A 72,089-nucleotide genomic window follows, 5' to 3' on the forward strand; every position below is an offset into this window, starting at 1 on the left:
TTTGCCGAACTTTGGCAGTCTAATCAGCTAGCTCTCTAGATCCTCTCTGCAGAGAGACAAGAACTTCCAGATTTCATCCCACACAAAAATAGGTGTCTCAACTGCGTTAGAACAGTCTCTCTCATCCCACTGAGTGAAGAAAGTAAGAGAAGATTATTTTGCAAAATCCCCACTTTTGTTCCTACAATCAAGACAAAACCATGGTATCGTGTTGTAGTGTACTTGGGAGATTATGGGAGGGCTGCGCTTGTTGAAATACCTTTTCTGCTAGACAGTGGTCTTTTGTTGATAATGACTCTGGCCTACTTGTCTTGCTTATCAACCAAAATATTTACTGCTGTGCCTAATATCAATGAGTACCTCTAGTTGAAGGAAAATGCAAGTTCAAGCAAATCCAAATTATATATTCTTTCTGGGTTGGATTCATAAAATTGTTTCAGACCTAAACCAATCACATTTTTCTAAGCTAGCATGTGCTCCTGTTAAATCTTTTGAAAACTGGTTTTTTTTTTAATTATTATGTCACAATGACATATCATATCAAACATCATTTATTTTTAGGTAATTGAAGTATGAATGTTTCACAGAGATCTGTAGCCCAGTTATAGACTACTTTTTGGAACTACTTAGAGTAGCTTTGCAGGGATGTAACTATTTTTTCTGCATTTATGGTAGTCTCACTAACCTGAATGAATTCCATTAAATGTATTTCAATACAAGCAAAATGTTCTCTTTCTACACGGATACTGGTAAATAGCATGGGAAATCATTTGGCCCATATTTTTGACCGATGCTGAGCAATGTTTTCCCAAACTGCTCCTGGGGACAATCTGGGAGTTTACGAAGGGCAGTGTTGATTCCCAGTGGGATAAGGCCATCCTGTTGCAGAAAGCAGCAGGGTTTGCATTTAATTGCTGTCATCTGGGTGGTGCAATGCAAGCTGATCACAGTGCAAGGGAGTGCACTAGGGAATGTTTGATATACATACAGAGCTGTGGCTTTGGAGCAGTAAGTAGTTAACCCAAGACATGTTAATAGCTAACACAAGGAAGAAAACAGAAGGAATGCCTCCCTAAACCTGTGTTCAGCCCTGTAAGAACGTAGAAGACTTTGATAACAAGGTTAGATATATAACTCGGCCACAGTGATGATAACAAGACTTCCAACTTGTTCTGCGGTAATAAGTGGATTTTATTTGTTCATTTTGACTGCAGTGTCCTATTACAAATGATGAAATGCAGAGACAGTTTAGAGACCTATATCTAAAGCTGCACAACATGAAAAATTTTCTGAAGGTTTAGTACCCTGGACTCTGAAAGCCCCTTCTTTCTGCAGAGTTGTGTTCTTTAGTTCCAGTAGTTTTGTGAGGGGACATTGCTCAAGTCTCTATAAACGAGCCTTGGCCATGGTTCCTTCTTTCTTTTATATCCTTGTGGAATATTCTCTACAATGATTAATCTTGGCCCAGAAGTTTTGATATATATTTTATTTTGTTTTCATTTTCTCCTCATTTTAAATTCTCCAGCGTCTTCAATTAAGTTCCACTTGGCTGGCGGACTTAAAGAATGATTTCATTCATGTGCCAGACAGACAAGGTCTCTCTCAAATCCACTCAGTGTAAGTAATGACTTCCACTTTCAGACAACAAATCAAACTCTTTAACTTGCTAGTGTACATATCCTTCAACAGCAATTATTGAGCTAAACAAGTTCTTGTTCCTTCTAGGTGGCTTGAAGAAAAGAGGCCGAAGAGATGAAAACAGTTTTTTTGAGAACTGGGCACTGGAACAGGCTGCCCAGGGAGGTGGTTGAGTCACCTTCCCTGGAGGTGTTTAAGGCACGGGTGGACGAGGTGCTAAGGGGCATGGTTTAGTGTTTGATAGGAACGGTTGGACTCGATGATCCGGTGGGTCTCTTCCAACCTGGTTATTCTATGATTCTATGATTTTATGATAAAAAACAGTATACATACTTTTATACACACACATAGGTAGGTGCAAAGTGCTTTTAAATTAATAGGCTTGTTTTTATTACTCACATAAAGAAAAACTCTGTGTAGGTTAGTGGAGAGTAGGAAAGGAGGAGGAAGATGGTGCCTGCATTGAAAATTCCAGTGCTGGGAACAGCCCCCGTCTCTGTCTCTTTTACTCACCTGTGTCGTCTGAGCCTGAAGCCACTCTCTTCTGATCTGTTAGCTCTGCAGAGCCATTTTTACTCTGCTTGAATACTGGTTTATGGTTCCACAAATCTGCTTTATCCAAAATGCTTTACATTAAGAAATGTATGACTCTCTCCAATGGATCCTATATTCTGAACTCATTCAGACAAGAAGATTGAAGTTTTCAGTTTAGATACTGGTTTAGTCCCAGAGCTCTACCACCCTGAGTATACCTGTAAAATCCATGAGGGTATTGTGGGTTGAAATATCATGCACTTGAGTGGGAATATGTCTTCTAGTAGCAAAGGAGACTAAAAGGAAATCTTGTTTTAGTGTTGATTAGGGTTAATATGGTAAATAGCCCTTTGTCCTACTTTGACAACACTATTTTAAAAATACCTCCAACCCATGGCTGGTACATGCACATTTTGTCTTTCTATACAAAGGATCACTTTTATTGTTTACAAATCTATAACAATGTGAGACTTTATTTTGAGCCGTGTGATGCTGGTGCTCCTTTTACTTACCTCTCTTTGAATGAAATTAGGAGGAAGACCTTGGGTTCTTAGGTTAAAATTGAGTTTGATACTGAAGGTCAAAAGTGTGTATTTGGTCTTGTACATGTGTCTTCCAGCCACCTTTTCCATTTACTGCATTATTTGATTCAAAGTTATGCTTTCTTTTCTTGGAAAGTTCACTGAGCCAATTGCATGGCTTTCACAGTGATGGGCATTTACTTCCCAATTAGTCCCACTGAACCAGCAAGACTATTTGCCTGAGAGCCCTCATCTCAGTGATAAAAACCCCAGCCACCCAACAGAAAACAATGGGGATCACAATCTGGCCCTTTGCAATTAGCACAACACTGTCAGGGTTTCACTTTCCTGCTTAAATCCTGTAATGAGCAGCCATCGGAAGAGGAGGTAAATAAAGCTGTCATGCATATTGACAGTAATACAATATCACTGCTCATTTTTCCCCGAAAGTTGGAATTGCAGTATTAGTGTGGCACATGATGTTCTCCCCTCTCCAGCAAAACATATACCAGCTGCAGTCTTTTAAAGTCTCCTATCATTTTGTTAGCACAATGACTGCCTACGTGAGCAAAAAAACATGGAAACTGCATCCTACCACAGTTGACAAGATTTTTTATTTTCATGATTACTTCTCTGCCTTTTTTTATTTTGCCTGCAGGCAAAGGTTGGCATACATGTCAAGAGAACATTCTCCAGCTGGGGCCTGCAGTATAGAGAATAGTATACTCCAGAGGGCTCATGGGACCTTAGGCAGATTATTATGGTAATATTGGAGACTGCTGTCCTTTCCCTCCCACAGCTGGGCCGCCTCTCTCATTGTAAGTATTGAAGCAATATGTTTTGCAAATTATACATTGGGAACAACAGGGACCTGGGAAAGTGAGGGAGAAAGAGAAACATGGCAAAATGTTGCCTTTAATATGATATTTTTCTTGTTCATCAAGCAAAAATAAATTAAAGCTTTAATTTTTTTTAATTAAATGAGGATCATATATTGGGAAAAAACAGCTATAATAGTAAAAAACTTAATATTGATTTTATTGAGTGAGAGTTTTAAGAAAATATGGTTTATTATAGGGAAATTTCACACAGTAACCTGATGCAAGAAAACCGGAGTAAGATTACATAATAGCTTTTATTACAGATTTCAAAAATCCTTTTGAGTCCAATGAAACTGGATTAACAAAAACTGCACAAAAAAATATCATTTTAATTAGTGCTAATGTGATCTCGTCATGGTCCAGCTGTTTCACATAGGATGAAAATCTGTGTTGCTTTATTAGCAATTCACCCTCCAAAATGATGTCACTTCTGATTTTTAAGATTTCTTATTGATGTATATTTTAATAAAATAGCCAAATGATTTGGTGAGTAGTGTCAGAAGGAAACTGAGGGTTTTTTACTTGCTTGTTTTTAGACAAAGAGAGAGCAAGTATGGCTTAAAAGCATTACTTGTGGATAAAGAAATATTTCATTTTTTTGACCTTTTTCAGAAACATTAGCATAAAAGTCAGGTTAAGATTAAATGGTGGTGTTTTAAAGGTAATTTTGTATTTATAAAATTAAGGAAGAGTAAATATTACTAAATTAGTAACAATTTGAAATGGTGACTTACATGGGCCAGATACTTCTCCTTAAAGACATGTTTTTATCTGCTTTTTAGTAAGCACTGGCTTCAAATCACAGTCTTTAACTGATATTCCGCTATTCTGTTAGCCAACAGTCATTTTAAATTCAGATCTGCATTCATTTTTCACAGAACTATTTCACAACTCAATCCCATTTGGAGGTAAACTTGAATTTTAATCTAAATTAATTTCAAGTAACTGAAACTTACCGGTTCATTTGTACATGAAACAGTAGTATATTGCCTTAGACACCTGCCTGAATTCTGTATTAAAAATAAGCAAATGTAGAAAATCTTAGTGCTCACAACTCAATTTTCTTCTCCATTTTTTTAATATGCTTTAATACAGTGGAGACCCCTTGCGTGTACCACTGTAGAAAAAGACATTTATTTTCAGTAACTTTATTCCTTTTCCCTATGTTACTTAGAAGATTTCATTATGCACAATTGGTGCTGTGCTAATATATTTATCAGCCCTCTAATTTAGTTCAGACTTCGCTAATATATTCTGGGATTATGACCAGTACTTGTGTTTTTTTAAAACATTGTATGATTTCTTTTCCAGTTCTTAGATACTAATTTTATAATAAATGCTTAGTACAGAGAAACAATTTGCCATTCGGTGACAACTGTCTTAAATTAAAGTGGGGTTAATCCATGCTATATGGTCAATTTTAACTATCATTTGCAATTTTAATTATAGAAGAGATTATTAAAAAAACCAACACGAAACTATATTTATTTCACTGTATTGTTTGATTGCCTTGTAGAGTCTTAAAAAGTCCCTAATGATACCATAATGGTATTTCTTGCCATCTCTCCTCTGTGGTCAAAAACATTAGAAAAGCCACCCTTTGCAAAAAGGAAAGATCCTCCAAATGAGAACGAGTTTATTCTATGTGTCTCCATGAAACCATGTCTCTTCCATCCTGAGATGATGTGAAGATTTTTATTTCACAACATTTGATGCAAGGTTGCACACAGCAGGCTGAGGTGAAAAGGAAATGGTAAGGGTGAAACGTCTGGTTTTCCAAGATACAGAAGCCCGTGCAGGGATACATTTTCTCTTTGGTTCTGAGAGTCAGAGGACTCCCAAGGGTGAGCTATCTTATTCCTTTCCTTCCTCTTCCTACCCTGAATTCCTCCTTCCAGGCACCAAATATTTGTTCTCATCTTTCCGAAATACAATAACTCAACATTTGAAGTAGATTGCCCCTTCAAGTTGCAGTATTCTCTACTTTCATCACTATTCTGGCGCCAGGTATTTTTGCCCCACATTCTTGAGAATCCTCAGCTGCTTTCAACAGGTGTTCTTGCTTTCAACGTGGCTAATGACAGACTGAATTTTGCAACCCAGCATGCAAAGATTACCTAGTACTTACCTTCCTAAGATAGAATTTTTCTGCCTTTGTCATGTGTGGGTAACCTGTGACATATAGAAAGACAATCCAATCTATCTGGCTTTTTCCTATCTTTTCTGCAATGAAAAATCCCACCAGAATGAAGAACAGTTGAATAAATTCTGCATTTCTCCCTTGGGTCTGGTGTCTAGGGCTAAATCTACAGTGCCTGATGAATCTGCCTTAGGGAATGATCCTTAGCCCATGGGAAAAGTGAAGCCTGCAGAGCTACCTAGCTCACCCTATCCTACATTTAGTCAGCTAATGGCTCTCTAGGTTCCACAGGGATGGATTTGTGTGGACTATGATGATGGCTTAGGCACCTAGAGTGAGGTACAGTGGCCATCTGAGATATCCTAGAGTATTCCACCTGGCCTAAATAAAGGAACTGACATCTCAGAAGACTGGTTCCATGTTTGGTCAATCCTATGCTAGTGTCTCAAACAGCCCTACGTACTAATTCTGGAGCAATTAAAGATACCCTTAACAGATAGCTTTATTTCGTCTGGAGCTGATACCAACCCTCTTGACTTTACCTCTGCTCGTTTTTTTTGGTGTTCTTCCTGGTATCTGGAGCTTTTGCACTTGCGGCTTTTACGTCGTGCTAGCTACAGTCTTTCATGCATCTTCTTTTACAGCTTCAGCAGACCCAGTGCTGTTTTTTTTCATACTCCTCTTACAAATTTATGGTCACAGACTGTTTAGCTCTTATCAACTGAAAACAAGGTATCCATCTCACCAACAGTAGCCACCCATAGCTTGTAGTGTTTCTGTTAATTCGGAGGGCTGTTTTGAAGGGGCCTTCGTTTGGAAGGGGCCTTAAAGATCATCTAATTCCAATCCCTCTGCCATGGACAGGCAAACACCTTCCACTAGATCTGGCTGCTCAAGGCCCCATCCAGCCTGGCCTTGAACACTTCCAGAGATGGAGCATCCACAACTTCCCTGGGCAACCCGTTCCAGTGTTTCACCACCCTCATCATGAAGAACTTCTTCCTAATGTCTAGTCTACATCTTCCCCCTTCCAGTTTATACCCATTTACCCTCATTGTATTACTACATGCCCTTGTAAAAGTCCCTCCTTAGCTTTCCTGTAGCCCCCCTTCAAGTACCAAAAGGCCACTATGAGGTCTTCCTGGAGTCTTCTCTTCTCCAGGCTGAACAACCCCAACTCTCTCAGCCTGTCCCCATATGGGAAGTGCTCCAGCCCTCTGATCATCTTTATAGCCCTCCTCTGGACCTGTTCTAACAGTTCCACATTCTTCTTATGCTGCAGATTTCAGACGTGGACACAATACTCCAGGTGGGGTCTCACAAGAGCAGAGAAGAGGGGCAGAATCACCTCCCTTGACCTACTGGCCACGCTTCTTTTGATGCAGCCCAGGAAATGGTTGGCCTGCTGGGTTGTGAGCACGCATTGCTGGCTCATGTTGAGCTTCTCATCAACCAGCACCCCCAAGTCCTTCTCCGCAGGGCAGCTCTCAATCACATCATTCCCCATCCTGTATTGAGACCATGGATTACCCCCACCCAGGTGTAGGATCTTGCACCTTGCCTTCTTGAAGCTTGTGAAATTCACACAGGCCCACTTCTCCAGCTTGTCCAGGTCCCTCTGGATGACATCCTGTCCTTCTTATGTGACAACTGCACCACTCAGGTTGGTGTCATCTGCAAACTTGCTGAGGGTGCACTCAATCTCACTGTCTATATCATTGATAAGATATTAAACAACACTGGTCCCAGAATGGATCTCTGAGGGACACCACTTGTCATGGATCTCCATCTGGACATCAAGCCATTGACAACTACTCTCTGAGTGTGACCATCCAACCAGTATCTTACCCACTGTACTGCCACCCATCAAATCCATCTCTTTCCAGTTTCAAGAGAAGGATGTTGAGGGGGTCCATGTCGAAGGCTTTACAGAAGTCTAGCTAGATCACATCCATTGATTTTCCTGTGTCCACTGCTGCAGTTACCCCATCATAGGAAGCCACTAAGTTGATCAGGCAGGATTTGCCCTTGATGAAGCCATGCTGGCTGCCTCTAATCACCTCCCTGTCTTCCAAGTGCTTTAGCACAGCTTCTAGGAGGATCTGTTCCATGGTCTTCCCAGGCACAGAGGTGAGGCTGACAAGTCAGTTGTTCCCAGGGTCACCTTTTCTAGCCTTTTAAAAATGGGCTCAATGTTGCCCTTCTTCCAGTCACCAGGGACTTCTCCTGACTACTGTGACTTTTCAAATTTCATAGAGAGTGGCTTGGCTTGGAAGAGAATTGTTCTGTGATGTTGTTTTTCCTCACTTTTGTGATGACTGTTTCTCGTCTTTCCTAGTGAAAGAGAGAAAGCCGGCATTTTGTGAATCCATCCTTTCAAAAATACACCCTTAACCACACTTAAAATGGATTTTTTCCCCTTCATGGTACGGGTGATTGATAGATAACAATTGTACATAGGCAATGAATGCATGGTCTGTAAGAGGCAAGTGGTTTTGAGTAAATTACCAAATGATTATTAAGGACACTTGATGGGTATAATTCAAGGGACTTTGATGTCATCAAGGGTTATACTAAAAAGGCAAAATGGAAATACTTAGTTTAATGGTGATATTAAACTATGTTGTGGAGAGAAGGAAATTCTGCAGATTTCAGCAGATTCCATTATTTAAACATACTGGGAAATTACTTGGTATGTAACTCTTCCCTTTGTCAAAGTGCCATGACTTAACCAATATAAAATGAGAAATCCCTCTGCATGGTGCCAAAGTCATGATTTGTATTTCCATCCAGGAATTAAGTGGTGAAGACATGACTGTCTTCAGGCGAACAGAACCTTTCTTTCTTGTATTTGGAGTGGAGACAAAGCTTGGTGAATCCTCTGGAGAAGTTCACTAGGCAGTAAAGGGTATGCATCCCTTTCTTCTAGTGGTATCCAATTCATGTTCAGTATTTGTTGCAACCATCTTCTCCCCTGAGTCCGTTTGTCTTTAGAGGCAAGTAGGCAACACAGATAAGTCTTCCTTTCAATAGCCTGGGAAGGATGGTTTAGCCTCCATTTCTCTCTTTGAGTCTATGAATTTAAATAGCAACCTTGTGTTTGTTTTGTATTGTACCTTGTATTTTCCTCACATTCTCCAGGTTTTGGTGAGAAATACATACATTTATTTTATTTTACTGTGATATTTTTATTCTACAGCTGAAATACCATGGAACAAGTCTGTCCTTCTAACCTTTTAATCTCTCATGAAATTAGAGGTATCTAATTTATTAGGATGTGAGATGCTGGAGGTACACAAAAGCTCTGACAGCAGATGCAGAGATGTCATCATCTTCAAAATCTGAAGGGACTTGTAATAGTAACTTCTGTGAGCCATTAAGTATCACATTCATCGGTTTGTTAAAAAGGCACAGGAGCCAACATATACAATGGACAGTTATAGTTATGGTAGAACCATATGTTCTGGAACAGGGTTATCTTTGCTATCCACATTAGCTTTGTGTTGAATTTATTTTTATTTCCATTTCCAAATTCTCTTCCAATCAAACAAAGGTAATGGAGAATTTAAAAGCTGCTCACCCATAGATAGTTATCATTAAGAGGTTAGTAAGCACTTCCAGTGAAGAACTTATTCCATTGTCAGGTGGATTCTTCCTCTGAAATCTGCTGCTTTAGTTGCCCAGTTTTGTGAAAGTCTCTGTAAAAAAAAGCTATGGTCACTTTCTTCTGATATGATTCTCAGTGTTACTCATTTAGAATAATCTCATTAAATTAAAGAGGCTCTTTCTTGTATTTGAAGATAAGTTATTGGGATAATCAAAGGTGTGTGATGCAGTTTAATTTATTAGCAATATTTCTTATATATTTCTGGATATTTTGATGAGTTTTCCAGTTATTTTTACATGCATCTTAGTTCAGGGCAAAAGGGTGGGTAAGATTCATCTCATCTGACTCTAAGGAAATAATATTAAAATCTAAACCTTAATGTAGAAAAAGCCAAACAAACAGCAACTTGAACTTGTTTAATGGGTGTTGCCTTCAGATAGGTTGTGGCTTCACACTTTTTGCCTTCCAGTTCCCATTGAAAGGTTTGGTCAATTTTCTGTTTGTTTATGCTGTTTTGTTTGATTAATTATATTTGAAATGTAGATCTGGAAGCTGTTGTTACCCTTCTGCATTTTGAAAATGGTTACTGGTAGCCTGTCTTCTTCAACCAATAGTCTACATAAGGATTTCATCAACAAATCTGAAGATATACTAATTTAAATAAGAAAATGCTGCTGTTGGTAATTTGCTTAATTTTTTTTTTTTTTGTATACAGATTGGAGCCTCCAGTGGAATACATATGAGGGATTTTCAGTATGGTAAAAAGTCTGGAAACTGCTGCTTTAGAAAACCACATTCTCTAGAAATTAATCTTTAAATTAAAGACAGGCCCATCTGTGTGCACCACTAAATTGGAATTGGGAGATGTAACTCAAGGGTAGGTCTCATGATACTCCTTCTCCAAACTGTAAATTTCACTTGTTTCCACATTGTGAAAACAATATTTTGAACATAAAAATTTGAAAAAAAGTGCTTTGTTCCATTGAAAGTCAAAAACTTTACAAGGTACTAAATAAAATAGCAGTCAAAATACTGTGTTTGGAGACATTATTAAATTTAACATTTCAGCTGCTTTATATTTTATCCTAAATATTATTTAAAATATGCTAAATTTACCCATAGGAAAATACTTAAAATTGCATTAGTAGATAATGGGTGAATAGTCACTTACTATAAATCTTGTATTCCTGGACAAATTAAATGTGAATTTCCAAAGACTCCTCAGTCACCTTGGACATCTATGTTAATACAGAATGAATATCCTTCAAAGGTGCCTGCGTTTCTCCTCTGATACCTACTAGAGCTTGGGAAAGGAATTTAGACTAATGCTTGCTTCAGGATAATTTAATTCTAGTCTTTTGCTAAAGGCCCAAGTTGGTCATCCATAGGTATGTGCCTCACACCATCTTAAATGCTCTTAACTATCTCAAACGTGTATACAGTGCTGGCAGAGATGACACAACTGTTATGGGAGACCAGTGACCTTTTGTAGTAGTAGCAGAAGCACAGGTAGCAAATCTCGAAAGGCTCTAGGTGCCTATGGAAGATAACTGGATCAAACAAAAGGAATAATTTCTGTTTTAATAATATAAATCATGCCTGTGTTCATTCTTACGGACAATGTTCTGAACTGCCAATATGCAACCTAACAACACAGCACTATGGTATAACAACACTACAAGTCCTCTGTAAGGCTGTGGAGAATATCTGAGTAAACACTTATTTAGAAAACAAAATCCATCAGAAAACAGATCTTGCTAAAGATTCTGACGTGGTCTCTAACATGATTTTACTGATGCCAGATCTGAGCTAATGATGCTTTATAAGCAGTGCCCATTGTTAATCTCTTTCTTCTGGGAATAATCTGAAATTGCTTTATATCCACCTACCTTGTAATTGCAGAAGAAAGTGAATTCTTGTGTCTCCTGCTTCTGAGGCTTCGAGGTCTTGGAGGCAAGCTGGGAATCAACTTTCATAGTGCAACTTCCAGCAATACTGCAGAAATTACAGAGATATATGTTCTTTATCATGGATAATGAGGGGATCTTCATGCTACATAGTGTCAAGTTCCTTGTCCTGCTAAGTAGCAGCTTTTTTTCAAAATCTTATTCTTGCTGAATGTCAGAAATAGTGGCCGTATTCAGCTCTGCTTATCTAGAATTGTTGTGAGAGTGTGTTTAAACACCCATGTGTTTAAATTTGCAGCTTTAGCGTTACATTCATGTTGCACTTCATTATGGATGCAGCAATGACTGAGGGAACAGAAAAGAAACTGTGAAGAGGACACACTTCTTGGTAGCAGCCTAGGAATTAAGATGACAGCATTAATTATTTATGCTGTTGAATGTCTTCATTGGCAGGTGGTGGTGTGAGGAAAGGGGGGAGGTCAAAAATCCACATCTACTTGTATTTTTATGGTGAAACAGCAGAAGAAATAAGAAGCAAGCAGCTGACATATTCAAAGATCAATGAATGGAGCTGCAAACTGGTTACTGCAAAGTTTACTTGCCAGGCATCAGAAAGTACTGTGATCCTAAATTTAAAATTGTTGTGTTCAAGGACAACATTTAAGACAGCAAAAAACCCAGGCCTAATAAGGACCTCCAGGGAATAGCTTAGTATTTAATAGATAGAAAAGGCAAGACATCACTAGAGATGGCTGGAGTTCCACAGATAATCCTGGCATTGCTTTTGTCCTCTGAATACAGACTGCCATAATCCTTCAGGCATGATGGAACAATGCCATGAAGATGGATGCTTCAAAATATCCTGTGAAATAATGGTGAAAATACATATAGATAAGTCACTCCATCTGTTAATACAGTTTCTGTTTCTTTGTTAGGAGGGGAGATTTTGCCAAGGAAAATAGAACTGGAAATGTGGCAATTACAGGTGTGACTTAAAAATTTGTAAGATATTCAAATACATCCTAGATAGATAGATAGATAGATAGATAGATAGATAGATAGATAGATAGATATGTACATACATACATAGATAAAGAAAGAAATTGGTGTATTAGATGGATAGAGACAATAATAATGTAGCTGCAAATACTGATGGAAAAAAATACATTTTAGGGAAAGTATTATAAGATGCTTGAGAATAATATCTAGTTTAACGAATAACCAGGTAGAGTTATACTACTTTAGAATACTATTCTTTGCTCTTTGTGTCACTAGAACATCTAGTAGTCCTAACTGGGACAAACTGTATTGTACCAGATGTTAAGTAATACAGACAAAAGAGACTATCTTCCCAGAGAAGTTAGTTTTCATACAGACTAGTGTTCAAGTATTTCTTCAGGAAGGAAATAGGTGGGAGGTGCAGCTTGTCTGGGGCCACACAGCAGCAATTCCTTAATACTGTGCTCCAGCTTCCCATTCATAAAATTACATTGCCAGCAAGTTGTGCGTATCTGATCTGTCCCAGTTTCAGTGTTGTTGTGCAATAGCCTGTAAATGTTTTTTGTGCTGAAAAAGTGTTATTCTTTTCCTTAGTGACAGAGAAGTTGACTGCTGAATTTTTTAGTACTTATTTTCACAGAATCATAGAATGGGTTGGATTGGAAGGGACCTTAAAGATCAACTACTCCAACCCCCCTGCTGTGGGCAGGAACAATTTTCACTAGACTGGGTTGCTCAAAGCCCCATCCAGCTTGCCTTGAACATTTCCAGTGATGGGGCATCTGCAGCTTCTCTGGGAAACCCATTCTGCTGTCTCACCACCCTCATTGTGAACAATTTCTTCCTCAGGTCCAATATACATCTTCCCTCTTTCAGTTTAGAACTGTTGCTCCTTGTCCTGTCATTACACGGCTGAACTGCGTCAGCCCCTCTAAGCATTGAACGGCCACAATAAGCTCTCCTCTGAGCCTTCTCTTCTGCAGGCTTAGCAACCCCGACTTTCTCAGCCTTTCCTCATAGGATAGGTTTTGCTGCCCTCTGATCATTTTTGTGGCCCTCTTCTGGACTTGCTCCAACAGATCTGTGTCTAGTGCTGACAACCTCAGAGCTGAATCCAGTATTCCTGGTGGGGTCTCATGAGAGCAAAGTAGAGGGGCAGAATCACCTCCCCCAATCGGCTGGTCACACTTCTTTTGATGTAGCCCAGGATACAACTGATTTTTGGGATGCAAGCACACATTGTTGGCTCATATCCAATTCTTCATCTGCCAGTATTCCCAAGTCCTTCTGCACAGGGCTGCTCTCCCAGTCTGCATGGATATTACGAATTGCCATGATCCAGATGCAGGACCTTGCACCTGACCTTGCTGAACTTCATGAGGTTCATATGGGCTTACTTCTTGAGCCTATCAAGGTCCCTCTGGGTGGCATCCCTTCCCTCTAACAAATCAGCTGCATCACTCAGCTTAGTATCCTTGAGGGAACTTTTTCTAGGCTTTGAGTTTTCTGAGCTTTAGCTCCTATACTTGTAAGAAATAGTTGGGAAAGTCCGTTGCTGGTTGCAAAAATGTTTGAGCCGTGCTACTTTGTGAGATTCTACTAATTCGGATGTTTTTGAACAAAACACAATTTTTCAAGCAATTGAGATTTCATAACGGCACTTCCTCTGTGTGGTAACAACATCCATGGGACAGCCCTGTGCCAGTCCTGTGCCAGCTTGCTGCATTGATTTCTTTTGTCAAGCCTCTAGGTACCTCACATGAACTACTACTGGAAATTCTCTCAGATTAGACTTTTAAAAATATTTTATATTTTTTAATTGAAGGCATAATTTTTGCCTTCTCAAGAAGCAGTTCTGCTATATTTTAAATAATTTCTCATGGTGGAGGTTTATAACTCCTAATTATGATAATGTCAGCATAATTACTTCTTATGAAAGGCTATAGTGTGTGTATGTATGTATAAATATATGCATATACATCTATAAAGAGGCAGACTAATAAACACTAAGCTTGCACATGATAATTAAGAAATAAGCAGCTATACATTGTATCTAAGAAAAATAATTAAAAATGAGAGAAAATAGACATAGCTGGCTGCCTAGTAAATAATGATGTCCTGAACCCCATATTGGGATGCTGAGAATTTCTTTCTGCTGATTCTGTCAGGTCTCAGGTACACTTGGATTTTAGTTTTCTGTATGCGCTACTGTGGGGCTCCTCTGAACTTACCATGGCTAGTTATCTAGTCTGCCAAGAGAGAGAAAAGAGCCTCTTCAGAGAGTGTTCCATAGATATCTAAGCCAAGTCTTTACACTGGGTGTCCATAGCAAGGTGCCGGCAGCAAGGAGGCTGCATGGGTGGATTTTGTGAGAAGACACTAGAAGCTGCCCCATGTCGGACAGAGCCAGTCTCTTCCTGAAGGACTGGACCCCATGGGAAAGGCTTATGCTGGAACAGTTCCTGAAGGACTGTAGCCTGAAGGAAGGACCCGTGCTGGAGTAGGGGAGAACCATGAGGAAGGAGTATCAGAGAGAAGCTGTTATGGGCTGACCACAACCCCTGTTCCTCATCCCCCTGTGCTACTTGGAGGCAGTGGTGGCAGACAAGTTGGGAATGAAGAATTGAAGTCGAGACTGGGAAGAAAAGGGAAGGAACAAGGAAAGAGTGTTCTCATTTCTGTTCTTGTTTGTCAGAATCTTAGTCTATTTTTATTTACTTTTTCTAGATGAGTCTGTTTTGCACATGATGGTAATTGGTAAGTGTTTTTTTCTCAACCTATGTCCAGTTGTGGAGGGGGAGTGAGAGAGCAGCTGAGTGGATGTTTTGCAGGTAACTAAGGCCAGTGTCAAAGACACAGCTGCAGTTGGAATATGAAACTGAATCCTCTTTTGAAGATGTTCATCTCTCCATCCACTATATTAACAAGGCATTTGGGGGTGTGTGTAAAATCCAGCTTTATAAGGTGGTTCTAATTTACTAATGAACTCACCTGCCACATGAAAAATACTTATTTCTTCTCAAAAAAATCTTCAAAAACTCTTCCCCTTTGTGCACAATTGGAAATACATGGGTTTATGCATGTATATGTATGTGGGAATTTCATCTGTGTCCTTATTAATACATCCACTGTGTATGTGCATACTCATCTGGACACACCTACAAAGAGATCTTTCCAGTTCACATAGAAGCTAAAAGTCACGCAGAGCTAACCAGAAGCAGTAATGTGTTATTCTTGTTTAAAGAAAAGCTCACCCCATAAGGATTCTGGACATAATTTACTCAGTTTTGAGTTATATTGGCCTTTTCTCCATTTGAATGCATTTCCATTCCATAAAAACTAGTATGTCAAACTGTACAGTTTACAGATCTTGTAGCAACCTTTAAATGCCTTATTTTCTAAGAAATAAGCATACTGAATTTCTGTTTTGTCCAGATATACTATTTGTGCACAGTTTCCCGTATAGAGAACATTTAAAAATCATTTGTCCATAACATAAGTTGCTTCATAAATGGCAAAGTAATAATTAATTTTCGATTTTATCATCACTGTAAAAAATGATATAATATTGCCTCATTTTGCAAATGAGAATTTTTAGCCCATTACTCACAGTCATTCTAATACTCTCACACTGCCTATCTTTAGAAAGGAATGAGTTCTAAGAAGAAAAGTTTAACCTCTTATTCAGTCCTCTGGGAGCTGGAAAGCCATTCTTTCCCTTTCTTTGACAGGGGATCCTCCAGTCGTCCAGCGTTCTCCTCTTCTATGCTGGCAATATTGTGCAGAGTAAGGTGCTTTCTCTCTTGATTTTAGTCAGCTCAAGTACATCTTCACCAGTAAGCTGAACAGGACCAGATCACAGACTCCAACAACAGCATACACTGAGCCCTGCAGTTAATCATTGATGTAACACATGTGATTTTGGAGCTGTGCAAACTAGCCCACTACCGGATAACGTCTGAGTGTTGCTCAGGAGATAGACTGGCCTAGGAATGGTTCTTAGTAGGTGCTTTGAAGAGGGAGTAGAAAGATGAATTTCAATATACAGGTACCCACTGTTCTCTGCCATTTTAGTCATTGCCAGAAAACAGGTGCAGGCCTACTTAATATTCTAGTGTAGATATAACCCTAACTAATCCTTCTATACAGTGCTAAATTTTGGTTAGTAGTGAATATCTCAACCCTTCTGTGCCTCAAAGGAAAAGACAGACAAGAAGACAGTTGTCTTCTTGGAAATAATGCAAGCTAAAAATATCGAGAGATTGTCCATTCAAACAATTTTTTATTTAAGAAGAGTACTATGAAAGAGAAGCCTTGACAAAGAGAAGTGGTGAAGAAAACGGAAAAGATTGTTACCCTCATAGCAGTCAGTGGGTTCAATCAGGTTGCAAACCTGAGTTGCTCTGCCATTCAAGTCAGGGTGCAAAGCAAATGTATCATTCAAGAGACTTTTGAGGTGCTTGCTACTATGTATAGAAAGGCTTCAGCCAGCTAGCCTAGGGGATTTTCGCAGCAATCTGGAAGATGCCTATCTGCGTTCTGTCTGGTTCACATGCTAGAAATTAATTCAAGTCTTATGAAGATGTTAAGTTAGATTTAAAGGGCACAATGAGATCATCAAATGCAGGTACAACTCTTCTGCCTTCTGTGTACAGTCTGAATGTTTTAGAGTCTTCCATTAGAAAGTAATTTTTTTTCTTCCTGAAGGAGGTGATTATAGCAGGTGGGATTTTTATTTTTTCCTATTCCTAATGAAACATATGTCATAGAATGCTAACAGGCTCATATTACAATATTTTGTAGACCTGCTGTTCAGATTACCCAAAGGGCAAGTTGTAATCTAGAATAAGGAAGTCATGCCTGCAAAAATATATATGTTTAGTTCAATAAACTATGGAAAATTATTTAAAAACAATCCTTTAACTTTCTACTGTTTCCAGTAGAAATGTGTGGAAGAGCTGCTGAACAATTTTGTATTTTGTGTGTCAAATGCTTGTCTAAATAAAAAATGAGAATTAGGTAGAATAGCAGTATTTTAGAAACCATGAAGCTAAATAAAAAGAAATGAGTGTATGACAGAGGCTGAAAAGGTAATAGAGGAGGAGAAATGAAATAAGGTAAAGCTTGTTGCACAAATAGATTGATGAATTGAGAAGGAAGAAGTTAGAAAAATGTTCAAAAGATTTATAGGGTAAGTAGAATAGAAGAAAGAAAACAGACAATAACAATTTACTTAATGAGAAAAAAAACTGAATGAGTAAATAATTATGCCAATTTATTTGGCAGATGACTAATATGGACAGAATGGTTTTGGATTGGAAAGCAGAAATAAAAAAAGGACCAAAATGACAGTATATACCACAAGGCAACATAATTTAGAGGGAAAGACCTAAAAAAAAAAAAAGAAGAGGTACATTGAAAATAAGTGACATTGACCTGCTGAACCTGTGAGAGAGTCAAGATACTTATGTGAGGAGTTATTCTGGAAAGTGTAATGCTCTATGCATTGTAACTGCAATTGATATATGAAGCATGAAGCTTGATAAGAAATATAAACCAAGGGTATTTTCTCAGTCATTATGGATGATGTAGCTACTGCACCACTGGTACAGTACCAGTTTCTATTCCGCACTGCACTGCTAAATCACTCAGTGCTCAGTTGGCAGACTGAACAAACCAGCTGCCAAAGAGACATCTTTTCATTCCCTGTGCTTCCTGAGCAACAGTAGGGAGGAGAGTTTCTCCAGTGCTGGAGCTATTTAACCCAAGCACCTTCAGTTCTGGTAAGCTTTGGATAAAACAAATTGAGAGCTAGGAATTAGAAGCTGAGATTGCTATATATGCTGAAAGTTTTGTTAACAGCCATTTCCTTAACCAGATTTTAAACAGTTTTAAAGGAAAGCATAAAAAAAGAGTTTATTTTTACTGCCATCAGGTGTGCAAGAATACAAATAAAGTCTATTCTCAACTGCAGCCTTGTGAAGTCAATGACAAGATTCCCTTTGCTCCCAGGGCAGCTTGGCCAAGGCTTGTTGGCTGTTGTTTAGCGTGCTTGGTCCACATATTGTGCAGCCAGCCTTCTTCTCAGTGAAAACTACAGAAATACATGGACAAAGCAGAGTAATCCCATTAAATACCTATACCCCAAATGCTACATATAACTGACATATTTCAGTTTTCACTCCCATGCTGTAGTAGCATATTGGTGAATTATTTTAATGGTAAAAATTATAATAGGAGGAATGGTGACCACACATTTGTGAAATTCATGTGTTCCAATGGCACTGAACTTCGCTGGGTGACACTGACATAGCAATACCTTAGAAAGAAAATGGTAACCTTGTAGCTTCAGGAAGGAGTGTGAAACGTCAAACTGATATCAGGACTGGTAACTATGCTTCTTGCAGTGCAAGATAGTGAAGCTTGAAGAGTGACTTTTTTCCTAAAGCTTCTAACGGCCCTGGACAGTGGCATCCCTTAAAAATGATGCTATGTTTGTACCTATTTCAGTATGCTGGCTATGTCAGTAATACTAAGATTGTTGACTCTTCCCTAACTACCATAAGAAGACAGCAGCAGTACTAATGTAGGTGAGGCCTCTCTCTTGCATTTTCTTCTGGTGATGCACAGTGAAATGGCTTGATAAATTAGAAGCTTCGTGAACAAGCCATAAACATTTCTGAAGCCTATACATTTATTAGAAGATCTGAATATACTTCAACAGATTACTTTTCTCAGAATAACATTTGACAAAGCACACCTGCTAAACAATTCCATTCTGTGTAGCTGAAAATAATTGTTTCTATAAACTAAATAAATCCGTTCTTGTGCCAAAGCTCTAGAAGACAAATCTTTATTCAAATACGTAGTGAAGTAATAAACCTGTTTAAGAGACAAATTTAATGTTTGTTGTGACTATATATTTGCAATAATTGTTTATATTTTTATTTTAGTTGTGGTTTTACTAGAAAGGAGTTTGTTCCTTAAAAAAAAAAAATCTTGTTAATTCCAGCAATGGAGTAAAGAATTACAATAACATTCCTTGTGGAACTATTCTTCATATATTTTTTTTGTTTCAGACTTGAGAACAAAACAGCAGGAAATTATGCAGCAATGACTATAAGCAGCAAAAGAAAGGGAATAACTACTTAATTTGATCCAGGCACATATTTCTCGAAATAATGGTAAAAGTCATACCATTTGCTGGCTTTTGTAAAAAGAGAATCAAAGCTATCCTGTTATATTATCTTTGTACTGCATCAAATATAATAACAGCTTGATCCATAGGTGGCTGCTATAGGCACAATCACAAAACATTTTAGCATGAAACATATTCTTATCAGCTTTCAAAAGTACTTAGCCATCTTAGTCCCAGTTTGAAAAAATTATTTGGGTGGTTGAACTGTCAAACGTTCATTCTGTAATTTGTGTTCTCTGAACTACCACACCAAGTGCCTACAAATCTGTGTTGTCTGAAAAAATGAACGCAGGCTGTTAATTCTAAGTGTTCAGAATCCTATGTGGTTAGATGCTTTGTGCTGCTTAAAGTTGATTATGCTGGACTGACAACTGCATTCCTTCAGGAGCCTTGCTGAGGACTTAGTTTAGAAACATCAGTATCTTTTGCTCCCTCTGCAGATAGTAGGAAAGGTAGGAAACAACAGGAGCTAGGCTTTTTGGTAACAAAGGGCATACATGATTTTTTGAAGGTAAATATGAACTCTTTCTTCCTGTACTCCATGCCAAACTGTAATCTGCTAATCAAAAGCATCTGTTAGTTCAGGGCTTCTCTTCTTCTAGAGCAAGCTCAAATCAAGCCATGTTATAAAACACTGAGCTTCTGGCTTTTTATGTCATCATCAAATACGGCACTGTATTTCATATGTGTTGGTATATTTGAATAGTGATAGTATTCAAGTTTTGTAGTTTGAGTTATGGTGAAGTAGCAAAATGATGACAAACCCCTTCAAGCAGCTATAGTTAAATAGCAATTTTTATGGCAGCATAGCTTATGCTATATTCAGAAAAAAAAACCCCAAACCCATTAGTATAAAAGGTCTCCTGACAGGTATAACTCAGCTACACTTCTGTTTCACCAGCTTAGCTAAAAAGAAAATAAACCAACCTTTTTTTTTTTTAATGTTGTTTCACACCTAAACAACATCTGATCAAATATAAACTTATGTTTTACATCTCTGTATCTGAGCAATTGCTGTGACAAAAAAATAAAAGTGCTTCTATGAAGCAGTTTAGTTAGCCAAATGGGTTTGTCTGCTTCAGGATAAAATGAACACAGTATAACAATGCCTATTTCTCTCTATTGACTATACAAGCAACTTCGGCAACTGCTTCTGCTCTAAAAGTTGTCTGCTTTGTAAGTAATTGAGGAATATCCTGCTAGTTATGTAAAAATGGCACAAACCATCATCTAGGCTCTTCATAATCAATGAGAAAAACCAATCACCTCCAAATGTAGTGCTTATCTTTCTCATCTCAAAGAAAAAAAGAAAGAAAAGGAAAAAGGGGGGAAAAATAGAAAAAAAGGGGAAAGGAAGGGAGGAAGGGAGGAAGGGAAGGGGGGAGAAAGAGAGAAAGAAGGAGAGGAAGGAAGGAAGGAAGGAAGGAAGGAAGGAAGGAAGGAAGGAAGGAAGGAAGGAAGGAAGGAAGGAAGGAAGGAAGGAAGGAAGGAAGGAAGGAAGGAAGGAAGGAAGGAAGGAAGGAAGGAAGGAAGGAAGAAAAAAATATGTTGCTCAGGGCTGTATCCAGTTGTGTTTGGAATACAACCACCCCCTCAGCTTTTGTATCATCTGCAAACAGGCTCAAGGTGCTCTCTGTGCCACTAACCAGGTCATTAATGAGTATGTTGAACAGTACTGACTCCACTACAGACCCTGATATACACCACTAGTGACTGGCCTCCAGCTGGTCTTTGTGTCACTGATCATGATCCTTTGAATCCAGTGATTCAGCTGGTTTTGGTCCATCTCAGGGTGTTATGAAAGATATTGTCAACTGCTCTGCATTGTCCATAGAGACAGTCATTTCATTGAATAATGCTATGAGTTTGGTCAAGCATGATTTCCTCTGCATGTGTCCATGCTGTCGACTCCCAAACACCTTCCTGTCTTTCATGTGTAGTTTCCAGGTACATCTGTTCCATCATCTTCAAAAGGAATGAGTTGAGTCTGATCAGTCTGTTGTTCCCCAGATCCTCTTTCTTGAGGTTAGGAGAAACATCTTCTTTCTCCTAGCTGTCAGGATCCTCGCATGATTGCCATGATCTTTCAAAGAGGTTGGTCAGCTATCTCTGGACTTGTGTACATTCAGTTTGTTTAAGTGCTTCATAACCTGATCCTCTTCCAGAAAGAGTAAGTCTTCCTTGCTCCAGACTTTTCCACTGGCCTCATGGACCTGGAAATGATAAAGACAACAAATGATTGAGGAAAAGAAGGTATTTAACACCTCGCCGTTTTCCACCTCCTTTGCCATCAGTTCTGTTGCCCCATTCAGGAGTGGGCCCACATTTGTCCTAGACTTTCTTTTGCAACTAATATACCTGAAGAATCTCTTCCTGCTGACTTTCATATCACTTGCCGCATTCAATTCCAGGTGGGCCTTGACTCCCTTATTTCTACTCCTCCTTGCCATCCTGGCCTGTCATTCCTAAAGAGTATTTGTACATCTATTGCAGCACTCCAGCTGCAACTATCCCACCATATCTGTATTTCAGTAAGATTGTCACCCTGCAACTGCACACATGCATCTTGTTCCTCTTGTTTGCTCCCCATGCTGTGTACACTAGCGTGCACATATTTCAGAAACGTATTGTTGTACTGATTTCCCAGAAAAGGCATGAGAGATTCCCCCATGATACTGTCCTGTAGTCGCTTCCTTATCTACGTGCATATACTTCAGGTGGTCACCCTTCAGTACTGTTTTGATTATTGTGAGGTCTCTTCTGCCCACATTACCCCACACCCGTTGATTGCTGTCCCAGTTTACCACTTCTACATTTGATTGTTGTCGTCTCCCATTTGCATTATTCCTAACTGAAAGATCTCACAAGCCTGGCCAGCATATTGGTGAAGGTGCTTTTGCACTACTTGTTCAGGTGGATTCGCTCCCTTGCTAGAGATCCTCAGATTGGATTTCTTGGTCCTCAGCGATGGTGCCAAGATCATCAAAGCAGAATCTCCTATTGTCAATAGCAGTTGTGCAATAAGTTGTTCAATCAAAAAATCCATCCACTCCTGCTCCAGCATTTCACCCTCACTGTCAGGAAAGAGGAGAAAAACTGTCTAGGATCATATGCTCTTGTACCATAATAGCCCAAGGGTCAAACGAACGTTGGTGGTTTCTGCACAGTGCTAAAGATCTAGAACTTCCTGGTTGGCACAGCCCCCTCGTGGGGTAGAAACAACATCCTGACATTCCTTGAAAGGTTCTCAGGAATCCCTCAATGGTCTCAGACAAGTTCCCAGAAGATCTCGAAGGTTTGAAGACAGAGCCCAGAAGCTGCTGCCTCTCTTGGTGGCCTTCCAGCTTCTGAGTTTCAGGCCAGCTCCTCCATTTTGAGAATAAATCAAAACTCCTTGTCAGATTAACTTTTAAATCTGTTTGCTTTTACTAAAGAAGTTCACACAAAAAGACTAATCTTTTGTTTAATTTATCAATTTTCCAAATAATTTCTATCTTTTTTCCTGATTTGATAATAAATCAAGAAGTTCTTCACTCCAGCAACATCAGAAGAAAAAAACAACCATGAACCCCACCATTGCCCATGTGGCATCATCTGGAAATGATGGTTTGGTGACTCTCTTTCCTTCCTTTCATCCCTGGTGCCCTCCTTCCCTCCCATTTCCCACTATTTGCCACCTTCCCACCTTCATATTTTCCTCTTCCTTTATTATATCTGAACTTTACCTGTAAGTACTTGAACTCGTTCATAGCTGAGAAATATGCAGTTTGAATTCTTACCTGACATTTATTTTTTTTTCTTTCTGTCCTGGAGGGCAAATTATCAAAACAATGCTTCTGTGGATAGCATGGGAAAAGACTTGAGACAATTGTGCTAATATACATGAGGATAACAGCATTGCTGTCAGCATTAGGAACTGAAATGTGTTGGGATTCAACAGACTCCCAGTTCTCCAAATATTTAGTGGAGGGAGCTCCCCCAGAGTCCGTTGGTATTGCATAGGCAGGAAGGCAGAAGGCTGTTCCTTGAAATATAAAATGCAGTTGACTAATGGCATTGATTTTTATTTAAACTGATTCAGTAACTTGTGAGAAAAATGAATTGGTTCTTTCATGATACTTTCATGCATAAAGCTGCAGATAGCACGATATCTTAGTAATAAGCAACAGAAACAGATATCACTGATGGTGTAATTATGCATTTACTGTAGTTTCAGATTTATCAGCACATAAAGTACATGGATTACTGCATGTTCCACAGTGTTAACACAGATAGTGCAATTTGATTTCATCTAAATATATTAAAATCGATGCTCAGTGTTTGGTTTAATTTCAAGCATAAATAGTACAAAAGATTTCAAGGTGTGGAAAGGAGTTTCTTAGTGAAATGCATGTTACATGGCATGTGTTATTTGTCCATTATTTTGCTGCAGAGTGATATATCAATTGAGAAAACTAGTAATGAACCACAAGTCACTCAAAGAAGCATCAAATATCAGTAAATGCGATTTTTTGCTGTCAATTCAAATTCAACCAAAAGCAGCTCACTTTATCATTTCGCAAAAAGTTATGAAACTGCACTTGGAATTTATTCTCTTTCCTATGACCTTTGTGGTTTTTTGTTTTGCTTTGTTTTTTTTTTCTTTTAAAGTGTAAATTACTGTAAATGCAGGAGTATTTAACTGAAGACTGCTATTCTAGCTATATCAGAAGAGTTTTTTTAATGCAAATTCTTGGTATTTTCTGTGAATATGGCATTTAAATCAAGCTCTACTTACTGCAAGTCTTTTCTGTTCTGGTTTCTGCTATTTCCTCAACAACTACATTTCTCTCTTTCTAATGTTTCTAATTAAGTTTCTGGTAACCTCCATACCTTTCTTCTATTTTCATCCTCTTCAGTCCTTATGTCCTTTTTCTCACTGTTGACCCATCTTACCTTCTGTCTTTTTTGTCACTGTCAATACACATGCTTATCCATCTGCTCCTTTAAACAATTGCAATAACATACATTCTTGCCTACTTGTACATTGACTGTACATAAAAAGTATTATTTTACAAGTTATTAATCTGGCTCATATATATGTGACTTATATGCATCCTTTTGTGTATTGTTTCACATGAAGATCTACATATGATGACTATGACTGGACTTCCACTGTATGTAATGTGAAAAAGTAGAGTAAGTACAAGATGTTCCTACTATTACTAGAATCAGAGGGAGCACTGATACCTAAAATGAGTTGGGATGGTAAAGAGTAGAATGTAGATGTCTGGGATTAAGTCACATATTTATCATATTTAACCCTTTATATAATAAAGGGTTAATAAAAGGGTATATAATAATAATTATTATGTAATGAGGTTCTTCAAAACATTTTCACTTCTAGAAGCCTTTGATGTCTATGGCTGCTGTGACTTGGATATTAAAAATGCTTCAATCAAATGTCACTTCCGTAGGTCAGAGCAAATAGAACAAAACTACTGTATATATCAGTTTAATATCTTATGTTGTAATGATTGCTTTACCATCCATTAAGATAGTCAAATGAAGCAGAGAGGAAGTTTAACAGTTGTGTTGAAGCTCTGATATAATTCACATTTGTTCTCTAAATGAAGTTTAAAGTAATTAGTGACAAAACGTCAGTGGTAGGAGTTACATGGGCAGAAGTATTATAAAAAAACTGATGGCAGCAGTTCACCATGGGACTCTACAGGTCATGATTTGAGCTCTTTCTGAATGTACTGTGGTCTTAGGTATGGAATATGTAATTATATTCTTTGACGCCTTTCTGCTCATGGAACAGCAGTGTAATACAAGTTGGAGAGGATACTCTAAGTCCCCACTCAAAGCACTTCAGCTAGAGCAGGGTACGTGGAGCTGTGTCCACTCATCCTGAACAAATTGTCTCAGCTTCCTCTTTGTATTGTGAACTCCAAGGCCTCAACTATCTTGCTGGCCCCTCCGTGGACTCAGCGCAATATGACAGTATCTTTCTCTTACTGGAGAGTCCAAAACTGAACATTACTCCAGAGTAATTCAGTCAGAGAGGTGTCTTATAGTGCTGAGTAATTATGTACTTTGACTTGCTGGTTACAGTTTTACCAACAAAGCTCACTATGCAGTTGGTCTTCATCTTTGTAAGAGCCTGGTGCTGACAAATGCTCCACTTACTTTCCACCAGCAACACTAGGTTACTATTTCCAAAGCTGCTTTCTGGTCTGTCAGCCCTCTATACAGACCCATGGAGCTATTCTGTCACAGGTATGGGACTTTGCAGTTTTCTTGACTGACTTTGAGAGATTTCTTTCAGCCCCTTTCTCCATCCTGTTGAGATCCTTCTGAATGTCTGCCCTCCACCATATCGACTCTGCCTCCCATTTTGGGGTCATTCATGAACTTGCTGGGGATGTCTTCCACCTGACTGTGATGCTAATCAAGATGTTATTGGGCCTAGCATGAGGACTTAAGGAATGCTACTTGCAACTGGATACCTTTCACTGGTCACTTCTCTGAGTCTGGCCACACTTTAATATCCCATCATATTTTCATGACCTAGGTGAGTAACCTGTCCAGTGTATTTAACACTTCAGATTGAAAATCTCTGCATTTACTATTAAGAATGTGTGGACTTTAGGCTAGGATTCTCCAAAGCTCTCACAAAACTAAAAAAAAAAATGTATATCAGAATAGCAGCCTCAAATCAGAATAAAGCTAATTCACTGTATGGCACTGGAGATGTGGTATAATTCCAATGAATGACCGTGCTGTAGGAGAATTAAAGAGGAAAAAGTGTTTTGTTTGCATTTTTGCCATAACATGCTATGCCATAGATCTGTAATTTTCTTTGCTTTGGCAATGATAAAGTTGTCACTGCTTTTATTACACTGAAAATTAGTGTCTGATTCTTCTTTATTTGTGTAAATATGTTCTGAAAATGGTGTTAATGTTAGCAGGAACACTTCCTATAACGTTATAAAGAGAGCCGTTTTCTGCACAGCAACTGTTTACAGCATGTGAGCTTTCTCAATTATTTTTGATGTAGTAAATAGCAATATTTATAGTGTTTGTGTCAATGATGGATTTTCTTTTATTTTGCAGTTTGAATTTTTTGTTTTTTTAGTTTTTCAGTCTGCACAGTTTTAACTACAGATTTGTTAAAATCAGGCAAGAGAAAAATAATAAAAATTACCTTAGGACCAGGAAATAAGAGACTTACTCAGCAGTGTCAAGCTGAGCACTAGGACAGCCCTTTGAGCTCCCTCTCAAACCAGGCTTGCAGCCAGTTCAGGTGGTGAATCTGGGAGCACGGTGCTGAAGCAGGTGCAGAACACAGGTGATTCTGTTGCCTATGCAAGTGCAGCAGCTTGAGAAGGGGTAAGGCACAGGTGGCTGTTTTTAGTGCTGCTCTGCCTGCTGAAGGGTTGTGGAGAACTTGCTGTTCATTGCTGTGCTTGAGAGTCCCTGTGGTTGGCCCTATAGCAAACGTCAGCAGCAGAAGCTTGAAATTGCAGTGGCCTAACAATAGTTCCTTGCAGATTGTGGAGATTGTCTTCTACCCTTGATATGCAGTGTATAGAAAATAAAAGTGGTATAATGTCTTTTCAGTTACAAAGGTTCATACTCAGTTTTTTTTTAATTTTATTTTTCGGTGGGCAACTGTTCACACCCTGCCAGGGATGTATTTGCTAAATGCTTTATTTTAAATAAAACCATTTTATGGAGACTTTTCCTTTCAAGTTAATGAGGAAAACAACAGGAAGATCCAGATTCCACCAGTTTAAAAACACTATTACTTAGAAGAGGAAGTACATCTATCTGCGACATGTTATTTATTAAGTTATATTTTATAATTCTTAGGTGCAAACAAATCAAAATTGACTGTTTTGCCAATATTAATTCCCCACTGGTGCATCTCACAGTGTAGTCTCTTCCAGGGACAGGCACAGTTCCTTGGGGAAGTAAATAACTCAATGATTCACTGATAAAGCCACCCAGTATATATATCACCCATGTCTCATACATCAGTGTCAAAGGCAACAGCTTGCCTTACTAAATGATTCTGTGCAGCTCTTTTTTGACTTCTTTCTCATGTAACCTGTTAATCCTACAAAACTAACATAATTTTGCCCAAGCTTATATGAATGGATTCAGTTTTAAAATGTAACACTATGAACTTGAATATAATGGTTGTCTTCATGAATTTATAGATGGCTTTTCAGTGAAAAAGATGTTGATACCTGTCAGTATCTGTGCTGTGGATTCTCCTCCTGTGTTTTAGGATGGTTCTCCAAATCCTTTAGAATCTTTTAAGGTTTCTGCTCTGATAAGACATTTCCAAATCAAGGAGTACTAATTACATTTTAAAGATTAGTAATAAAGCAAGGATAATTGAAGGCTGTATCTAAACTGCTAAATAAAAAAGGGTTGAAGTTGTCAAACACGTTAAGTTCCTCCAGCTTTGAGACTACCTTTTTGAAAAACTCCATATGCTAGCCAGAGATGCTTGCCATGTTGTTAATAGCAGTTGCATCAAAAGTTATGATCAAGTTCAGAGAGATTTCCAGATTATTTATAGTTCAGGATTTCTTCAAAGAAATGTTGCCCTAAATTTAAGAGGGATTACAATTGCTGATCTCAGCAATATGGCTTGGATTCATGATACCTGAAGGCACTATGTGGACCCACAGCAGGAGCAACCTAATCAAAATCCAGGATCTGAGCCTACTTTTCTTGAATTCTGCCCTTAGACAACAGCAAGGTTGAAGGGAGAGTGTTTTCTTCCTAATTCAATTCATTCAATGTTCTTAATTTCATTGCATTTGGGAATGGTAGTGTGGCTGTATCCTACCTAACTCCAAATACTCCCTTAAAATAGCTGAACTGAGAGTGTAATCAGAGGCTTCTTATGCTCTGAGACAAGAGATGAGCACGTCCAGGAATGCAATTCACATCATCTGAGTACAGGATCAGTCCTGGTTTGTGGCTCCAGCCTTCTGAGGCTGTGGGATGAATGCCTCTCCAAGACTAACACATTCTCACTTCCTCTGGGAATAGAAATATCTGGATTGGCTAAGTCAATTTTGATTTGTTTTTACAGCTCCAAGGGACAGTGCTGGTAATCTAGGAGGGATGGTGCAAAGGGCGGTTCAGTCCCTGAGTCTTTTCAATTAAACACATCAAGCATACTAAAGAATCCTTGCTGTGTTTACCTCAATTACTTGGGTTTTATCCTCATACAACATTGCTTACAACTTGAAGAGGAAAAGATTTACTTTTATGTTATAGTGGCTCCCTTTTACTGCTTTCCCCACCCCTTGAGGTATCCCCCTTACAAAACAAAATTGCTTGACAGTTCTCAGCTGTCTAAATCCGCAGGATACCAGGAGGCTAGGAGACCAAGCTGAGTGCAGGACCCCATATGTCCACCCCACTGAAGTGCTAGTATGTTCCACAGATGTATTTTCCCAGACATGTCTGTCTGTAGATGCTATTGGTGCTGTTTCACCTTTGATTAGGGATTGCTTCTTGGCCTCTTTTTTTTTTTTTTTTAGCAGTATAAATAACATATGCTTTGTTACTTATGACCACAAAACATTACACTTACATAATTCAGGCTTTTTTGTCCCCCCTAGACCTGATAAGTAAGTTCAGAATGGAAACCTTTTATCCATACTTAAATTAATGGTCTGTCTTTACTGGGGGACATACAGCATGTAACTGACCCTATATGTGCTGAGCTGGCTAACAGCCACCTCTGAGGCTTGTTGAACCACGTAGACCTTCAGCAGAGCAGCATCCCTGTGAAGCTGGTGTCATCAGAAAGGGAAAAAGGAATATTTGTTGGAGAATATATTTGTCCTTAAGTTGGCATTTAACCTACTCATGAGAAGGAAATGTTTGGTTTTATTACTTTTAAACAATAATTAGTTAAAAACCAGTGATTGTTACAGTGTGGTAGATATTTTCTGAACGTAGCTTGTGTTCAGAAGGTTTTTACTTAACTATTTGGGACCTATTTATGGTGATCTCTCTTGCACAAGGTCACTTTTTCCACAGATGGTTTCATTACGTCAGAATGAAATAATATGCAAGTGAGAGCAAACAACACAGCAATATTTAGCCCTGGTCAGAAACTTTTTCTTCTACAGACTTTGCTGTGTAAAACCAATGATACCTCTAAATCAACAACAACAACAAAAAAGGGAGCAAAACAGATTTGTTGCTTTGTGGAAGATTACATAGAGCAAGTAGTAAACCCTGAAGGAATGCTTCCCCTTTGACTGACTGATAGTTAAAGAGAGAGAGCTTTCAGTCTTCATTAAAAAAAAAAAAAGGAAAATGTAAAAAGCCCCAGACAATTTCAACTAAGTGGGTGAGTACAGCTTGGTGTTAGATGTAAGCTGATACTGGAAATGTGTTTGGGAGGACAAACAGAAGGGCACATCTCTTCAGATAAAAAAAAAGGATCTAAAGTTGGTGGGTTTTAAAATTATATTTTTAAATATAGAGATGCTTAAAAATGTATTTTTAGTTTGAGTTTGTGTAAATTCCATTCTTAAATATCTCTGAAAATATATTTTATTCTAGGTATGTATCAGTCAGACAAAAATTCTGTTTGCGGCATTTTTTTCTTTAAGGGGTTTTGCATTTCTGCATAAAAAGCTTATTAATTATTTGTAACTGCTTGTCATCATATTCTGATAATAGAGGCCTGGTTAAGGATAATAACTACCACATCCCTATTTTGGGTTATATAGATAATATATATGTATATATACATATATACATACACGATTCCTGGTGCAATATTACCCAAAGCATCTCCTTTCTCCCTGTACACAGGACCAAAAGTGCAGGCACATCATTTATTGATAAGACAAAAAGAATGTAATGAAATTATCAATGTTCTTGAATTAATTATGAACATGATTAAGAAAGCTAAAATCTCAGGAGCCAGGATCTCATTACCCATTCAGTCTTAGGGATTGCTTTCATTCAGCAAGGCAAAAAGGCTTTGAGCAGTCCCACAATTGCCTTAGTCTCATTTATTTGTGGTAGTATTAAGGTTTATTTGTTTTCTGGTTTCCACTTCTTCTGAAATTATTTCTCTTAGTTTATTCATTTAACAAAATGTTCCTTCCTGTGCACAGAAGAATGTGCCTATAAGGCCTACATAGGTTCTTCCGTCTGCAAACCTCCCTTTGAGAACATTTCAACTCACATTGCTGGAGCTCCTAAATATCTTTCAAGGTAAGTCTGAGAATGTAGCCAAAAAAGTTCTTTCAGATTTATGTCTGCAGCTGTACTACAGTACTGTCTGATTCCCATTCAGCTCGGAGCCTTAATGACATCATTATTACGCTGTCTGAACCAGATTTAACTTGGAGCCTGCACTATATTGTTGCTTATCTTCCTGTGTGGGAGATTCAGTATTACTTTGTTTAAAAAATAGTAAGGACCAGGTGATGGTGTCCCAGTGTTTCAGATTCTAAACTTTCAAAAACTGGGGAGGCTGAATCAGTGTTGGATACATGCAAGCATGTCTATTTTCAACTCCTTTCTGAGTCTAAGAAATTACAGTCGGGCGATGCTTTTCTTGCACTATTGTCTGAATGAGGAGTGTGGGGTACAGCTGCCTTATTTACAGTCATGATGCACTGTATTACTTAACAATTTGAGTTTTCCTCTTTATGAGGCCTTTCTGAATTTCTTCTTATTGCAGGGTTCGCCCCGAAATGAATGCCTGAGTGGTGGGGTATAATGATTAAATTCTGGCAATAGCTCCGCAGAAATAAGGCACTTAAATCTTTTCAAAAACAGAAATAAAATCTTGTTAGCTTGAGAAGCAGGGATCTAACAGACTGCAGATTTTTTTTTTTGAGGTGATTTTTTTTGTTGTTGTTGTTCTTCTATTAATAGAAGTTTGATATGTCTTTTTTTGATTGTTTCTGGGTTTTATGTTCAAAAAGAAGAGAGGAATCTGTAGCCCTATATTTGGTGCAAGCTATTATCTACCAGAATAGACCAAGGACAGCAAAGAACATATTTTAGATCTAAATAAGTGCTGTCTGTGACAAACGAGAAAGATTGATTCCAGTTGTTTTCTCCATAATGCTTTGATATAGTATTTTACTGCCTTCCCTAATCTCAGTTAATAAATATGAACAAAATGCAAAGCAATTAATTTACTCAGAGTATCTACATCACCTAAATGGAACAATCAGACCGAAAAAACAATGACAATGCCTTTCCTCTCGGTAACCTTGAAATGTAGGATTACATTTACAGCCTCAAACAAAAAACATGTACAAGTATTACTGTTCATCTGTTCCTGTAAGTCTGCAGATCTACCAAATGACAATGTGTTTAAGAAATATATTTAGAAGAACTTTTGTTAAAACTGACATGTGAAAGTTATTCATACTACTAGCATGTACATTCCATGGCAATTAGAAAGCAATACTCCTAGGGTATTTTTTTTTTTTTAAGGTTCAGGGATATGGGTTCTTTACATTTATGTCTAAACGAAAGATTTTACACTCAGTGCAATTCTTTGCTGTCTGCTTTAAGATTTCATATTTTATTTAAAAAATGGCTATTGAAGATAATTCGACATACTCTTAAAACCTATACTTTCTCACTTTGGGCCTCGTTCTAACTTTCATTTTGATGGCAACTTTGCAGGTATTAAAGCCATATATGAATCAAGGGCATAAATTCTATTCCTATGTCAGACAGAAGCAAAAAAGATTTTTTCTTTTTTAGATTATTTTGAAATAGCATTGAAGATACAGCTTTTAATTTTATCTCTTTCAGCAGAACAGAAAGTATCTCTGCTTCTTTTGATATTTCTCTCCCACCCCAGCCTTAAAAAGCAATATTCTGTAGATGCAAGGAATTGATCAAGTTACAAAGCTGTTTCTAGTTTTATCAAGAGAGAGAAGCTCACCAGCCTATCTCTATCTCTCCCTTTAGTACTTGGATATATTCTGGTGCTCAAGCAAAATAGTTTGGAGGATCAAATTCATTATCTAATAGGAAATATATGGCTACCAATAAATAGATTGTCACCTGTATGGTATAAACCTAGAAAATAAACCTATTTCTTTAAACTATGTTATCATAAGAAAATACACTGTTTTGTTTTATTAATATTGCAATATATTTCTAATACAAAATTCATGCTGATTTGGTTATCTCAAAGAGTTCACATTTGCATAAAGTACTGTGAAAGCACTGACTGAACTAAAATTATGTAGTTTAATAGGAAATGTTTAAATCAAAGAATCAGTAAGAATCTAACCTTTTATATTAGTGGAGAATACTAAAGTGCACTAAATAAAAAAGCTCAAATGTGTAAATTTTTCATGTAATCTATGAACCTTTGTAGTGAAGACAAACCCAGAAACGCTGACTTCTTGTATGTGTTTACCATATTCTATCATTTTCTTAATTTCTGGCAGAGGAATGTATTTAGACTGAAGGCGTGAATGTACGTGCATAATTTGGGTCACTGGGGAAGGGTTACAGAAGTATTACAAGGTCAGGATCTAAGCGAGCTCTGACAAAATTGCTCTCTAGGATGACAAACAAGCTTACTTATTTACTAGAATCTGAATCTCGTTTTCTTCTTACTATTATTCAGAAGAATATTGCAGAAATAAAGATAATGTCTCAAAAAATAAGTCACAAGGAAATCCAAGAAGTTTGAGATCCTCAAATTACGCATGCTGATTATATGTCACTTTGATTCCATTAACTCCTAAGACATGAGGGACTGACCTTTGCAATCAATAATTTAACCCAAACTGACTTTGGAAAGAGGATGATCAGGTCCAAGGTAATTATGAAGGTGACCATTTAGTACAAATGCTTGAGGTGAAGTTAGTAGTGAGAAAGTGTCACCGATTTGTGTTGTTTATACAGTCTTCCACTCTCTCGAAGTTTTGTGTTTATCTAGTGGGCCCCTCCTGGCTGCGAGCCGGTCGACATTTCACAGCTGTATCGAACTGAGTGCAGTAGGGTGTTTTTTTCTTTCTAAACACTAATCAAAAAGTAATGCTAAGAGACCTCTGTTATTTAATTACCAGCAAAATTACCAGATCATAATTTAAATAAATTACATTTGCAATGTTTTTAAACTGTATTTAAATACCTTCATTTGAAAAAATATAAATTAAACTTTTAAATTATTTATTTTATTTAAAGTTGGAGGGAATCTCCATTGAAAAAATACAAAGAATTTAAATAACTACTAACTATTATTAAACTGCTGAATATAATAATGTAATATTTTCATTTTACTCTTGGAAGTTCAAGAAAAGTAACAATTACATTTTCCACTGCAAAGAATAAAAGTATCTTCATAAGCAAATGAAATCCGAAGACTTTTCAGTAAGCGTTTTGCCAGAAAATTTCAGAGAACAGTATTTAGATATTAACTTCTATAAAAAAATACATTTTCAGGCAAATTGGCAGTAAGCTGATTTTAGACAGGCTCAGTTAAATTCCTTCTGCATGTAGTGTCCTAGTTTATTTCAAAACAATATTTTCAAGAATATTATTTTTTACTATTGCAAATTATTGTACCTTTGCAGAGTAACAAGGTTTTAGTATCAGGGACGATTTGCAGGGCGGGAGCTTATAGCATATAGTGTTTCCTCCTCATATCTGCAGCTGCTACTCAGATTCTATGTGTTGCACCTAGTAGCACAGAAATACTTTGCATTACTTTCTGAAGAAATTATTTTGCGAGGAGGTCAGCTTTGTTCTGAATGGGTTAAACAGAACTACCTGCTTTAGATTGATTTAAATCAGTAATGGATCTGCTCATAAAGCTGCTGCTACTAGATATTACACTGCTATCTTAGTCCTTTGATAGCCCCGATAAGAAGTGCTTACCACAGAGGATGCTCCTAAAGGACAGATATTGTTTCCTGTACCTCAGGGAGTAAAATGCCATACTGCTGGATCAGGAACTTTTACTAACAGCAAGTAAATTCAGGCCTTATCAAGTTACAGCCCAAACTGCACTCATGTTTTATTATTCTCATTAGAGATTTAAGGACTAATTCCAGTTGTTAGCGCTTAGCAGCTTAATGTTTTCCATAGATAAGAATTAAGATTCTTCTGGGGGACTTTTTTATTTGCTAAAGCTTGCAAAATACAATGTGGTAATTCACTTACCCTGATGTAACACAACTGGATTTTCTTAACATTTTTAAGGGATAGAGTTTTAAAAATGTAGCTCTAACAACTAAATTTTTCAGCTCCAAAATACACTCTTTTTCAAGTAAATAGGATTTTTAGAGCTAAAAAAAGGCATGTTTTGCTTTCAAAAAAAGTATGTCAATATTGTGACATTGAGCTTATCTATGCGTTACTAATTCTTTCAGATAGGTGCAGATCAACAAAGGTAAGTTAAGGATTTCAGCATGCGGAAAATTATTAGTTGAACCAACTTATTAAGACTTATTCCTTAGAAGTAATTTTGATACACTTTTGAGTTGGAAAAGGAGGAAATATGGATTAATTGTGTTCCTACTGAAATGACATATTCAGAGAGACAGTAACTCTTAAATTTTCCATCCATTAATTTATCAAGAGATTCATGGAGGCATGAAATTGAACAATGTGAGACAAATAATTATATATTTGCATTAGGTTGATGAAGGTAATGATGTCAGTGGAATGAATATGTGTTTTTTATGATAAAGTGACTTGAAATTGAAGCTGGGTATTCATTACTTCAGCGAAGTTTCACTTGCTTTGATAAACTAGGAACCAAGATCTTGAAGGTGGGTTTCAGAGCTGTGACAGTGCCACTGATCCCAGCTATAGGTATGGCAAACTCTTTTGCTCCCAAAACTCTGATGCATCTGATTAGCTTTTGGAAATTAAGCATTGGCTCCCCCATGACTTGTCAGTCTTAATGTCTCCAAGTCATTTTCTCAGTCACAGACATTGCAGATACTGCAGGCTTAGTTAGAATGACCTTGCATCTTAGGAATTTCAGTTTGGGTAATTAAGTCAACTTATCTAAATAATTAATATAATTTACTATAATCCACCTGGATACAATAATCATAATTTCCAGTCCTTATGTTATAAATTTTTGGAGTGTGTTCTTACAGTTGTTGTACTCTATATGGTCACATTTCTGTTTGAGTCCTCTTTATATTTTCTCTCAAACCCTTTGCATATATCCTATTTGAAGTGCTTTCCTTGGTAATATTACCTCATAAAGGCAGACCCTGTAAAGGTATCACAGCTAATCAATAGTAATTGTTGTTAGTAATGATTATTGATTAGCTATGACATTGCATTTGGAAGACTTTTTCATGGAGTAGCAATACCAGAAATAATAGGATAAATCCTACTGACTCAGACATGTTTCCAGAAAAGCTTCTAAATAGATGTATTTAAGTATTGTTTTTAATTTGGGTTATACGATAACTAGTTCCTTAAGTAGTTTACTATTGATACCAGGTGAGGCTCGCTATGGGTACTCTTAGCTTTCATGCAGGATTTTTTGTTTTCCTCTGTTATTTTCCTTTTGAAGTTTAAGGGTATACTTATTGCAGTCATGTTATTTGGTATAATCCTCCCCTATATAAAAAATAAATTTATTATGAGGATCTCCCACTAGATATGTTGGAAAACTTACATATAGCTGTTCTGTGTCCAAAATGCTGTTCAGTAGGTTTTCCAAAGCACCCAGGTAACAGCTGGTGCAGGCCATGTGCCAGCCTTGACAGCCCATATGCTCTCTTTAGTGCTGTAATTATCTCAACACAAAACTCTGATAACCCAGTCTACAGGGTCCAGTTTCACTAGGTTAAATTGACTCAGTGGCTTTGTTAGTAAGTTCCTTTGGCACAGTAAGAACTTCATCAGGACTTTAAGTATTGTGGCAGGCTTGGAAAACCAATATGACTGTTAGTTTCGAGACAGGTGTCTTATTAACCCTAGGAGATTGTAGGTTTCTGTTCATTATAGTGGCACCCAGCAGCACTACTACAGTTAAAGTTCTGTCATTGTTTCTGTTATATGCTCTCCTTTTCCAGAAGACTTTCTGTTTCCTTCGGTTTAGCCTGCTTTGGGCTATGCTTTGTCATATGACTTCTCAGCCTGGAGGGAATTTTCTTCTCTTTCAACAAAATTTGATCAAAATTTATTTAGTTGTGGCTTGGTTTTACGTGGAGTCTTTTTGGTTTTTTTTTTTTTTTTTTTTGTTAAGATTAGAGGAAAAAATAACATTTCACTTAGTTTTATACAGTTTGAAGAGGTTATGGGTATTTTTCTTCTGAAAATAAACACTTTGAGTGTTATGACTTTGTGCGCACTTCTTAGGAAAAACAAGAACATTAATAGAATAGATTGGGATCTACTGTATTCCACATTGTGAGTGGCAGGAAGAAAACTGAGCGAAGGTCAATACAACATTTTTTTTTTTTTCAATGACTCTGCATGGACCAGAGTAGCGTATGTTCAGTTGTGTGAGTGTACAGAATTTGGTCTGATACCTTTACAATGCCTGAGCCAAAGTTCAGTGAAAAGAAAATATTAAATCTTTGGTTTATGTCTGCCTTGTGTGCTACTGGTATCAGTTCAGTTTGTTGTGAACAGGTACTCATGTCACTTATGTCATGCTTGGATGGTCCCCTTGTAGTGGCTAATGCACATAGGTCTCATCCAAAGCCAAAAGGAGTCAATGAAATTTTTCCATTAGACTTTTGGCCCACCACTTAGTGGATGTGAATTAACTAGGAGCGGTCTCTGTGGTTCAAACTGGTGGGGGGTTAGCATGAAGGAAGCTAAATTATTGCCTGAGTAGTACAAGGCTAAGTAAAATCTCCTTGCCTTGTTCATTCAGAGCCCTTATTGATTCTTCCAGGAGTTCTTTACATGGGTGAGGTAAATTACAGCTCACCATTTGGTTGATGATAACTGTCAGCAGCCCTCTGCTTGGCAAGCTGACCTTTTGCATTAACACAGGAAAACTTTTAAAGCCCTCCAAGTTGTTTGTTACCAGTTGTGAAACAAAGTGCTCAGCATTACTATTACCATACGTTGTCTTCTCTTGCCTTTTAAACCACAGCTGTTCTGTCACACAGGGAAAACGCTGTGTTGCACTTTGGAAGTGAATAAACTTCAGCCTCACTCTGCTGGAGAAGAAACACAAGGACTCCCTTTATCTAGCTGTCTCCCACAGGTAGTCACGCAACTGAAGATATCATTTATATGTTGTCAGGAGTACTCACCAAATTTATTGACTTGCACATTATTCTCTGCAAATAAGTTCTAGCTGCTCTCTTCATATTATAATTAAAACAGCAAGGACTTTAATAATTTATGAAATTTTAAACTACATACGGAATATAAATGTATCATTCAATGTGATAAAATGAATTAAATTTATCATTGTCAAATAAATGTATGAAAGATGAAATATCTCTCATCCCACATCATTATCCAATAAAAGTCTGTTTTCCAAGTGCTGTAGAATAGCATGTGCTTTGTATCATCTTTAGGACATTTCCAGCAAATGAAAGACTTTGAGAATGCCTTTAAAACATCCATTTTTCAAAGACTGTTTTTAATAACATATCTTAGAATTAAACCTTATAGTGGCCACAGAAGGAAGCACTTGTTCTTCATTAGTGCTGGGAGGGATGTCAGCTATCTTGCAGGCTGGGTAGACTGTCTCTTTCATTACCTAATGAAGAGGCCTCTCAGAGTCCCATGCTGTTTAAGCATAAGAAACAGGCTGTTATTCGCCTTTTATTCTGCTGTCCCACTGAAACAATGTCCCACCACAGAACCTATGAAGCTGTTGTAAGTACAGGATGAATTTTTCTTAAGGGTGGCTCCAGGAACAGTGATGAAAAAGAGGTCCTGGAGCAGCAGTTCCCATGCAGTTACAGTGCCACGACACTGGGCAAAACACCTGTCTTCAAGGGAAGCCTCATTTGCTTTCTGTTGATTTTGTGTGACCATGTATTTTGGAGGTGAGTCAAGAGGTCATTCCTTGACCTCATGCTTTCTTCAGGAAGAATCAGCCTGGGGAATGAAATACAGAAAAAAATCTCAATAATTTCTCTTCCTTAACCATACCTTGTGTTATGGAGCTGTCCCTGCAGAAAACTTTGTCCAGCTTCTATTTATCCTTTCATGTTTTCACAAAACCAGATGAAGGCAAAACACAGGAAAGCTTTTACTAAAAACATGACTCATTCTTTTTTTAAAATCTCATCATTTCCTGGGACATTTTCTTTCTCAACATCTTCTATCCATCATTTTTCTTTGAATCAGTTAATTGTTCTGCAACAGACTTTCAAACTCCTGAGTGCTGCCTGTCTTCTCTGTTCTCCCAGTGACTCCTGTAAATTGTTGTCATTACCAATAAACAAGTTATGAATTTCAATCTTGAAAACTAAAGCAGCAGTTCTGGAATCAGAAAGCATATAAAGTACTGTCATTGGAGACCACCTCCCTACACCAGTATCCTTCAACGGATGGACGGTTGTCTTAGATAGATGGAGTGTGAAAGAGTAATTTTTTCACTCCATTACTTACTGATTAAAGCTTTTGCATACCAGACATATGTTTATAGAGGCGCTTGTGCTGTATAGATCACTGAAGGATCATCAGATAGTGTATTTTGGATTCCTGCATGAAATTGTACAGATGCCAAAATGATTCTGCAGAGGGGGCTGGATCCAGACTCAGATCATTACTGATGTAGATTGCATTCAAATCACTGACCTACAATTTATTCCGGGTTGACAAATACTTAAATTAATGAAGCAATCACTGTCTTGAATAACACTGACAATATTTTCTCAATTCACAGTTAATATGCCAGTAGAAAGAAATTAAGAAAATAGAATGTGTTTAATGTTTCTCATTTGTGTTAGTTACACCACATTCTTTTTTTCACATGTAGCATAAATTAGATGCTTTTCACTGTATGTATTATTTGTATAGCATTTGGCCATACATCAGGATGAAATACAGTCCTCTAATTAGCTTCTTCCAAGTACTTACAGTACCTCAGGCTGGTGATCACCCATATTAAAGCAAATGTGGCCCTGGCGATTGTTTGTACATGCAATCGGACAGCCATGGTGAAAATCTTCCTAAAGCTTTCTTGTGGCTCACAACCACAGTACGAGCAGTAATTGTCTGAGGCAGTTCACAGGGATCAGGCATTTTGCTTGTTATGGGGAAGCACATATCATGAAAGAAGACATTTGAGGCTTAGTGATATCTTTCTAATAGCTTTATGATAGAGTTCCTTTATACTGAAGGATTTTATTAGGTTGGCAATACAATTTTCATGAAGTCTCAAAATAAAAAAAAAGGGTAGAAGCAAAGTACATTTGCTAAACCCTTTCAATTCTTTTTCTTTTGCTTCCCAGTATTGTTTCAAAGACTAGAAGGTGATGCTGTATTCCTTGGTGTGCTGTTTAAAGTCAGGAGCGGCAATATTTAGCACATGCTTGGGCAGCCGTGTTTGAAATCCGTGCTTCCTCTCTCTGGTGTTCTGATGTGCCTTTAGGGGATGCTTGCCTGTTTGTAGTTTGTTTTCTTTTGTTTAAGGTTTCAGCTACTGCATTGACTAATGATTATATAGCAGTAAACTCTCGTCCCTGCTAAATTCAGAGGTAATGCCTCAAAAGCATTTTTCCCCTGTGTGACATAAAACAATAAAAGAACTAGACAATCCCCTTTTGAGGAAGAATAATCCTTTGTTTAAAGAAAAAAAACCCCAAGCATCTTCTTGATGCCGGAGGGTGTAGAATTCAAATCAAAGATTAAGCTAATTGATAAAAATAAAACAAATGTCTCACAGTATAATCCTCTTCGGGCAGAACTAAGGTTTTTCTCATTAATGAGTCTCCAGTATGAATCACCTATGCTATTCTGAGTATTGTATTGCACTTGGTTCTGAACTGTACAGTATCTATTTGATACAGAAATAACATGGAACATACTGGATCAGAATTTCGTCTCATACCTTACTCTAAAGTAAATGTCTTTCCTTCAGTACTGTCCCCTCAACAGAGAACTGATGGAACCTCAGAACTCAAGAGATTAACATCAACTTATTACTAATATAATTTAATTATAGGTAATTCCTGTATTTGGTATCATAAATAAGAAACATGCATTTATAATCTTAATGAGATTTTGGAAAAATCTTACCTAGACTTACTGAGGCATTAATCTCTACATTCAGCTATGCTACTGAAGAATTTACAAAAAAGTTCTAAGTGTTTTGATTAGCCAGTCACTTAAAGGCAAAAAAAAAGAAAAAAAAGCAAAGACTTCAACATGCTGTTTAGCTATGTACTTCCAGGATCTTTTGAGCCTTTCTATGAAGTGTGCTGCCAATTTAGGGCAGTTGTTTGCCTAAAATGTTAATAGCTAACTATAAATGAGAAGTTAGTTAAATTTGAAAGAAAGGCTTACAGCTAAGAGGAGAAAGCATGACACGGTTAAACTAACATTTCATCCATATTTTGCAATTATTTTTGGAGACAAGTTTTGTATTTAGCTTTCAGAAGGAATTGTTTTTCTTTTCTGTTTCTATTTTTTTTTTTCTTTTGCCTGTACTTCTGGGCTTGCAGTCACTTTCTAGCATAAAACTGAAGGGACAATTAGCCCTTGATACAAATGCTGTTGCTGACATGTCTAAATAAATACAAAGTAATTATAGACTTATTATCCAGAACTACAGTCAGTCACACCTTCATTCAACTTGTCTTGTGGAAGTGGCATTGCTGCCACAGTAATAAACATGCACACTCATAAAAACTGGGCAGTTGCTGTTTGCAGACTGGTGCCTTAACATTAGTCTGCTCTTTTGCAATTGATTGTGGTCTGAGTTGACAACGAACACAAATACAATGACTGAGTTGAGTCTCATGAAAATCTGAGCCATTACGTGAGTGTAATCCAACAGAAAAACCAGAAACCAGTCAAAATTGGACACCAAAAGCAGACGTTCTGAGTTTGGGCATCACGTTCAGCCTTGTTCACAGAGAAACAAAATGAACTATTTCAGACACAGGTGCAAAATTATGACACTGCTACAGGCAAGAGCAGTGTGTGCAGCCTGAAACCACGGCTTCCCCTGACCATTTTCAGCATATAAACCCTACTATCAATGGGAGCACCTGTGTCAGAACCAATGAAGAAAATGAATGCATGTTGCAAATACATTCTGCTCTTTTTTGCTCACTAGGAGCATCACCCAGATTGACACAAGCATGCAAGAATGTCTGAGCATAAAGTTACTTAAGGACAATTGCCTTGTGTCCATTAGCCTAATGTTTTGTGGGGAGACTAAAGTCTATAAAAAAGTTCATATTCACAAAAATTAAGCATCAAAGTCGCCACTACATTTTCTCTGCAGTGACTTTGTAGCATTTTTGGAGGTTTATCCTTTTGCAAAACCACTTACTCCACAAAGGTATAAAATACAGCACTTAATGGAGATAGTACATTTACTCAATTGCATTAGACAGTTCTTCCTTCTCCTTCTTTTCCTGCTTGATTGGCAGCCACAGTTCCTAGACACAACTCTATAGGAGGTATTGTTTATAGCCAAAGCAGCAGGATCTGGCACCAGAGAGAACTCCACAGCCACTTGTGCTGATGGTGGCTTTGCCTCTGGGTCTTTCATGTGGATGGGCTGATGAAAGTTATCTGGGCAGTTATATGCTCTTGGAAACCATTTCTTTTTCCATTGACATTTTAAATGGTTGTGGTGATTAACTGTTTGTATGCAGAGAATTTAAAATCCTCACCACAGTAAGTCTCTGCAGAAGCTGCTGGCACATGGTGTGCAACCATATTTCTCTCTTCTGCCTAAAAGTCCTTTCCTGTATTGGTGCAAACGTTTGTTTCACTGCATTTGCGCATTTTTTCGGTGCTCCAACTCAGAGGAAGGCTCTAGATACAGTATAACGTGAGATTTTAGTCCTAGCTTCAGGTTCCCTCCCTTAAAATAGCTTGGGGACTCCATTCTGCACATCTCAAGATGCAAAAATATGTGGTAGGATACCATTCAGAAAGCTTGCTGCACGTTTTGGAGCAGGTAAGTAATGTTGTGGGCAGGCCCTGATCTTTTTTCTCAGCTTCTTCTTGTCACTTGTTACATGCACAGCTCAGAAAAGGAGAGAAAAGGGTAGTTCATTGGCCCACAATGATCTTACATTGGGTAGTCCATCAAAATGGCTAACCCACGCTGCTTCTTGGTGCTTTTGGAGATTGTCTGCGGACTCAGGCACATGCATTGTCTTAAGTAAAAGCCATAAGAGATACACACTTTTGGGAAAAAAAAAGCCCCACACTAAAACAGCCCCAGATCCAGAGCTTTTATTACTCTTCAAAGTGGCAGAAGTTCCAACCTGTGTTGTACTTTTGATCTTAGTTAATGTATTTCTCTGCTTAAATGTTAACACAGGTGTTAGTGTCATATAAATCGAATGCTTTGCTCTTTATTAGTCAAAAATTTGTTATCTTTGTGATTGTATTAAGAAGATGAATTCAATAATTTATGTATTCCCAGACTGTAAAAGAAAGAATGACTCAATCTCTACTCCACAGCTTTTTCTTCAAATAAGTGTTTAGCTCATGGAAAAATGCTAGGGTTTTTCGTGTTGGATTTTACATTTATGTTGGCAAAATTTTTTGGACACTGTTTAGCTATATTTTCTACTTTTGCCTAAGTAGCATCAACACTATCAGAGGCAAGTATTTAGTCTTCAAAAGTCTAGACGTATTCCTACACAAATGCAAGTTTTGTTTTTAAAATATGTTATTTTATATTTTGCTATAATGTATTTAACAGGAGAATTAACTGATGTTTAATATTATCATTTCTCATTTATGTTTTTCTTACAACTAAAACTATTTTTATAGAAAATAATATATATGTTCCCAAATCCACAAGTCAAAACAGTGAAAAGATGAGGTTTTACTGTTGTGTCTGAAACTTCAGATGTGAATTTTGAGGTTGTGCTTTTGAAACTGAAATCATACAAGATATAGAGTGTGGTTTCACTAGGAACATACTGCAGGCTTAAATCATGTGAAAAGTATCCATAATACAGACTCTGTACTTGTCAGTGATGGAGGTACTTTTAAAATGGATAACCTGGAAATTATTTAAAACTAAAAATCCTGCAACAAAGTGGAGAAAATATTTTTTTTAAAAAAGAGGAGAAAGCAGTTCCATGTACTTGTGAACAACTGTTCCCCCATTAAAATCACCGTAGGGTGTCCAAGACAAATGTTTCACTTTATGTTGCAGGCTTGCACTGGCTCTGAATGATCCTGGAAAAATTCCTGGTTTGCTGTATGTGGTAGATGGTTTATGGCAAGCATCCTGAATTCTTCTCATGGACCTGCTGCTATCCTTCCATTTCACTGGAAACCAAGGCTGCTTCATGTCTGCTACAAGTGATATAATGGAAGGAAAGGGAGGGTGAAGCGTCAGCAGCCAAACACATTGAAGAAGATACAGGAAAAAACATATAAAATTATATAATTCTTTCTCCATACAGGATCACATTTTGCTAAGGCAAGTCACTTTGAGCCTTTGTATAACCAGACTTAAACCTGGTTAAAGTGCATGCTGCATACTGATCTACAATGGGAAGACTGGAGATTTGAAAGAGAAAGATTTATTTTACAAACATAGCAGTCAATCAGCTTGCTGGCATTTTGCTTAGTCCCCTCACCATTATTCTTTTAAAAAAGTGCTTCTTTTCAAGCCGAGCAGCTTCTCCACCTCTTAAATATTTTGATGATATTTAACAGTAACAAACCAACTAACATTTTTTTAGTTAGGTTTTATTAGGACCCTTTTGTAAAATCTATTGAATCATTAAAACTTCAGTATGTTGGATCAATCTTCTTTTCTCAATTCAAACACAGCTCCTGCTAGCTTCAGTGGGAATTCTGTCTGAGAAAATTTTCAGACTTTGGCTTAATTGCTTACTAAAACTCAGTTGATACCTTATAAATTATCATGATACTAAAACATCAACAGTATGACTCCCATGAAAGAACTATAAAAGAGAATAAACTTACTGAAAAAATTCTTGATTTGTCAAACTCCTCTGTAGAAGTCTATTGGTCCCAGTGACATCTGATTTTGAAAGCAGTGGCAATTATTTACTAAAAAAAAGTTGTTTACTTTGGTTTTATCTGAAATGTAGTCTTTATTTTTTGTTTGTTTCCAAACATTTATTTGTGTCAAAGGATGTTCCATTTTATATTTTACCACTAATTTCTATTCATTATAGTTTCTTCACATTTTTATATTTTATTTAGATATGCCAGTTGTTCTTAAATATTATGAACTATATAAAGTTATGCTTTTCAAAATATAAGCTGTGAAAACTTGTACAGCTTCCCACCTCTCTAACAGTGGAAATTCCTAGGAATATCAAAGTTCAGTTTGCCCTTCTGGTTTGAAATTTTCTTTTCAAGCTGCTAAGTTTAAGTATAGTTTAGTTAAAAGTTTAAACATTTAAAGTTCAGACTTTTAATCACGTATATTTTTATCTGAGATTTGGTGTCAATCCATCTAGACAATGTAATCTGTCATGGGAGAGGAGAGACACAAAAAACCCACTGAGACTTCTGGGCATTTCTTCAGCTGTCTGAGAAATGATAAATAGCTCATGTTATATATATGCACGGTCTTTGACTTCACCTTCACTTTTCCTTTGGTGGTAACAGAGTCTAACTCCAAGCAAACTTCCACTGCCCATCAAAACTATGACTTCTTGATTTTAAATTGAACCGTTCATACTGAGGAAATTAAGGTGGATTTTGTTTTCTATGCCACTGAATATTGTCCTTTTAAAGGTGATGGATGTCTGAAAACATTTTTATGCTTTTACTAGTTTCTAATAATTACATTTAAGATTTTCTCCTCATTTGCAAATATATGCTGGGAGTGGCTTTTCATGCTTCATGCAAATTTGAACATGGTATTGAAGTTCTGTGTTCCATCAAATACCATAATACTGAAAAGCATCTATATATACATTTATTCTCTCTTCAGGAAGAAAGTGACCTCTGAGAGGTTTGGATCCAGACAGGCTAGAGATGTAGCTAAATAAATCTCTAATGGAACTCACTAGCTCCCTTAGTATATACCTGATTTTATTTAAATTTCAAATTTTAGCATCATATGTACCAAACCTACCTAGAATTTCCTGAACTCTGCTTTTCTGTAAGTGAACAGAACGTAGTCAAATCTTGCACATAGTTTAAGTTCTTCCTGCTGTCATGGAAAATATAAATGTATGCAAGCTGCGTAATATGTATTGTGCAAGTACTTCTGGGGGAAATATGTATTGGGTATACATGGAAGTATGGTAACACTTTTAGTAAAAAATCACAGAATCAAATAATGACTGAGGTTGGAAAAGACCTCAAGAGGCCACCTGGTCAAAAAAACCCTGCTCAAGTAGAGTGTCCAGGACCATGTCCAAATGGCTTTTGAGTATTTCCAAGGACGGAGATGACTCCACAACATCCTGGGTGACCTGTACCAGTGCTCAATTGCCCTGACAGTAAAAAAATGTTTTCTGATGTTCAGGTAACCTCCTGTGTTTCAGTTTGTGCCCCTTGTCTCTGATCCTGTCACTGAGAACCACTGAAAAGAGCCTGGCTCCATCCTTTGTACATCCTCCTTTCAGGAATTTATATACATTGATAAGATCCCCCCTGAGCCTTCTCTTCTCCTTGTTAAACAGTCCCAACTCTCTCAGCCTGTCCTCATATGTGATGCTCCAATCCCTTCATCTTCCCTGTACCCCCACACTGAAACCTTTCCAGTATGTCTATGTCTATCCTACACTGAGGAGCCCAGAACTGGGCACAACGCTCCAGGTATAGCCCCATCAGTGCTGAATAAAGGGGAAAGACCTGCTGGTAATGCTTCTTCAAATGCAGAGGATATAATTTACCTTCTTTGCAGCAAGGACACATTGTTGGCTTGTGTTCAATCTGGTGTCTACAAGAACCCCCAGGTCCTTTTTCTGCCAAGCAGCTTTCCAATAGCTAAGTCCTATATAGTATAGACAGACAGGTAATAACTCCTTTTTTGGTGGAAATACATTGTTTCAAAAGGCACACTATACCATAAAATACTAGGCTTGCCGTTTGTTCTTAGTGAGTTTCTTACAAGATTAGAGTCAAGGACATATCTTGTTTGTTTCACTTGAAGTTTTGAAGATATTATTCAGCTGTGACTTTCCTAGCCTTCCAAATGCCAGGAATAATGTCAGAAAATGAGTCACCTCAAAATCCTGAAAAGAAGAAAAGCCCTGAATCCTCAAACCTTAGAACATCATAGCAAGATCAGGTGTCATTACAGCTAATATGGTTAAACATATTGTCATTCGTCCTGTTACAGATCCAGTACTTCAAAGTTGTCCACTTGTGATGTTACGTGCAAGCCACTATCCAGATCTACTTTTGTTGGTTCGTCACTGATTGGTCATGACTAGTGAGGCATTTTACTTAAGAGTTACAATGAGCATTTCTGATCATGATTTCATTTATAGTTGATGAAAAGAGATAGTCACAAGCTTAATTATAGGACCAACGATAAGCAGTCTAAGTGCAGGCATTTTCCTTTTCACTGGGTGTAATATTGCTCATTAGAACTAGGCTGCTGGACTGTGCAGATCTACTTTCATGAGTATTCTGGTCATGGGTAGTGACTGATTTTAAACAGTTGATCACAAACAGGGTGGAAACCAAAGCAATGTGAATGTCTTGTATACTGATTTAAAATGTTTATGATGCTTTTTAAAAAACAGAGTGGGCTGACATGATCTAACCACAAGGGTCTGAAATTGTTTGCTTTATCTCTTAATTGAGGTTCATATGCTTACCTAATGAAATCTACATCTGACCTAAAAACACCTTTAAAGGCATTAGTGCACATTCAGCCGCGTTCAGAGTGTTGAAACCTAATTCAGAATAGTGTATTGTTATCCTAGTTGCAGTTAATTAAGCTACATCATATTTTGAGACATTACTGTCTAGATGGCACCAAATGAATGAATTAATTTCTTTAAAATAAACTTCTAATTGCATTGCCAATATTGTTCTCAGACTGCCTGGGAACACCAGTCAGCTGGTTGTCCTGTGCCCTTAGCAATGGTTATTCCCATCCCACTCTCTCTCTTTTCTACTTTTTTTCTGAGACTATCTTACAAGCATTTCTTGGATATGCTGCATTCAAAGAAGAGTGAGTTGGGAAAAGAGTTGGTTTGTGAGGAAGAATGAAGTAGAATGTCAATCTGCAAGACAAGGAGAAGACCAGTGCTGTATTTAGGCTTTTCAATATACACATTTACTGCTGCAGTGTCCAAACAGCCAAACAGTCACAGAGGTAGAACTAATTTTGCCTAGGTTTAGCCATCTAAAATTGGTGCATCTCATCATTCTAGGTATTATGGATTACTAGTGAGGAGAAACAGCATCTTTGGAGAACAATTAACCTCATCCTAAGTCTCAAACCTCAGCTGTCTGAGGTTGCTTTTGGAAGTGGATTCATCTTTTTCTGATGACTCTGAAGTACATCACTGGCTCAGACTTCAATTTGTAGATGTCTAAACAGAGAGTACGTGAATCCTGACTGAAAAGTTCATCAGAAGTAGGTTTACTGTACATGTTATGCTCTCAACTACATGTATATACATTGTCAGAGGGGCGTATCACTCAGTTTTGGGCCCCTTCCTACAAGAAAGACACTGAAGTGCTGTAACATGTCCAAAGAAGAGCAATGAAGATGGTGAAGGATCAAGAGAACAAGTCTTATAAGGTGTGGCTGAGTGAACTGGGGTTGTTTAGTGTGGAGAAAAGGGGGCTTAGGAAAGATCATATCGCTCTCTACAACTACTTGAAAGATTCTAGCAAGTTGTGTGTTGGTCTCTTCTCCTAAGTAACAAGTGATACAACAAGAGGGAATGGCCTCAAATTGTGCCAGGGGAGATTTAGACTGGATATTAGGAAAAATTACTTCACTGTAGAGCACTTTCAAGTGTTGGACAGGCTGCTGAGGGAAGTGGTTAAGCCACCTTCCCTGAAGATGTTTAAGTGATGTGTAGATGTGGTGCTTATAGACATGATTTAGTGATAGTGGACTTGGCAGTGTTAGGTTTACGGTTGGAATCTATGATCTTAAAGGTCTTTTCTAAAATAAATAATTCTATCATTCTATGATCTTTGCCCCCACAGTGCCTGTACTTGTTGTCTTTTAGACTGCAGCAACTTAAGGGACAAGACATCTAAAATTTATATCCACACTAGCAAGCTCAGTGAGCCAGGGTCTATTCTTTGATCCTTTGAGCAAGTATCGTAGTACAGTGAGTTCTCATCAAATGCAGTGGCTTATTCTACACTAGGCAGAGAGCAGTATGGCCAGTGCCCATCCCTGGTTTGTGTCCAGGCATTGCTGTGGCAGGCCCTCACAGTGGCCATGCCATGAAGAAAAACAACATTTGTATGGCACCAGTGCTTAAGGCAGTGACCTAGATCCTTACAGTTTTACAGTAGGTAGGCTCTATTGTTTCCCATATAGGCCCTATTGTATAAAAGCTTTGTTCTTCTTCCAGTAATTTGGAGTTTCCTGAAATTTTGAATGTCTAAAAATTTCACAAGAGAGATTAAGGCAGAAATGTCCTTAATCTTCTTTCACAAGACGGAGGTTGGCCATTTCCTTCATATTCGCCAGTTGCAGAGCAAAAAGCTGAAAGTCCCCCAATCCTCAGCCAAGCTGTTTGTGTTTTAGCTGTGCTTATTCCTCATACTCACATTAATGGTTTGATTTCTCAGTTGAGTACAAGAATAACTGATTACCTTCTTCCATGTTCCTTCTTTAAGTTAAGTATAACCTACCAAAACTCTCTCCTGGTTCCTCAAATCTTCAGTATTTTAGAGTGTTTGGTATGGCCCTTTCAGAGAGTAAGAAAATATGCTTGTTGTTGGCTTCCTAGCAGCACTTGCCTCTCTTCTGTTCTAGTGTCACAGTACATTGACTCTTCAAGCCTGTTCAAAATAGCCCAGCTGTAGCAGTGTTTACTCAATAACTGTGATCACCTCCCTCTCTCATCTTTCTTTTGCAAGCTTCTCTCTATTCAAGCAAATACTGGTTTTCAATACCCATAACTCTCATTTTGCTCTGCTAATTTCCAGTTTCTAATTTAGTTGTCTCTTTCTTTTTGCCTTTCACCATCTCGAGGTTGCTTGTCTTCCCCCTGCCCTGAACATTTCTCTAAGTCTTGCTTCTCCTGATTTTATTCTTCTAATGTAGTATGGTTTTGCTTTGGCTGATTTTATTCTAGTGTTGCAAAGTAGAAGGTTCTTTACTGCTGTCTCTGTTCTCATTCTAACATTACAGGGCTTTTGATGCTGTTGAATAATTAATATTTGCTAAAGTCCACATTGGAAAAGCTGAAAAAAGGTTAAAATATGTTAATAAACCTTGGAAAAATATAGAGGAAAGCATACTTAAATGAGCTATGCTAAAAAGCTATTTATATGTCAAGGAGTACCCTCCTAAAGAAAGTAGTTATTAATGGAGATAGATGCATAAAATTGTCAGTTTTATGATTAAATATTCTGTGATTGAATATCCTGATTTATCCCAGTTTAAAGATATGCTCTAAGTTTTCTAAAAAGCCATATAAAAGATTAGAGATTATGTTTGAAAGCTGTTGTTACTATATTTAGTTATTTATCCCTATATGAACAGGATGGTATTCTTCTGTAGGAATAAAATTACATTCTTACACTGTATTCTGTTGATACAGATAGTGACTTCAGATACCAGTATTTTTGTAATTAACAGTTTTACACAGTTCAGTCAGCCCTTTCTATCTTTAATAAGACCATTTTTTAATCTATTTCTTCCTATTTCCAGTTAATGCACACTGCTAAAATACAGCCAGAATCTGTGTTCTGTATGATTAAATGAGCTTCCTAAATATAATTTAGGACATTAATGAGAAATGGGTACTCTTTGTATCTGCTCTTTCAGAAGTTTGAATTGTTTAAAACAATTAAGGTACTGTAAAAATCTATGTAGTGATCTTTCCTGAGTTTTTCTTACTAATTTCTCTCTAAAAGGCAGAATCTTTCTCAGAATATGAATAAACAGCCATCAAGCAATATCTGTGCTTTATCTAGAGCTATGCCTCTGGTCGTTGTTCAAGGGATAAGGTCTTTATGCTGTCCTTAATAACAGATTCTCACCTATATTAGCAAGAATTATGGATTAGATTTGATATTGTGCTGGTCACTTGTATAACATTTCACTGTGAAATGAGAATAGAGAGAAACATGTCATTTTCTGCAAAGATATGATTTAAGGAAATTTTGTCACCTCCTTCTGTGGCAAAAACCTCTAGCTTTTGCCTCATGTTTATCAAAAGCATCTTCCCAGCCAATAACAACGTGACTAACATCTACTTTTTAATTAAATGTTGTAGCATTTAGGAAGATGCATGCTAATCTGGGACCCACATCTGCAGCCCTCAGCTTTACAAGATGCTGCTCCAGCAGAGGCTGTAAGGCTCTCGATAAGACGGGTAAGGAGCAAGGTGCAGGTCCCACAGCGATAACCTCCTGACTTCAACATTATAGGTCTTTCTGCCGGAATTGAGTTCTACATCTTCCTCGATTGGTTATTGTCACAAATGAGTAATGGATGCACCCTGCCTGTGTCCCCAGGTACACAAGCCAGTCCATCAGGCCATCGGGAGGCACAGCTGCCGGCCGCAGGGGCAACAGATAACAGGCAGACCCCGAGAGAGCCGTTAAAGGCGCCATGGACACTGGGGCACCAGCCGAATACCTGCTGCTCTTCTGAATAACTACCTGCCTGCAACTGCTCCTTGTACTGCTTAGAGCGGGCATTAATCAAGCTGCTCCCTGGGATCATGTAGGAGACCAGATAAAGCTGTACAAACAAATCAAAAGCAGGGAGGTGGTTGGAAAATGCACAGCATTCTGGCTGTGCTTATATTATTTTATTTTGGCTTATTTTTCAGGAGGGGAAATGTTCAGAATGCCCTGCTCACGCTAGGAGTTACTGTTTGAAATATATATATACATGCATGTATGCATATATGTGAAATATATAATTAAGACTTGCAAAATTTTCTAGTTAGTAGGTGAGCAGCAAAATGAACCTGCCAGTTTTTTTGCTGTCAGTGATAAGAAAATGTAAGTTGCATTTTAGTAAACTTGCCAGGGAATTGACTCCTGCTGGCTGAGAAGTAAGGAAGTATATAAGGCTGTGTTTTAATTTATTAAGCATGTTGCTTTGAAAGTAGTGTGATTTGCATTGCTATTGCTAGTGTAAAGATTTGAGTGAAGGTTTTCTAGAGCGTACATGATTAAGTGAGTTTCTGTTTAACACCTTGGGTAAATATGAAAGTCAGCTCCATATCTAAATACATCTAACTTAGACAAATGGTCTGCGTGACCCCCCAGACGAGGACATTTTTAGTATTATGCTGCCTAACATAATAGTATCATTAATTTCAGAAAATTCTGGTTTGTTATTATATTGATTCTTGGAATAATAACGATTTATAATACAAAGCTCTATAAATATTTTTTCAACAGTTATAACTAGAATTCACATTGAGGCTGGATTTTTAAAGAACATAACTTCTGATTAATCAACTCAATAGGCATTGGTCAAGTTTCCAAAACTGGTCAGAAGCCAGTGTCTTGGAGAAAAGCAGTAGGAGATGTGATGTTCCGAGCTCCTTTAATATCTAATCATAACTAGTATCTTGTCTGTACATGTAACGATATCTGCAATGCTATATTTCTATAGATTTGATTTGTCCCATTTGACAATACCTGAACATGATAGAAAGCATTATACTACACAATGTCATACAGAAGATGGCAGCTAAATTATAGCAGAGACCATATCTGGTATTCTTCTGGATGAAAATTGCAAAGCGATTTTTGGAATATGAAGAGGGAACTCCCACACTGTCAGGGTTTGGTATATAACTGAACTAGCAGTTGCATATTCTGTGGGGGAGAATGGGGAATGATGGAGCAGATGGAAGAACAATCCAAAGAAGTAAGAATCCCATAGTATTTGAAAGTTGCTACTTAAAGTTTCAGAATAGTTTATTTAATAATTTATTTAAACAAAATAGTTTATTTAATAATCTTTTTCTTCTGTGACTCAGAATTATACTGCACTCAGGTATTTCCTTTAGCCATTGTTAAAGTGCCTTGACAGGCTTGAGAGGAGGGCATGTGCAAACCTCATGAAGTTCAACAAGGCCAAGTACAAGGTCCTGCACTTGGGTTGGGGCAATCCCAAGCACAAATACAGGCTAGGAGGAGAAGGGATTGAGGGTAGCCTTGAAGAGAAGGACTCTTTGGACTGTGATTTTATACACATTGGTTTTGCTTGAAACAAAACTGTTTTAGAAAAAAATAACTGACAAAGACTGTTCAGCATTTTTGGGCGTAGATTCAATGATAAAAAAATAGTATTTCACTAGAAAAAACATTTCTACAATCTTTTATTTAAAAGGTCTAGCATATCAGAAAAGAAAGGTGCTGCTGAAATTATAGATAAAGCTTTTTCACCATCCTTATTCAAACCTCCCCAAAGTAAGCCAAATCACCAATCCATGAGTTTCTTCCTTTTCACTTTCTTAGTAGGCATTTATTGGGCATGACAGAATTGCTAGGCAGTGAGGCTGATGTTTGAGATCAGCGCTAAGGGTTCTCTATATCTCCTAAAGCCTCTACAGGGCTCTAGGTCCTTCTCCTCACACCAAGGACCTATGGCAGGCACACAGACAAGCTTTGCCTCCACAGAGATCTCTAAGCCTGTTAACAAAGCTTTTCCATTTTGTCTGTCTGTCCATGGTGCCAGCTAAGCAGTAACCTAGAAAACTTGCCCACAGTTTGTTCTAATCCATTTCCCTAGTGGTGCCAAGAAAAGAGGAAGGAACCTTGTGGACTATAAATGAGGAGGAGGTAGTGGTCCATGGAGCCAGGTGGGAATTTAGAAGAGGGCTGGATATAAGCTGTAGGAAGGCAGAAACACAATGGATGAGTATAAAGGAAGGGAAACTGTTGTAACATACCGAAGGACAAGTGTATAATCTCCCATTGACTTGATATTCCACCAAAGAGCGCCAAGTGCAAACCTGAATTCATACGCTATGGTGATATTATATACATAGATCATACTGTGTTAATAGGTCTTCTCACCTTCTAAATTTCTCTTTGTTAAGCACCCTAGTGCATCAAGCCTCAGGCCTGCTGAGGAGAGCAACCTGAAACAAGGAATTGGTAGCTACCCTCAGAGATGCCCATATCCTCACTAGTTCATCTGTAGTGACCATGACACTGTTCAAGTTACCTAGAGAAAAAGTGAGAATTGCAGAAAAATACATTCTGAGACATAGTCTACATCTCTATGGCCAAAATGGAGAAGGAACACAGCCCTCTGTGATGCTGCTTGTCTGTACCAACTGTGACACCATGAATCCCTTCCTATCGTAACTTGATCCATTTCCTGCATATGTCCCTGCTTGCTACTGCAGCAAGACATGCAGGATCTCTGCAAACAGCACCCTCCTTCATTGCGCATTCATTTTTTTGAGGACCAAGTGTTGCTGCGTGTTGAAAACTCCAGCTCATCAAACTAGTAAAATATTTTTTTATAGACTATGTAAAATATTTTGTGTATCCAATTTAGGTTAACTCAAATTTTAGGCTGTTTACTGTTATCAGAATGTTGCTGGATGCTCTTCATCCTGGTCCTTGTCCCCAGTAAGTCACAACACTTAGGAAGATAAGACCGACTCTGTTTAATATGTTGGTTTGGGGTTTGGTCCTGCTTACAGTGGAGTCATCAGGAATATTAATTTAGTAGTAGCCTGATATTCAAAGTACAGAAGGGAAAAGACAGCATGGTAAATTATGATTTTTCAGATGGACTGGTTAATGACTTGGGAGGAAAATTACTGATTTGAAAGAGTAGTTATACACATTTAAGAGAAAAGGTCTTATGAGACACCACAGTCAACAGAAAGAAAAGGTGTAATGAATCATGAATCATGTCAAACCCAGCTTTATTTTCCAGGAGCTGTAAGATCATACTGAGATTTCCCTTAATTCACCTATTTTTTAATCTGTCCTTTAAACAAACAAACAAATCCTTCTAAAATCAATCCAGAGAACTGAGTCTTGGAAAAGAAACCCCAGAAAAAACAGCAACAGGCATTCCAAAACTTGGAGCACTTTTCATCTTTTCCAAATAGTGGAAGTGGATCATTTACTGGACCTAAGGTTTGTTTGTGGCTAGGGCCTTGATCCTCTGGAAAATGTTACCCTTGGAATGGAAAGGAAAACAATCACAAGGGGAGATCATGGATTTTGCAAGAATTTTTGTTGATCATGCTGCTTTCCTAATTGGAAAGGTATTAACAGCTGAAACATCGTTTTGTGCAGAAGGCTTTATAAGATATTCTTATTGCTAAATGTTTTTTTCTAAGTATACAGAATTGTTGTTCTGTGTATTGTCTCTGCACAGTGTGTTTGTTTTTATGTTTGACATATGTGAAATTCAGCTTTGGTGATTATATTACAACCTTAAAATAATAATAATGTTTACCGCTACCATGAATTCACTTTTTAGAGTTTGCCATTGCCTGGGTACTAACCTCTCTGCTGTGCTTGAAGTGCAGCCGCAAAGGAAGTTCTTGTTAGAATTTAAGATGTGAGGATCCATTTCTGCCTAACAATCTCCTACTCCTGCATTCCCTGAAGTGTATCCCATCTGCTTTTGGGAGCCCTCATTGCAATATGCAGTGATTGCAGGATAAGCACACCATTTTCCTGTCAATACTTTCCTATTAGCCTCCTGGATCCATACATCATCGTCTTGCTGGCCTGCAGTTTGCTTATCTTTGTCTCTGAGGCTGCCTTTGATTTATCTAACACCCAGGTTAATGAGGCATGGAGCCCAGGGTGGCTCCAAGGATAATGCACTACTGTATAAAAATGCTTAAAGAGGGATCAAGTGATAATCCATTCTAGACTAAAAGGCCTAGCTCCTCAACAAATGTTGTATTTCTTAATCGCTAAGCTAAGACTATAATAGCTCCCTCTTAAGCTACTGCCATCAGTAAAACTATACACACTAACTATATGAAATTTACAAAAGAACTGAAAATTAGATTTTAATTTGTGTTCCAAAAAAGGCAAAAAAAGTTCATTTCTTAGGAACAGTTATCACCATTATTTGACAGTGTTCTTATGCAAAAATAAGTTAGCTTTAATATTTAATTTACAGTAATAGTTTTATATTCCCTCACTGGGACCTATGTTTTTCTAAAGACAAAAATAACAGAAGCTAGAATGTTACTGTGGCAAGGATAAATCAAACTAGCTATTTCAATAATGGAGGTAATTACAAAGTGTATATATCTGAGATGTACTGAGTGGTTAGGGGTTGTTTAATTAACATAAAAATTTCAATATCATCAGCAAATGTGTTGGTATCACAAAAGCATTGTTAAAAATGCATCTTAAAATAGTTATGCCTTTCTCGGTTCCTAGCTAGTACATAAGGCTAATATACTTTTCCTTCCCATTTCTGCTAATTACCATCTTACACACAAACATTTTAATGAAAGCAAGGTGAAGCTCCAAGTAAGCTTTCAAAGCCATATTTATTTGTTTATTTTTAGAGGTTTCTATTGCATATTACTCTGATGTCTGTTTTGGCTTTTTTTTTTTGGTTGTTGTTTTGTTTTATTCTGTTATGCTTGGTTGACCTTCATAATATGAATATGCTACAGGCTCCTAAAATAGTTGTAATGTATAACCACTTAGAAAATGACGTAGTAGCAAATAATGGAATCATTCCTAGGGGATGCCATGCCTGTATTTTGGAGTAAAAGTCACACACAAGCAAGACTTTTACCAGTTGGCCCACGACAGCCCCCAAGGACTTGACCCAGGTAATAAGTCCTTTACTGGTCACTAACCTACATTATTGAGATTTAGTTGGATTTTGATGACGTGACATTGATAAGGGCTGTTATTGAGATGTAAATGATCTTCTGTTGGGTTATTTAAGACACATGAAGGATCTAGTTTAGAATGAGAATTAGTTATTGATTATTCTGGCAATTAACAAAATAAAATTTAGGACAGATATTAAAATTTTCAGAAGTCTTAAATTATTTTTAGCTCAAACTGACCCAAGCAGCTAGATTGATTCCTTAAGAATCTTTAAGTTGTTTTGAGAGAGGTAAACAAGATAAACAAACATTACTGCGTCCTTTGCTGTCTTCTGTTTTAAAAGTCATTTTTCCTCTTATGTATTCTACAGATTATAGAGGTATCCAATGCAGTTGTTGACACAATTGTAGACTATGCTTCTTAGAGTCTTTAATATAAAAGACAAGCTTAGAACATGTACAAGAGTAAAATCTTCATCCTGGTTGTTCTGTTTTATTTTTGAAACTTCTATCATTAGATTAACATAATTTGTCAATTATAGAGTTCATTTTCTTTACTGGCATTTCTTTCCTTAGTGCTTCTAGTTTATTGACTTAAAAACACCCAGAGATAGGAGGCAATCTTTTCAGATGCTTGTTGTTATTTACAAGCAACCCTTAATGGCATTGATAGAGCAAATATTAAGGAAAAACATTTCCCTATCTGACTTGAAGTGGAGAGTGTGTTACTTTGTCCGTATATATTTTGACTAGGGTATGTTTTTCTTGCATTTTTCACATGGAACAAAGCTAAGAAATCTTTAGAGGCTGCTATACACACCCCAAAGGTCACAGGACTCTTCTACATACCCATTTTGCTGTCAAAAATCATAGAATACACAATAGATATATATTTTATAACTAACTCAACTCTTTCTATGCTACCAGATCCAGCCAATGAAGAGTGCTAGGCACTAAACAGAGACACATGCTTTCTAGTTGTAATTTCACTGTTTGGATTCCAGTGATGCTTTAATATATAAAATATTTAGGTAAAAAAAATGGCACAAGCAGCTTGACTGGACTACTAGAACTCATTACATAATGTGTTATCTGTAGATCGTATTGAACCCATTGAAACTAATACTGTGGTCACATGTTGCCTTCTGTGTTTCTATATCATGTTAGGATCCTTGCAACCTCAGACAGTATTACATGGAAATTTAGCTGCCTACCCAGTGCAGTTTGAAAATGGCTTTCAGAAAACTCTTCAATACAGTGATATTTTAGTTTAAAAGTCCCTTTTAAAGTTAGCAGCTAATAACAGAGGGTTGACATTTTATAATGTTAACTTCCTTGAACTGTTCTCTGTGTCTTATTACATATGTCTTTTTTCCACTCTCCCAGTCCTGCTGTTCAGATACAGGCAAAGTTCCCACTGATTTAGATGAGTTTTATATCCTCCTGTTATGAATCCTTGTCATCAATTTAATGTCTGTATCATCAGGAGGGATACTTAACTTCTCTTTTAAGACATGACAGGCTGTTTTGCCTCTGACCTTAAAGGAGGATTTAATGAATTGGTATTTACAGCAACTTTCACATCAGTCTCTACATCCATTGAACATGACAGGCCAACTTGGCCATTTTTGGTTTGTTTGTATTTTTTTTTTGCTGATCAGTCTAAAAAGAGATAAGCAGCAGTTCCTCATGTATGATTTTTTTTAGCTTTTTTAAAACGGGGTTAATTATCAGCTCCCATTGTTAGTGTTTTGAAACAGAGAGGAAATCAAATCATGTCAATGTATGTCAAGATACAACAATAATCAAAATACAAGCATAACATTTTACCCTTGTTAGACTTAAAAAATCCAAAAAGCACAACATATCTGCCAAAACACTAAGAGATATTCACCATTAAAAAAAATCTTTGAAGATTAACATACATAATATACCTGTAACTCTTGTGAATAACCAGGCAATAAAAAGAAACCAAATATCTTCTATTTTTTATTTACCCAGTAACTATTGAATTCTTCAGACGCTCTCCTTCATACAGAGCTCTTTTAGTATATTTTGTGAACAGGAGCAGAACTATTGTTTGATTGAGATTCAACTCAGGTACCTGTGAGCTTTCCGGTAGAGCATTCGAGTTAGGAGTAATGACCTGTATGGTAAGTGCAGAGAGACAGGCAGCTAAAGAAATGAATGATCCTCTGGAAGTGTCTATTTTTGCCCATTAAACCATTGGAGGAGTAAGCACTTCTCCTACGAGGAGGAGAATGGGGTTTCTGGGCCTTTCAGATAGTCTTTCCTGCATGCCCATTCCTGCTTTACTTAAAGTGATCCCAGCTCAATCACCTGTTCTAAATCTAACTGTGGCACTATTCTGCAGAAATAAAACCTTCAAACCAAATGCAGTTAACTACAATATAAGAAGAAAAAAAAAAAAAGAGATGTCCAAACACATTTCATAACAAATCCAGCAAGACTGTGGCTATTCAAATTCACTGGTCTTGTTTCCCAAATTTCCCTGTAGCTGGGGCTACATTTCAAAATGCATATCCCTTTCAGGGTGTCCTTTTTCACTTGAAGTTGTCTTCTATTTTAAAACTTTTGTTTCTCTAGAAAGATTTTTTAAAGAGCTTAGCACTTCACCTTTCCATAGGCAGCATAGAATCACAGCATCATGGATCCACCAGCCTCACCTTCTTTCTGGTGCTATAAACGAATGCAGTTTTATGGCACTGAGAGTGGGGTGCTGTCGAATGTAGTCTATAGATGATCACATATGAAATATGGATATGCATCCACCTCCTTATTGAGATAACTACCTGTGGACTGCCTCTCCCTTTCTTGAAGCAGCATCTGCTAAACTACATTTTAAACAATTGCACCTGCAAATATCAACTGATACAACAATTTTAAGAAACATTTGTGTATCTTTCATTAATAATAAATATGAAGCAAAGCCTGATATTTTATAAAAATAAACCAAACCAGGTTATACTCAAGAAACATCTTCTAAATGTAAATGTAAAATTTACATTTACAATAAATGTAAATGTAAAAACATCTTCTTTTGCCATGGTTATCTGCACCTGGAGGACAGAAGAGTCGAAAGGACTGTGTTAACTAAATCCGGAGTTCTCTATCCACCGCACAGAAGGATAGATAAATCTAAATAACTGAAAAATACACTTTAGCCAATAAGACAAGGCCACACAGTTGATGAAATTCTGAAGCTTTTACTCAACCTTGTTGCAAAAATGAATGGCATACAAGTCACAAAGAGATCTCACTGTGTTGTGTTACGTTATATTTGGTCATAAAGGTTGTTTTGTTTGAGCAAGATGAGGGAGAAGAGAATAATGGGAAGAGAGGAGCTAGGTCACTTTTCTCATTCCTGTTTAATAAGTTAAAACAGGTATAAACAGCACAGGCAAACTGAAAGAGTTGCAAGTCTCTTTCATGGTAATGCAAACAGCAGGGTTTCACAAAGGGTTGATGTTTGAAGTTATTTTTCATTTTCTAGCTAAAACAAAAATGGACATAGACGTTTTTGCTAAATGGAAATTATATACAAGGTCTTCAGCTATTTGGTCATAAAATAGATTTTGTGGTTTTGTTTTGTTTTCTCTTTCTGTCCCTTCTTCATTGGTGAAATCAAAAGCAAAAAAGAGTGATGATATTATAGCAATGAGGAGAGAGTGAGAAAAGTAATTTACGGTTTCTTTATTAATCAAAAATATTCTCTGCAAATTTTCAGCTGAAAACAATTTCATTGCTTATTTTATTCGCTAGCAAAAAGTTTTGTGTATGCAAGGTATAGCCCCATCCTTAAGGTCTTACAACTGAAACAGAAAATACATTGTCAAAGTGCTAGTGAACTTATTTTTCTGGCTGAGTACCCTCCACCCCTGAGGGTTAATGATACACCCAATGTATATGAAAAAAAGCATTTTCGGAGCCCACAAAAGCACACTGATGCATCGTGCTGTTCTTCTGGTTCTAAATCTTTCTCTTTGGGTAACTGCTCTTAAGTGTTTCTTGCCTTCAGTTCTGTAATCATATGGATTTGTATTAATGCAGTTTCTCAGAGCCAGAGGACAAAGCATCCAACAAGTAATCACAGTCTGTGGGTACAAATCGTGACTATTCCATGGAGTGATGTTGGGCAACTGTGTTAGCCCAGTGGCTGGGGTTCTAAGAGGTCAAATGAAAATATTGTTGCAGAAAATGTTGGATTCAGGCAGGTTTACGAGAATATTATGATGTGCAAGGCATTTCCCTGGTTGTGATTCAGATAAAAGCAATTTCTTCCTCACCAGTGTCAGAAGAAAAACTTAAAATGTCAAATTTTCTTCTGTTTCAGAGTGCCTGTCTTCCTTGAAAGTACTTTTAGATAAAGAATTTGATCAGCAGCAATGAAATACTGTGCTGTAAAACTTTATTTTGTTTCCCTCTTTCCCTAATTACATTGCACAGCATCTGTAAGTGGGTATGCCTTTCCTTTTTCCCTTCTGGTCCTTTTCTCTATTTTCTTTATAAGGACTTAGAAAAAGTACTATTTTAAAAGTTTATATTAGTCTTATTTATTAAAAACCACGATTTTGACATACCTATTTTACCTTTTTCTTAGACTTTCCAAACCACCAATTTGCTCTCAGAAAGAGCTGCTTTTTTTTTTTTTTTCCTTGGAGCTATTTGTGTCCAAAATGTTAAGGTCCACATTAGACATGAGTTGAAATAACAAAATCTGTGTCTAGATTAAATGGTTAAATGGGCTGCCTCCTGGCAAAGTTTATAGTCAGAACAGGTTAGAAGCTGGAGCCATTACACAAAAGTACAAGTGTAACAATAACATAATGGGATGGATGTTATCTGTAGCACTGTATTACCTTAATATTCCCACCAGTTAAGATATCCATCTGATTAGTCTGAAGATATGATGTTATCTATTAATGCCAAATAGACATTAAAATGGGGAAAGCTATGGGTGTGACTGAACTGTGATAACATATGGTTTGTACAGCCTTTAGCCTCTTAAGAACTTTACTTCCAGCTGGGCTCTGTGTAACATAAGAAACAGGGATATCATATTTCCCCCATCTCTGCTTCTGGCAGGTGTGTGCTAGAGACTGACTGCTAAATACTTTGTAATTAATATGCCTTGGAGCAGTCACTGTCATCTTACATCTGTAACTGGAGTGAGGGCACCGTTAGCATGACTGTGTTCATTTCTTTAGTGTCCCAAGCCCATAGACCTGTACAAGGCAGCCTGAAGGATCAGTGTTTGATGCATGAACCATAGGCAGACCTTAGAAATGTATCTAATTATACCAGTATCTGACTGCACTATTGTAGCAAGATGTATTATTCATAGGCAAAAATGAACTGCTATTCAAGGACAAAAAAATCTTACACATTCTGCCAGTTATAAAGTTCAAAGTCTAACTGAAGATTAAGTAGTTTGAGACAATTGATAGTTGTATTTTAGATTTTCAACTACTGTCATATTTCCCAGTGTATTTTGTTTATTCTATCTTTCAAAGTGTGTGAGAGAGACAGAGAGAGAAAGGTAAATTTACTGCTAAGGTATAAAGTTAAACAGTTTTCTGGAAATGTATGGCAGTACTGGCAACCTTTGCATTCTTTACTAGATCCCAGGATTTTTAGAGCAGTATGTGGGTGTTGCTGACAGTGTTTTCATTTATTTAAAAAAATTTAATTCTCCCTTGTGGGGGCATTAGAATTGAAAGCCACAATAATTTCTTTTTGATGAAGTTATAGGCTTAATTTTATATTGGTTTAATCCAAAGTATTTATTTTAAAACTATCTGTACTAATCAGAAGACACATGCTAAAATATGAATGAGCATCTAGGCAGCAGACATCCCTCATGCAAAATCCAGAGGAAGGCTCCCCACTCACAGCTGCAGGAGCTCCAGTCATGAGGGGAAGTAAGTTCTATATGAAGATCGTGGTGTCTAAAGTAGTTTTTTTTAAAAAACAAAGAAGATTGAGTTTAAAATAAAAATTTGGAGTTGGTCAAGTAGAAAGAGGATATCAGAAGCAAAAGGGTCCTATTTAGTACTTCAAATGCACTTTAATTTTTACTCTGAAACCAATTGCCAGCACTTAAGAGCTGGTATTGTGTGATTTGACAAGAAGAGAGACAGCAGGTAGATTTCCACTTAGAATCATAGAATCACAGAATCATAGACTCACAGAATCATAGAAAAGTTAGAGTTCAAAGGGACCTTAAAGATAATCCAGTTCCAATCCCCTGCCATGTGCAGGGACATCTGACTAGATCAGGCTGCCCAAGACCCCATCCAACCTGGTCTTGAACACCTCCAGGAATGGGGCATCCACAACTTCCCTTGGCAACCTGCTCTGGTTTGTCACCACTCTCATGGAACAGAAATTCTTCCTAATGTCTAGTCTAAGTCTGACCCTCTCATGTTTATACCCATTCCCCCTCGACCTCTCACCACAAACCTTTATGAATAGCCCCTCTCCAGCTTTCTTATAGGCCCCTTCAGGTACTGGAAAGTCACTAGAAGATCTCCTCTGAGCTTTCTCATCTCCAGGCTGAACTAGCCCAGTTCTTTCAGCCTATCCTTGTATGGAAGGTGCTCCAGCCCTTGGATCATCTTTGTAGCCTTCCTTTGGACCCATTCCAACAGCTCCATATCCTTCTTATGTTGAGGATTCCAGAGCTGGACACAGTACTCCAGATGAGGTCTCACAAGAGAGGAATAGAGGGGCAGAATCACTTCCCTCAACCTGCTGGCCACGCTTCTTTTGATGCAGCCCAGGACATGGCTGGCCTTCTGGGCTGCGAGCACAAACTGTTGGCTCGTGTTGAGCTTCTCACTGAATGGCACCCCCAAGTCCTTCTCTGCAGGGCCCTTCTCAATCACTTCATCTCCCATCGTATACTGAAAAATGTGAATTGCCCCAACCCAGATATAGGACCTTGCACTTGGATTTGTTGAACCTCATGAGGTTCTCACAGGCCCACTTCTCCCCTCTGTCCAGGTCCCTCTGGATGACATGTCGTCCTTCTGTTGTGACAACTGCACAACTCAGCTTGGTGTCATCTGCAGACTTGCTGAGGGGGCATTCAGTTTCGCTGTCAATATCACTGAGGAAGATATTAAACAGCACCGGTTTTAAACAGCTTTGTGTGTTAGCGTAAAGGCACTTCAGCTGGGCTGCAGGTTGTATCACCTTCCCAGTGGACCCTTTATTACTTATAAGGTGTTTTAGAGAAGTATCCTCTCTGACACCTGACCCCTGACACCTGTCCTCTCACTTTTTCAAATTTTTTTCACGTATGTCTTATGTCCAGATGAAGATGCATTATGTGTCATCTCCCGCTCATCACAGGACATGGCATTTCACTTCAGAATCCTTCCATTACACCTTTTTGCTGAGGTTATGTTTCTTAAGAGTCACTTCTAGCCAAAGAACGCAGTCCTTAATTAATTTTTCTAATGGCTGATGATACTGTTATCTGTAGTTGCTATCCAGGCACTAATCCAATTGATAAACATAAATGTTTTGGAGGATATCTTGTGTATCTAATTTTTCATTAAACATTTTGGTGTTTAACAAAGCAGCCTTCTTAAATTGAATTTTGTACGTAGATACTAAATAAAAAGATATGATTCTTAGAAAATCTGAAGAACTCTCCAAATGGTTCCTAAAAAGAAATCACTTTGTTTACACTTGAAAACACCTCAATTAGATATCTAACTTGGATAGGATTCTTCTTTTGAATAAGGACATATCAGGTAGGATCAGTTTTCTTCAGGAGGATCAGTTTGCTAGATACCTCAAGTATGGTCACTGGAATATTATACATGCAGTTCCTGGGCTTTAGTTAGTTAAATAGATCAGATCCTGCTTTTATTCTTAAACGTACCTACCTCTAGCTCTGGGAAACTAGTACAGTTTTGTTTACATATAAAGAACTTGTTATAAGATGTCTTTTGCCTATACTTGCACTTTTTTACGTGTCAAATAACTTTTTAATCTGCACCTTGGTAAACTAAATAGATGGACTGTCTTCAGTCTCTGGGGCAGTTTGTCCAGGCCCTGAATGCCTGCTGCTGAGAGGAACGCTTTAATGTTGTGGCTTGGAAATTCTTGCCATCTCTCAAGAGGTAGTCTTTATTGAAAAGATACCTTCAATGCTTCTTGAATGTTTCAGAACTCTGAGTTCTTCAGTCCTTTTAAGAGCAGCTGGCATATGTGCCTGTATATTTAAAGAAAGCTTTGCATTAAATAGTCAATAGCCATGTAAATGTCTGAGACAATGTCTGACAGCAATCTGTTCTTAGGCAGATAAAATTGAGATTGATGCCAGACTTTTCTGATGTTCTGAAAGAAGCATCTAGCAAACACAATAAATGAGAAAATAGTTCAGGGATTCTCTGAATCTGGTGTGTAATATCCTTCAAATGATTACTGGTCTTGGCAAGTGGGATAGGGAAGGATTAAAGCAAACAGTATTTTAGCCATCACAGCTCTTACAGTACAGCTGCTTCAAGATATTTTCCAGACAGGGAAGGCAGTGTCTCCTCCAGTCTAGACTGAATTTGCTTTTCAATGGTCTGGCTTAGGGAAGCAGTCACACAATTTCATTGGAAAGTTCTAAGACTCAGAGGAGAAACCTGACCTAAGATACTCTGCGTTGCCCTCTCAGGGACCTTGACTGTCTGCTTTGGCTATAGAAATAAGCTATGGTGATGGCTCTGCTCTGAATAATCATCTAGAAGTAGTATTCCTCTTACTTATTATTGGATACTCTGGTGATTTACCGCCAGCCCATGTAAAGGACATTGCAAGAGTTGCACTGCCTGAGGCTAGACTGTAAAAGGCATGGCATCTAGCAGGCCGAAACCCTCAGCTTTCCTAGCTGTGTGAGCAGGGTGCTGTACCAGCCTGAATTCATCCTAGGTAACTGAGAAGGCAGCTATGTTCACCTTCAGCCATCCCTCTGTACTTGGGCAGGAGGTAGACATTGTTGGAGGTGATGCAGAAATAGTCTCTGTATGAGGAGAGGAGGATGACTTGCTCCCAGTCTACACACCTCAGCTAAGTTAGGGTCCTGCTCTGAATCACTTTCTCAAGGAGATCAGTTTGGCGAGATAGCATAAAGGCAGCTGATACAACTCAGAAAAACAAGCACTGAAGTGCTATAAGGCAGTAATAGTGAATTTTCAGCTATTTACATTCACTGCTGACAATCTGACTATTTGCGAACGACCAGCATGTCTGATCCCCGAATCAATCCTATTATTTAGCTGGGGAAAAAAACCTCCTTCAGTGCATGGGATACACAGATCCTTAAAGAAAACTCTCTTTATATTTAAGTCTCCTTATATTTAGGTTTATTGATAGTATCACAGGTTGGTCATCTCTTTGTTGATGATAGGATATTATGCTCCCTAGGTGACATTTTTGTCTAGGAGATAAATGATAATATAATACTTGGCCAAGTTCATATTAGTTATTCTGCCATTTCTTCTTTCTCATGTTCCTTGCTGTTTTACTTTCTTCTTTCTTTGCTTGTAGCTGCTGCTTTTAAACTGTCTTTAATTCCTGACTCTCCATGCTCATGGGAGTACTTGCACTTTGAGACTACTTGACATTCAGGAAAATATATGTTAAAAATCAATGGTGACACAATATTTAGCGCCCAAAGGCCAAAGATTTATATATCTTTATAGAAAGTAAGTGTTTGGAGACTAGCTTTGTGCTGCTAAGCTGTAGACGTTAAAGAATAATAACACTGCAATTTAAAACTCAAATGCTTAAGTGGGTTCCAGCATGGTTAAATACGGGACTAACTGACTTTATGGATACTCACTTTATGGATACTCTTAATACAGTGATGGATATAAACATCATTATTATTTTTTCCTCTGAACTGTGAACCAAATCTCTTTGTCTAAGAGGAGGCTGTCTTTTCGGTGCTAAAATATCCAAAAGTCTAAAATTATACCGTAATACTTTCTCCTTGTCATGAAAAAGCTGGACTCTTTAAAAAGGTATTTTTGTTGAAGTCACAATTAATTCCTTGTAAAAACAAAAAGTCTTAATGTGATATTGCTTTCTCTCTTTCCTGCTATTTATATGATAAATATACACTATATCTGAATGCTTGATTTTTTGACTGAAAATTGAAATAAAAGCTACTTTAGAGATTCAGCCTGTCTAATACAAGAGGTAGTTTTTCATTTTAGCAATATATAGGGACATTTGTTTTATATTCCAGGCAAGATTTATAATGTTTTCATTTGGAATATTTTACTCTAATAGGCTTAATTTTGGTGGGTGAGACAAAAACACTGCAAGGCATTTATTACATCATTAGAAACTGCACTATGTATCTAGGGAATGCAGTGCCATTTGGTTTGTACGTTTGACCCTTGCTTGTTATTAGGCGCACTTTACTAAATCAGCAGAAGGAGATAGGTTACTAACGACTATTACCAAACTAATAATAATTATCAGGGAAAAAAAAGCTGTTATTGATGTTTAAGACAACATTTCATATATGTTGTTCCTAAGACACTGATTTGTGATACGCATTATTAGGAATGAACTTTCTTTGACCTGTCATTTAACGTAAGTTAGACTGTTTGGCCTGATAGTTACATACTGTCCTTTCTAATGATGAAATTACTCAATTTAACTCTTTGAATGGTTTTTTAAATTATTTCTATGACATCATAGTTCTAAACAAAAACATTAAAGAGAGGAGATAAATTAGAAGCAGCTCATATGAGAAAAAAAAAATCTTGATAAACAAGAGGACCACCAAAAGACTTTAAACCTTGTTTTGAAACGTTGAAAAGTTACATTACTTCTGAGTAATACACATCACAGGAGTTTTAATACAATCTCATTGTGAACATAACACACGTGTGTAAGCATACAAGGAAATGTAATGACTTCAGCAGGGCTCAAACTTTAAGTTAAATTCTCTGACCTGTGCAAGTGATGGCTATTTTGCTGATTATGTTCTCAATAACGCTGAATAGACTGAAGTGTGTGGAAATGAATAAGCTGGGTAGGTTTGGACTTACAAAGTTGTTTTGTTAAACCTTGTGGTACTATTCAGTGAATAAAAGCTGTCCTAAAGGATCCTTGCAATATGTACTTTATTGCTGGTTTTTTTTCCTTGCAGAAAGACCTAAACTCTCAGTCAGGGGTCAGTCCGTCAGGCTTGTGATACGGTACGGAGTGAAGCAGAAGGTACATATTGACTAGATCTGACAATATACAACTGCAGCTCAGAATAAAGAAGCTTGCTGAGAAAAACATCATGTCATTTATCTCCAGCTTGTGCCAAAATCTTACAAGATCAAGGCAAACTTGATGGAGTAATCTTGATGATCCATAAACGAAGACATGATTGCTAGAACATATCCACAACAGGGACCTGAAGCCTGTGAACTTGGGAGGCAGGAAAAAACCAGATTTTCCTTAGTTTCTCATGAAATACAATACAGTTATGGGTTTATCAGAAACACCTCCTTCCAGACTCTGCTGCTCAGGGTCCCAGCACGACAATTAGCATCACTGTGGTGGTAGTGGTTGTGGTTGCTCCATTTGGTGGCAGCCAAGGCTCCGCATGCATGTCTGTGAGCTGGTATGGGATTAGCGTACAGGTGAGGGGGCCTGTGCTTGTCCAAATAGCCATTTCCAGTCCCACAAAAGAAGGTGTCTGACTGATTAGGAGCCCAAGGTGTAAAGTGCAGTTGGAGCTAGTCACTAATAATCTTTCTTTAGTCATTGCCAGCTTTAATAAAAAAAAAACCAAACAAAAAGTGAAACCCAAAAGTTTCCCTTCATTAATAATCCTTTTGAAATATTAAAGCAAAATTAATTCTAAATTAGTGACTTCTTTGGGGGGATTGCAGTTCTACTGGAACCAGTAGAACATATGATACTTAGGCTGGAAATTCTTTGACCTAGAAAATTGATCATGTAAGTCTATAAAATCATAGTGGTATGGAGAAGAAAAATGTGTTTATCATCTCTAAGATTAAGTATTTATCATGTCTAAGAGGAGTATTAGGAAGCACCAACAATAGTAGCAATTTCTAGGTTTAAAACTGAGATAAAAGGCGATTTTTAGCTGTGGAACTTGTAAGAGAATATTGTGTATGCTAAAAATGCTAGTAGTTTAAAAAAAATACATGAAAGTGGAGAAAAATTCTACACAGGACCATCAGATAAACCTCTATTCATTGATAAATTAGAGAGTATTCTGGAAAAGTTTTGTTAGGTGCTGGTCCTGTTATATCACAGGTATACTCTTAGAAAATCACTACTGTCCATTTTACAAGGCAAGACACTGGGCTAATTGGAACTTTGTTCCAGCTGTTACTGCAGTTCTTATGATGATCTACATCACAAAATAAAACATTAAAAAGGCATTTTTTTCAATAATTTTTCAAATTTCCATTTTTATCATTTCTTCCTTCTGTTTCTTTTTTCTTCCAGTTTCTTGAAAGCACATCATACCTTTCATTCTGGTGTGACACTACGTGAAAGTACTAGTATATATTTCTGAATATATCATGCTGGTTTCTCATGGTTTGTCTTCTCTAGGAAAAAAGCAGACAGGCAGGTTATTTTTGCCACATGTTTGTAGTTGTGAAAGTCCAGAGAGCAGCAGTGCTTCTGTTGCCATACCAGGAAAAAGATGTAGTCTCAGCATGCTAGCGAATATGTGGTAAAATCCTAGGGAGGCAATGGCAAATCTCAGCAGAATCGAAGTAAGAACTATATTCCTGTCTAATACTTTACATGCTAGCACATTTTGAATTCTGGGATGACTGTGGATTTGATAACATTTCAACAGACATATGATGAGAAGGTAGAGGGCTGAATCCCAGCCTAACTGCAAGGGATCTCCACAAAGCTATGACTTGCCATATTCTACATAAAACATAATGAAGTCAGAAAACATAATGCAGAACAGTGGCAACTGGAGGGGAGGGGAAGGAGAAGTCCCAGCACTGACTGAAATTAACTCAGTTTACATAGCAAAACTCCACAGATAGATATAATTTTTTTTTATATCATCATCCTAGATCTGATATTGTTCTTCATGACAGGTTACATCATTATAGTGTACCGCTAAGGCTCAAATCAGAGGGATCAAGTAAAAAATAAAGATTAGTATTTCCGTTTCACACACACAGTAGGGTTTTTTTCATGTTTATGTGTAAAAAAATACACCTTACTGACAAGAGGAGAAAATGAATTAATTTACTTAAAGATCACAATACATTTTGTTTTCAGCAGTGTAAGTTTCCCCTGAAAAGAGTTTGCAAATGTTCAAAGGACATTGTATAAGTACTTTGAAAAGGAATTAGACTGATCTTTACTAGAGACATAAAATTCCAAATAATTTCAGCATGTCCCATGGCTGAAAGCAGTTGGGGAGCAGGAGAGGACTGGGGAAAGGACCCTGTATGTTAGTATACTTTGTTTTCATAATCTTTCTTAGACGTGTATTTTTTGAAAGCTACTAAAGTTCAAAAATGTAGTGTCCACAAGCTACAGGATATGGTCCTGGATGGGTCCATTCAGACCTTTCTGATGAGGTCCTGTCCTCACCATGGGAGACTTCAGGACCTGGGAAAGGGTGTAATAAAGTTAAACTAGTAGCCACATGAGGGGAAGAACAAAGTAGTTTTAAGAACAGAGTAATCTTCCGAATGGCGCTCTAGGAGCAGAATTTTCAAGACTGACGGCAGTGTATCAGCTGTGCATCCAGTGAATAGGAGAAGAGTTCAAGAAGATGCTGGTATGGATCCACTGGAGGTGGAGCAGACAATAGTGAGAAGCACTCATGCCTCGCCCCATCTGCTTATTGCCTGGCACTTCTGTAAAAGTGAGATTTGAAACTTGAAACAGGTTCATGTAATTAAGTCACCATGTGGGACAGGGAGTCCTCCAGGGATTAATTCCAAGGCATCATGTGAAACACATACCTATTCCTCAGGGCATGAAACAACATTTCAGATCTGCTCACTCTCAGGTGAATGCACTGCCACTGAGCTAGAGTGCTGCATACTCATCCGCTCACTTTCTCTCTGACCTCATGACATTTCCAAACAGTGATCTTCCCTTTCTGCTTCCCAGGGTTCATTAAGAAACAGAAAATACTCTCACTAGAAATAATGCTAGCATTCTCTGCCCATGGGACTCCTCTGCAGTGGGGCAGTATGTGATTGCAGCATCCTCAAGCTGCACCCCTGGTGTCTTCTTTCTGACAGGAGACCTCTAACCACTAGGCTATTATGTAAAATAAGGGCTATACCGCAGTAATAATAATGTGTGAGTTAAAAATGGTTGATACAAGCCTAGGAAGTGAGATTTTCCTGAAGGCACAAGTGCTGCCATGCCTGCTTTCTGGTTCTGAAGAAGCCACGGGCATGGACACCTACCTTAGTCATCCTAGAAAAAAGGACACCAGCATAGGTCAGGTGCCCAGGGTATCTCCGGTGAGGCAAGAATTACTGAAATAACTCTCTTCTGTAAACATTGTCAAATGATTAGTTATTTATCACTAGCAACTATTAAGCTTGTAGCATAAGGTGTTTGGTAACTGGGTCCTCTTGACAGATTTTTTTCTTCTTTCTTTTTTCTTAATCCTATCTGTCCTTCTCTCTCGTTTCTGATGCGTACTGACATTATCACTCTTCCTTCAGTTAATTTGTGGCCCAGCCACTTAGTTTCTGAATCCTGGCTTCTCTTTCCTCCCCACAGCAAATGTACAAGATCTGACTGTTGCCTCGAGAATACCAGAACTGAAACTTGTCAGATGTGCCATTAACACTGAGCCTGATGAAAATTCACAAGAGCCAGGGGGCACACAAGGCCAACTTTCAACTGCCTTCGAGCCAGCTTCTCAATTAATCCACAAGTTTGACATCATATTTACATGGTGAAAAAGAATTGGTGCATGATGGTCAGAGGCAGAATTAAGAAAACCATCATTGAGTACATAGTTAATATATGCCACTACCAAAGTTGTTTTGCATGTTGTTGATTACAGACTAATTCTGCTCTAAGCTACACATAAAATCTCTCTCCCAAGCATGCAAACACTTACATATGAGTATTTTCTGCAATAGGAAACTTAGCACTCTGCTTCTTAATGACTGGTGCTGATGGGAAATGACCCCTGCTTTCCTAAACACACAGCAATCTAATTTGAACCTGTGTGCCAATTACTGGCCTCTGTGGAGCACTTTGCTGTGAAACAATCAAGTCACAATAGGATTAGAAAGCGTTGCAGGGAGACCACAAGGGAAAGCAAACACAGGCATAACTGCAGGTTTATTCCTTTAAATTGTCTGTAAATAGCACTGATAGCCTCTTCAGTGCCACCTAGGTATTGTTTCTATAAATCCTCTGTAGATACAATGTAAAATGAATATAGACAACGAGTCTTTTATAGCATACAAACCTTATTCACCGAGGTGGTCCGCCCTTATGAAGATTGTGGATGTTTACCTAAGCATACTCAGAAGATAAAAGTAGACAAAGCAGGACAGACATCTTGGCTGCCTCAAA

Source organism: Phaenicophaeus curvirostris, chromosome 1 (assembly GCF_032191515.1).
Source record: "Phaenicophaeus curvirostris isolate KB17595 chromosome 1, BPBGC_Pcur_1.0, whole genome shotgun sequence".
Taxonomy (NCBI): Eukaryota; Metazoa; Chordata; class Aves; order Cuculiformes; family Cuculidae; genus Phaenicophaeus; species Phaenicophaeus curvirostris.